The sequence below is a fragment of the Telmatherina bonti genome (genome assembly GCF_933228915.1).
Source record: "Telmatherina bonti genome assembly, chromosome: 10".
In the NCBI taxonomy this organism is placed as follows: Eukaryota; Metazoa; Chordata; class Actinopteri; order Atheriniformes; family Telmatherinidae; genus Telmatherina; species Telmatherina bonti.
The window spans coordinates 14,010,271-14,082,359 of NC_136628.1; the positions used below are offsets into that span (position 1 = coordinate 14,010,271).

Genomic DNA, 72,089 nt, shown 5'->3' on the forward strand with positions numbered 1-72,089 from the left:
CCCCCACAACTTTACATCCTGATAAACCATGGAAAACAAAGTTGAGTTCATTCTTCCATTTTGAGCGACGTGCGACGCATCTTTCAGCATGGAGAGGAGGAAGAAAAGCGTCACACAAACACCATTGTTTGGCTAAACACATTCCTATTGTTCATGTGTCTAGACATGACATCAGCGGGTTTGTCCCATTACAAGTTGTGGTTGGATGTTTATACTATACACAAAAATGGACAAACACATTATCTTCGTCATACTGACTGACTTTCCAGTTAATACATCTTAAAGTTTATGGTAGGATATCAAATAAATGTGCACTAGTTCCTCACACAGAACCCTCTCAGTTATTTAAAGTTAAATAGATAATATGTCATCCATTCAGCTTAAAAAAAAAACAAAACAGTAATGTCAAAGTACTTCCTTTATAATCCCTTCAAGAGGAAGGGATTTAGTCATGACCATTTTATTGCTTCTAGACCTACAAAACTCTCGTCTCCCCGTGAAAGCCTCCATTTCTTGCATCACTTGTTTTCATTTTGATACTTTTGGATCTTGTCCATTGACTACATGAGAGATTTTATCCACCCATTCGGACCTATCATCTCCTTCATCATCCCATCTGATGGCAGACATCCTTCCAGATTTGAAACAGTGGAAACTCTGAGCCATTAAATCGTTAACAAAAACCTTTTTACGCATGCTTGAAGGATGCATTTGATCCAGCAGAGATGAAGGTAAAAGGGTTACTGCGCTTGGATTGTTTGAACATGAGCAAAGTGATTTATGCCCTGTGTATTAACCGAACCCTGGGTTATGTACTTCCAGCCTGTGCTGGAAAAAGCAGCGGCATGCAGTGAAGTTACTGACTCATATAGAAATTGGGATGGAAGCGATGGAGGGAAGTGCAAGAGGTGGAGGCTTTTGGATGCTGTGTGAACCACTGAAATGAAAAAAAAAAAGGAAGGCAAAAGATGAGTGACTGCCTCATTTATCCATGTGCTACAAATCATGCCATCTGCTTCCAGTTTATTTAATATACTTTGGTGATGCTTGGCCCGGGTTGATTAACATTTTCTTCAGTGTTTGTTGTCTTCTGGAGCGAGCTTTGACTGGCACTTGGTGACGGCTGTTTGAAGTGAGCACAGCGTCGGCTTTGAAGCTTGGGGGATGAAAGCAGAACATCCTGATACGACTCGAGGATAAAATGAATTTTTGGCCGCCTCTGATGGCGACCGACAGGCGACAAACATGTTACTAGTTGTTGATTAAAAGTCAGTGATGCAAGCACGTGGAACAGAACAGGGAACTCCTAAACACACACCAGGAAATGGGTTAAATATGTTTATTTAATGACAACAAGATGTGGATGTTGGTGAATGAGTAAAGAGCAGACTATCTCTTCTCATCCATCCTCAGACAACTCTCTTTATTTACGAGCCATGCTGTTTGTGACTGTAATTAATGCAATTAATCAACAGTTTCCCATCTCATATCTTGAAAACATTAAATGCATCAAAATGTTTTATAATGATGTTGCGTTAAACTGTGTCGACACCCACAGTTCTGATAGAAAACATGGAGGTGTTTGTGCAGAAGCCAGCTGGCATTATTCACGAAAAATATGAAAAGTCATATCAGCTTTTAAACACTGGATCACTCTGTGCTGCAGTTTTATCAGGTTGTTTCAGTCAATCATTCAGCGCAGGAAAAATACTTTAATCCATACTTCATATTCAGTGTACTTAAAAAAAAAAAAACCTACTTAATTATAATGTCTCCTTGGCAAGTGCTAAAATGTTTTCTGGCCATGAGTTTTCTTCCTAATTTAAATGCAGACTTTTCATGTGAGCAGAATAATTTTCCTTTTAGTAGTTTCTAACTGATTAAATTCCCAAACTGAAAAAATAGAAGTAATTAAAAAAAAAATAAAAATAAATAAAACAAGGTAATTAAGTTACACAAATTAAACCTATTTAGGATTTTCACTTTGTGGCTGTTTAAAAAAAAAACAAAAACCCAAACATATTAGAAAGAAATTAAGGTGTTAAAAAACCCTAAATATTTTAATAAAAAAAAAATTGTGATCAGATATCTTGAATAAAATCATGAAGAAATAAATAGTTTTTATTTTTTCAGTTTTCCCAAAAACTCATTTTATGTTTACTTAAATCAACTATAATCTTTATATTCATTTAGGATAGTTTATCTAAAGATGAACAATTAAATTAAGGATCTCAATGTTAAAAAGTTGCCACATCACTTCACAATTATTTCTTTGGGAAACAAACAAAAAGTGACTTTTCATGCAGCTGGCATTTATCTGAAATCCTCCGAATTAAATGACAGCAAGTTGAGGTTTTACACATTGTTACCAACAGTGACATCCACTGGCTAAATCTTTAAAAACAAGCAGCAGCTGTGAGAATCAGGTTGCTCCTTTCTGCACTTCAGAGGGAAAAAGAAGATGATGTGACCTTTAACTTTAGATAAAGGGGGAAAAAAAGGCACATGCTGACTCATACAGTATGTAACTATTTGTGTAAGGTCTTTTGTTTTTCCTCATATTAGTGATATTTATTGTATGAGACAAGAAGCTGTTTTATCTGGCAGTGGTTTCAGTTTTCACTCTTGCGGATAATTAGAATAAGAATAAAAGAAGAAGAAATATATTGTAATTTAATATCATTAACATTCAAATTGCCTGTTGTAGCAGAAGGTGTCTCGCTGTGAGGTTGTTGCTGCCAGCTGTACCTGCTACAAAGGAAGCACTCTTGGGTTTTGGCAATGTTCCATTAAGTCAACCACACGGCTGTGCTTCTGTGAAATCTTGCACACAAAATTAAAAGTGCAAAACTTTTTCTGCTTTGCACAATCAAGAGGATGAAGCAACTTAAATTTCCTTTGTGATGCATCTTAATTGTGTTCCTACCTGCTTATGTGCAGGTTTCTACTGCAACACCAAGATAAAAAAACAAAAACAAAGATCACTGCTTAAAATGGTCAGCTAGTTGTGCTCAGAGTTTAAACCAAACACGTACAACAAGGCATTTAGCCATAAAGCTTTTCACCACTGGAACCATCTTTCCAGGATTTCTCAGTCTGTTACTGTTTTTAAAAATACATTTAAGACTTTCCTTCATTTTTTATTTAATTTTTTCTTAAACATGTAAACTTGGTTTTATTATTATTACCTGTGTTTGTAATTTTTTTCACTGTAATAATTTTAAATACCATCCTTCCAAAGGACAAAACTGATATTTATTGTTATTATTTGAGTACAGTATGTATAAAAACCTAAATTTACCTGAGCCATTAAATGGGCTAATTAAAAACAAAAAATAAACTAAGCTCTGCCGTGTAAAACACAGACAGTAGTAGTAGTAGTAGTAGTAGTAGTAATAGTAGTAATAATAATAATAATAATAATGATAATAATAATAATAATAATAATAATAATAATAATAATAATAATAATAATAATAATAATAATAATAATAATAATAATAATCATCATCATCATCATCAACATGATAAAGGTGAGCAGTTTTGCCATAACTATATTGATATGTAGAATAAACATACAGATCTTATACTTGAAAAAAGTAGAAAAATTACTCTGGTAAAATATTGTTTCTCAAGTTGGAGTCTGTGTTCTTATTTTCTTTTTTAGTATTACATTTTTTGTTGCTTCTTTTCCATTTTACTAAAGTATAAAGAAACAAGATATAACTAGGTCTATAAATTGAGAATAATATTATTTCTTAGATTAAAATGAGTCAGAATATATTATCCAAGTTGTATTGTACACATGGTTTACAGTGTTATATATAAATTAAAAATTGAAAAACTGAATTAAACATGGAAGCTTAAGATCTGCAAATATCATAAGTCCACATGCAACAAAACAGAGAAAACATGTCCATTTATTTTTTTTTTTGATCTAGTTACATATTTGTGTTTTATTTTTTAAATAAAAGCTCAAATTTGATGGCAACATCTCTGAAAATAAGTTGGACATGACACCAAAAATCTGAAAAAGTAGTGTTTCTTATATAAAACAACTGCCTAGAAGGGGGGGGGGGGGGGGGGACGACGACGACGACGACGACGACGACGATATGGTAGCTTTTTTTTTCAACTGATAACAAGTCAGTATCATGAATAAATATCAAAAGGGCACTTTAGAGAGGCAGAGTCTCTCAGAGGAAATGACAGAAATTCAGCAACTACAAATCATTGTGTTCAGAAATTGTGAAACAACTTGAAGAGAATACTACAGTCTTCTGCAATGAAAATGACAAAGATTTGCATAGTTTACCGTCTACAGTGCGTGATATATTTAAGATTCCCAAAATGTGGAAACACTTATGCTGTCAATAAAGATTAAAGCTCTATAATGCAAAGAAGATGTCATGTGCATGCATTAGTCAATAAGTGCAGAAATGCAAAGTGAAAAGATTAATTGTGGTCAAACAAATCAAAACGGGAAATTCATTTTAGAAAGCCAGAAAGAAGGACAATCCCTCTGGTTCTCTGCAGACAGTTTAAATACCTACATTTCTGATTAGGTTGCATTAGTGTCCATGGAACTGGTTACCAGTGGTAACTTACCACACTTTGATTAATGCTGCAGGAGTTGCGCCTGCTCGGAGGTAAATAACATATCTTTGGTATCAGAGCAAGATGTTTACTCTCTCCCATTTCCGTTTTAGGTGTTTCTGGGGTTTAAACTGTAGTCAGTAGAGATTAAGTGTCTACCTCTTCTCGTCATTCTTCTAATTATTTTTTCTGAATATAAATATGATTTTCAGTGTCACAAAGTATGGCCAGCAAAGTGTAAAACATTGTCCCTTTCAATAAACCACAACTACATTGAGCTTGACAAAATTTACTCAACTTGCTCATGCCGCTAAATTCAAGCAGGGCTTTGCAAGATCTCTGCATCTGCATCTTTTCTCAGTACAGATGTTTCTCGGACTGCACAGCTGCACCCATAGAGCTGCACCAAGTAGGCAAGGCAAGTTTATTTCTATAGCACCTTTCATGTACAAGACAATTCAAAGTGCTTTACATGAAACATTAAAAGCATTACAGAAAAAAAAACATAAAAGAAAATACAAATGACAAAATAACAATAAAATCATAAATTATATATATATATAAAAAAAAAAAGCAGAATCTATTAAAATTCACTGTGTAGATGTCATGCATAGGCGCATAAGAAAAGAAATGTTTTTAACCTGGATTTAAAAGTTTCTACATTTGGTGAGAGTTTAATCTCCACTGGCAGATTTATCCACTTGTTTGCATAACTGCTAAATTTAGCTTCTCCATGTTAGCCTGGACCTCTGGTCTGGACCTCTGGTCTGGACCTCTGGTCTGGACCTCTGGTCTGGACCTCTGGTCTGGACCTCTGGTCTGGACCTCTGGTCTGGACCTCTGGTCTGGACTAGTTGACCCGAGTCTTTGGATCAAAGAGCTCTGCTTGGTTTATATTCTTTGAACATATCACTGATGTATTCTGGCCCTAAACCATTCTGGGATTTGCAAACAATCAGCAGGGTTTTGAAATATATCCTGTGATTGACTGGAAGCCAGTGTAAAGATTTTAAAAGCAGTGAACCATCTCGCTTTTTAACTGAATTTAACATCTTTGATGATGACAAACTGCTGCTGCGGCTCGCTGACGCATGGCGTACGTGACGCCGCTCCACCTCTCTCTTTTCTCCTCCCTTTGTGCAGTTGACAGGCTCGTTCTCCGGCAGGACTGGGACACACAGAGGTATGTTTTCTATCTAAAACTGCTATACTTTGCAACTACTGTAGTGTTTACTTCACAGCTCTTTCTAGGTCGCCAGTTGGTGGATGTTTATCCCAGAACCGGAGCGAGTTAGAAATCGACGTGCAGCAGAGATGCTCGGCCTGCAGCTTTCATAAGCCATCTGCTGCTAGCTTCATGGCTAAAGTCTTGCGGTGCGGTCATTTCAATGGAAAAGTGCTCTGTAGTTGGACAAGTTGCTTTCTGTTAAGAAGTCAGGGTTCTTAATGTATCGATATTTTTCCTGTTGACACATTATGGACAACTGTTTGGCAACTGCTTGGCAGGACTCTTGTCCGCTGACCACCTTGAAGGGGAGCTAATGCTAGTTTGTTAGCAGGCGAGCGCAGGAAGATGCTGCTTCTGTAACCTTTCTGTCCCAGTTCATTGACCAGTGCTGTCGTCTCCCCAGGGCCATTACACATCTCAGAATAACTTTGTTTTCCTCTCAGCTGATTGTTTGTTTTCTTTCTTACAGAAGAGTATAAGTTAAATGTCATTGAAGTGTTGTCATGAGGTAGATGCTAAGTGACGGTCTCTTCGTGCTCATGTGCGATAAATGGTGCCTTTTAAAGTTATTAGATTGATGAAAATATTTAACTTTCTTAAACGAAATATCATTTTAGTTAACCATCGGAAACATTAGTTCTCTGAGGTAGTAATGAATGCAGACCCCACCTAGTCCCACGTCCTCTACGTCCTCTGGCTTTCCTGTATGGAGCCATGTGTGGAAGCCATAAAACCAGCCACACACACTGGGTCTAACAGTGTTTCAGCATTGCAGGGGGTTAAGAGTGGACTATGGTTTATTTTGATTTAATGACTAAAATAAAAGAGGAATATACTCGGGAAATCATTGTATGAAAGTAGAGCACATGAGTCCTTGAACTGGTTTTGAGTTTACCCAAGTTCAGGCAAGGTGACTGGTTTTACAGACCTGTATGAAGGCAGCAAGATCTGGACTTGTTTTGGTGGAGAACTTGGTTTGAAGCTGTTTAAATTCTTACTGTCTAAAATGTCCCTAAATATAAGGATCTAAAAAATGTTGCAATGCACCTGATGTAACAAGTCGCATCCACTCCTTCAAGAGTTTGAAACTACAAAACCATGTTAGTCTGTCTGTATATTTGTTAGTGTTATGTTATTTATACCTTAATTTCACATTTATAATTAATGACACCTTACTTCTTAAGGTGCTCAAAGACAATGAGATTGATGAGCACTGGTTTAATCACTAAAAAATGTAACTTTTAAAGTCAGTTCAACCTTAACAAGTAATAACTTGTACTTAAACCTGAAGTTTCTATCTCACAGCTGTGTTTATTGGTTTAATTTTAATTTGTTTCCTCTGTTAATGCATGTTAAACTGCTGTAATGTTTAGCTGAAGGTATTTCTTGATGACAAATTTAACTTTTTTTTATGATGATAGATTTATTCTCCCAAGTTTTAAAGTGAAATGTCATTTTAATACCATTTTACACCATAGAATGAGTTGATATTATAGAATCCAGATGTGGTATTTGCATACCAATATAATGTGTTGGAGTGCCAGAGAGTACAGTTTTGGGAATTAAGTAAAACAAACAGAGATTGTGTGCCCAAGATTCATATCCATCCATGAAATTCATGTCTTATCTTCTATCAATATTAACATGTATGTTATCAACACTCGTGTGCAACTGCTGCCCCTTGTTAACTGTTGTTCTGTTTAAAATGGCTCCTACATCTGCTCTAATGATGAAATATCTTGCACAACTGAGTATTCATGAAACAGAAGGACAAAGAGTCACTCAGATACACGAGAGCAGGCAGGGTGAGCGTTGGCAAACAGTCTGCTTTGTGCTTCAGTCTGTGGTCATTGTTGTCCAGTCTAAACTTGGCCACCTCCGCTTGGAAACAAGCGACTTTGTCACTGCTTTCTCTGATCTATGAAGTCATTAGAAGTTGAAGGCTTCATCTGAAGCGTTTATAATGTGCTGGAAGAAAATTTTATGGTATCAATTTAAAACTTAAATGCTGGTAATGAGCTGCAAATGTGATGATTTTATGTCAGGTTGAGAGTCATTATGTTCTTTAGTGGAGCTTATAACTTCATGACGTTTATTCCTTTTCTGTCAGTGACCTCCAGCTGGCGCCTCCTCCTCCTGTACTGCTGCTCCACCTCTGTTCAGTTTGGTCAAACTGTAGCTTCCTTAAACCTTTAAGGCATTAAACCCTTTTTTTTCTTTTCAGATAATGGCTGTACCCCCCACTTATGTTGACCTTGGAAAGTCCGCCAGGGATGTTTTTACAAAGGGATATGGTAAGCACCGAATAGCCACTTCATCAGCTTTGATTCTCAATGAATCTACCATGACACATAGCCGACAGCCATGACAGTGATGCTTAAAGTGGAACTATTATGTGCATTTCAGGCTAAATTATTTTTAATTCTGAGACCAGAAGGGCTTGGATTGATTGAGTTATTGTCACAAATTGCTTTATTTACTTCAGACCGACCCTCTCCGTAGGCTGTCAGATCAGCCTGCGGGCAAAACAAGTAGATTGAGACTCTTCCGCATTAAGCCCCGCCTCCCGCCACCGCGCTACATCGGGAGCGCGCACCGCAACTGCTTTCGCCGTCATTATAACGTCTCATAAACAGAAGGATTGGGCTAATATGAACTCAATAAAAAAACAAAATACAATGTCAACACATAGCATACAGCCCTACATGTTGGAACCTGAATCAGACCCTGAAAACGAAGTGGAAAACAACAACCCACAGCAACGAATGCAGCAGGATGTCTCTCTTTGGTAAACTCACCAGCCATCGTTGGAAATAACTTTATCTGACGTTTTCCACCCGCCTGATGCCCTAGTTAACCAGTAGAAGGTAACCAATCACCGAACCTTATCCCCCGGGACGCCACAAGGATTTCCAAGTAGAAAAAACTCTCTGAAACGACGCGTTTTTCATTACCATGGAAACCGAACGGAGAGCGTGCTGGAACTCAAACTCAAAGATGTGTTTAGGTGATAAAAAACAGTGCCGTTCACATGTCTGATGAGGATTCAACACTGTAACACTGTAGAAAGCTCAGAAAACTCCAAATACCACAATAGGAGCCCTTTAAGTAACAAATATGTTAAAATCTTTGGTCATTGTGAAGCTGCAACTCAAACTGTGGTTTATTACTTCAGTATTAGGGAGATAGCGTACTTGTAGTATGCTTCTAGTGTGGGTGCTAATCTATATGAAGACAATTCATGGTTTTTTTTTTTTTGTTTTTGTTTTTTTTTGTATGTCAAATTGCCTGAAGAAGCATCAGTTTCTCTACTTTTACTCAACCAACAAACTTGATTCTTTTCTTAAGCTTTCTGTCATTTAAAGAAAGAAAACACCAGATTCACCATCCACTAGCTGAACATATGCTGAGGTGTGTCACAACTACTTCACTAAGCATGTTTTTGGGCCGTGTTTGCGTATACACACAGCTGCTCCTTGGTGGTTTGAGACTGAGGCCCTGTTAACATGCGGGGAAGTCACAGGTCCTTCAGCAGATTTATAGGCATTGTCACAAAAATCAATGCTTTCTGACACAAACAGCCATGCTGAAGTCCCCAAATACCTGCAGTCCGCAGGTAGCGGCGATGTCTGGTCATTTAAAGGTGCTTTTGTTTAGATCCTCTAAAACCTCCTGGAATGAAAGGTCAATACAAGTGATGTCACAGCATTTGTCAGTAACCCTCATGGCCATTTGTAAGCAGAACCAAATAAATCCAGTGATTTTAAAGCCCAGGACCTTGGTTTTCAAGGCAGCGGTGATTCAGAGTTCATCGTTACTTTTCCAAGTGGAAACAGTCCCACCACATCCCTTTAAATGTGGATGTTGTGATGAGACTGCAGGAGTCAAACCTCAGAGGAGGGTGGAGGAGAGAGGTGCTGCTGTGTCCATGTCTTCATCAGGGAGTGATCATTGAGTCCAGGTCGTCTAAAAGAAACTGAAAAGTACTTTGTATCTGACGAGGGTTTGGGGGGACTGTCGTGAGTTATTGGACTCAAACAAGCTGTTGCTGGTTTTCTCTATGACGTTGTGTGTGTATGTGTGTGTTTGTGCAACGGCTCATAAGATTTCAGGTTTCCTAGAGCGAGACTTGAACAGAGAACCTTTTCATGGTTTTGTCAGATAACAGTCTGGATTTTGAGCTTTCACAAGTAGCTGGATGACCATTACCAGACTGAAGCATAAGCTGGAAAACTTTGTTTAAAAAAAAAAAAAAAATTTCTGCTTTGAAACAAATTCAGCCGTGAAATAAGAAGTGTTTGAGATCAAATGATTAAACCTGTTGGTAAAGTGCTGCTGGTAGTGTTGGTAAATGACCAACTATGCCCTGATTGTTATCACAGTTTATTTAAATATGTGTATCTAAGAAATGTTGATGTGCTGTTTGGATTGCTGTGACTTGTGAGGTAAAACACACATGTTGCATCAGGTTGCGATGGGTTGATGGATGGTTGGAACGTAGAGCAAAGCCACAAATGGAATCAGAGTTCGTAAACCAGCCTTGCTATTATTCCTGACAGCACCAGTGTTGTTTCACAGGCTCCACCAGATCAATACACAGATAAATGGGTCTTTCACTCATATGAATTAATGATTTGACTCAACAAGTTTTGACACTTTAAAGGCACTCTTTAAATACCTATTTATAGCAGCGACTGTTAGCTTAGTGGCTACGTTTGTTGTCTGTATCACTTCAGTAATAAGTGTTTCCATAGTTATGGTTGCTTTGCCATTTATATGTTATTTTGACGCGGTCTGTTTCAGGCTTTGGGCTCATCAAGCTGGACATGAAAACAAAGTCTGAGAGTGGACTGGTAAGTCGTCACAGGTCATTATCAGATTATCAGAGTTGCCACTTCACATTTGAGTCCTATCGTTGCTTAAGAAGCTCCTGGCTGAAAGTAAAGTTCTTATCTGATCTCCCAAAGGTTATCAGGATTGATTAGCTTCTGATTAAATACATGAGAATTCTGGGATGTAGACAGTTCCATGTATGATATGTTTCAAAACCGGAGAGGTTTATGTGATTTTTGCGAATCATGAGGAATTTGCATTAAGTGTGTTTATGTATAAGAAAGATTAAATCACCCAAATGCTTCCAAATCCTCCTTTTAGTGATTATACATCTAACAGTCAATATTAAACATGTTTTTGTGAGAAGGTAAAATTTTAGTTAAGTTCCTGGCTAGTTGATGTGTCTGCATAACCTTGATTTACTTCATGTGCAGGAGTTCACCAGCACTGGTTCTGCCAACACCGAGACCAACAAGGTCGCTGGGTCGTTGGAAACTAAATACAAGTGGGCGGAGCAGGGACTGACCTTCACAGAGAAGTGGAACACAGACAACACCCTGGGGACTGAGATTACTCTGGAAGACCAGGTGAAGTGGTGTGAAGAATAAAACTCAAAATGTGCTTTAAAATAATCATTCTTTTAAAGTGAGATGTTTCATGAAGAATTTTAGAAAGATAATTGAAAAATATGTTTGAAGGGGTTTTAAGTTTTTTTTTTGATAAAAATTAGTGGTGGGAAAATCGAATCGAAAAAATTAGGATTTTTTTGCTTCACAACTTTAAAATCGATTTTATTTCCTGTTAAAAAAAATTATTCATTTTTTTCAAATAAAAATAATTCATGATCAATTTTTTGTTATTTTTGCTGTTTTTATTGATCTTTTTACTTGTTTTCTTGGGCATTATAGCAGCAGAATGATGGTCTGGCTGCTGTGTTGTTTTTTCCTAATTGAAATCAAGAAAAATTACGAGCAAAAAAAAATAAATAAAATTTGGACTTTTTTTTTTTTTGTTTGTATTCTACAAAAATCAGCAATATTGAAGAATTGTGAGAATCACCATTTCAATCGAATCGGCACCCAAAAATATCGAATCGAATCGGGACAAAAGCATATCGTCACAGCCCTAATAAAAATATTCTCAAACAATGAATGTATTTCTTTTTCACTTTATCATTCCTTATTGTCTCCACAGTTGGCTAAAGGCCTGAAGCTTACATTTGATTCCTCCTTCTCTCCAAATACCGGGTAAGGACAGCTGGATGGGCTCTTGAAAAGTCAGAGACTTTGCCCAAACCATAAAGTCTGTTTCAGAGCATGTCTGTCTGCAGCTCTGGTTATTAATAAACCACACACCAGCTTGCTTTAGAGCCACAGGAACGTGACATTTCTTGCTGTGGCATGACATTAACGGCCTGCTTTTTCTCCCCGGCATCCTGCCAGCAAGAAAGGTGGAAAGATCAAGACAGGCTACAAGTGTGAACATATCAACCTTGGCTGTGACGTCCACTACGACATCAACGGTACAACCATCCATGGGGCGGCCGTGGTGGGCTACGAGGGCTGGCTCGCTGGCTACCAGACGACCTTCGAAGCCGGCAGGAACAAGATCACTCAGAGCAACTTCGCCGTCGGATTCAAGACTGACGAGTTCCAGCTCCACACAAATGTGTAAGTAAACTTAAACCTGCTTGCTTTAGTTAATGTTACTGGCTCCTGCTCTGTGTTCAGAGGCTGTTCAGGGTGTTTTTGGTTTGGAAATGATCACGATGACAGTGAAAAATCTTGAACCTCTTCAATGTTCACAAAATTTCCTGATATTTTGTTGTTCTTTCCTTTTTGTTCTTCAGTTGGCAATTTGTGCTTCTATATTAACCCTTGATGCAACCCAAAGTTGTTTTTCTCATGTCTGACTAACTTTTTTGTTGTATATTTGAATTTCTTTTATTCACCCAAGTGCAACTTGGTTATTTTTCTATCCACGTGATGGGATTTACTGAGTGAGTGAGATGCTGGCAAGCCGAGGTAGTGTCAGACAGCGAGCGTGAGGGACAGACAGGTCACAGTGTTAGCCTTGTTTCCACTGTTTCCCCCTGGCAAAGCCTGTCTGTTTCGCTCTGCAGCCAGAGTGCTTATGTGAGGTCAGACAAAGGTTAATGTTGGCTTTACACCAGTGACAGTGCTCCCTCGGTCGGGTGTCCAGTCACTGGTGTGAGATTATCTGACATGCAAGATTCCAGCAGATTCCAAGTATTCCTTATTTTCTCAGAAATGATGGCACTGAGTTTGGAGGTTCGATCTACCAGAAGGTAAATGACCAGTTGGAGACAGCAGTGAACCTGGCCTGGACTGCTGGGAACAGCAACACCCGCTTCGGCATTGCTGCAAAGTATCAGATTGACCCTGATGCATCTTTCTCAGTAAGTGCCGTATATTTTGACTTAGTAGTGTTAGAATAGTCCAAGTGGCAAAAAACCAAATGTGTCAGACCAAAGCCAGACTTTTAAGAGGCATGTCAACATGCCAGCTTGTCTGAATTTGTATGAAATATTTCAAAGTTAGAATAACAGCCAGGTTATGTTGTTGAGGGGGAAAATCCATGGACGCACTCTACTAATCGCAAACGGACTTGGTTGTTTTGATTAGGGCTGGGCGATTAATCGGATTTTAATCTCAATTACGATCTGGGTTTTTCAATGATCATAAAATTAAAAGGATGCGATTATTTTTCTCTTTGCAGTTTCCTCTCCTGCTGTCTTCAGTTGCTAATCGAGCGTCTCTGGCATTGCAGCGCTGTGCTGTAAACTCCTCCCACAGCCGCTTTGCTTTCATTCAGACGCTGTTCTCGCTAAATCTGGTGACTTTTATTGTTAAAAGCGACTAGCGACAAATCTAGCAACTTTTACTGGAGTTATTCGAGACTTTTCTGGTGTTTTGGCGACTGACTTGAAGGCACATATTGTTCTGCAGTTACTATAAGGAAGGAGCAGCGGGAGTCTCTCACCGTCCTAAAGCACTCCCAGGCAGCCAGTCAGTCGGCTCCGGCTGCAGGTCGATGTAGAATAACTGCAGTAGGTTGTGGAAGTTCACCTAAACATACTTTATACCATTGTCAGTGACAACTGGCTGCATTATTTTTGTATAAACGCACACGTAGTTCTGCGAGTTAAATCACTGTAATGTCCCTCCGTACGGGGTGTTACCATAGCAACGTGTTAATCAGCTGGTTCAGATCAGCTGTCTTTTAACAGGTGAATGAGAGAAACACGCTGTAGCCTGACAGCGGTTGTTTGGCATAAAACTTACATCGAGGCCAACAGAAAATAGTTCCTATATAAGCAGTAAAAGCGGATAAACAACTCAGAACCGTGCATTAGGTGGTCATAATGCGCGACACGGAGTTGAGAACACCACGACGCACAGCGTTGTTTAAAAATACTGCATAATCGTGTTAAATAACCGAGATCTCAATTTCAGTCAAAATAATCGTGATTATAATTTTTGTCATAATCGAGCAGCCCTAGCTTTGACTAACATCTCCATGGTGACCTTTAACCCAGAAATAATAGAAACTTGAGCGCATCTATTAGTAAAACAAACAAACAAGCAAAAAAAAAAGTCTGTCAGTTTTAGCCTGACAGACTTCAGGCTAAAACAAGTCCAGCTGAATCAGTGCTTTCACAGAAAACATCACAGGGCACACCACAAACTGAAAGTGTTCCAAAATGAAACTCTTTATCCTGTATTAACAATATGAAGTTGTTCTTGACTAAATGTCTTGAAAATAATCAAATAAACAGAAAACAAAAAGCTTTTTTATGATTGATCATATTTCTACTCATTCAGTGTGAAACCTTCGTCTCTTTGGATGAACACAGAGCAGTTTTTTTTAGACCAATTAGGTGACATTGAATTATTTCTCATGGCACACCTGATGATCTCTCAAGACACACTAGTGTGCCATGGCGGAGTGGTTAAAAAACACTCAGGTAAATAACCAGGTTAAACTTTTAACAGTATCTCTGCTCAACTTTGCATCTAAACGCACTGATTTTAACTTCCTTCAGCCTGACAGGTTGTGTCCACTGCTGATTCATCACAGTTTCAATGTAATTTGTAGATTACAAAGCTCTGCTCCGTCTACTCAGTCAGCATTTAGTAGGTGCTTTATCACAACATCTAACGATACAGATGTCAGGGTTTCAGTTTTTACTGTATGCTCTGACCAGCATGGCAAGGTGGCTGTATGCATGTCCATATACATGACTTTGTGTGTGTGTGTGTGTGTGTGTGTGTGTGTGTGTGTGTGTGTGTGTATGCTAATTGGATAAGGAGAAACTAATTAAACCCACAAAGGCTTAATGGGAGTCTGTCTGTTACAGAAAGACTTCGGCTAATTTAGTCTTGTCTTATCACTTTGCTTCTCAAATCCCACTTAAGGCAGAGCCAATTACAGCGACTGGTTCTTAGTATAGCTAGTTGGAGGTGTGTGTGTGTGTGTGTGTGGGTGTGTTTATATATATATATATATATATATATATATATATATATATATATATATTTGAACTTTGACATAGTTTTTTTTCCAAATGATTCTTAGCAATCCAGTTAAAGGTAAGAATTTGGATTTTGGGAACTACAGGTGTAACTTTGTGAGACGGACTTTTTCCTGTTTCACATTTGATATAAAAGCTGTTTCATGATCAAACGTAGGTTATTTCCTACAGATATTAAGGACAAGAGAGATCCGAAGTTGACTCTGCTGCAGTCATCAGCTTCAGAAGGGAAAAGAAAAACAAGAAAAGAATCTGAAACAAATATTTGAGCCTCAAAAAGACTTGTGGTCTGACTCTTCAAACGCTGTTCAGTGGTTCTGATGCACCAATGTGTTTCAGAGATCCATCATTTGCTCAGGCAGATGTACAAGATGTTGCTTTAAGGTACAAAAACACAGTTTATTCACCCCAATGCACCATGAAAGCATCCAGAAAGCACTGACAGACAGGAAGTGACACGTTTGCTGGTTCATGTCCTGATATAAACCTGACTGAGTTTAATATGACTTGAAGACAAAACTGGGGGCAAAAATGCAAACACTGACATAAAGAATGAATTTTACTATCTGGTGAAGTCTGAGATCCACATTTCAGGCAGACTTCAGCAGCAAGGAATTCTTAAGTATTAAAAGTGTAAATTATCTATATAATTACTTTTATTAGTACAATTATATTTTAGCTCTTGGAAATGGGGGATTGAATATTAAGGATGTCGCGGTTTTTAATTTGATAGTGAAACCATTTAAAGTTTGTTTCACTGTGGTTTCCTCCCAGGCTAAGGTGAACAACTCCAGCCTCGTGGGTCTGGGCTACACTCAGACACTGAAACCAGGTGAGTGCTTGTGAGGCTTGTGTGTCTAAAAGAATTGAAATGCTGAGAAAGTTTACACAAACCATCCTAAATGGGGAAATTTCTCTGTAATTTTCTGTTTTTACAGGCATCAAGCTGACACTTTCTGCTCTCCTTGATGGCAAAAATATCAATGCTGGCGGCCACAAGCTTGGTCTCGGTCTCGAGTTCCAGGCATAGAAGGAAGAGAAGGCAGAAACTCTTCCAGTCCTCCCAGCACACGCATTCCCTCACCAATTAAAAAAAAAAAAAAAAAAAAAAAAATCCTGTTTATTACCCCCCCCCTCTCCTTTGACTTGTTACAAGTGGAAGCAAGGCAGCATAAGGTCAAATTGTTCTTGCAGCAACGCCTCATTTTTAAAGGACCACTTGAGGGATCGTAATGTCAAGATCAGGAGCCCAGTTTAGAACAAAACTGCAACTGTTTTTAACAGGAAGTTTTATGCTAAATTGCGTAGTTTACAAGGGAAAAGTAGCCTTGAGTACATTCATGTCGGCCTCATACTTTCTTTTCAGTACACAATGCTTTAATTTGTGTCTCCACCTACCAATGCAGCGAAAAGGGAAAACTGAAACCAGAAAAAGCCCCAAATACATAAAGGGCTCGACACCGTTAGCAAAACAGTTGTGTGGTAACGCCACAAGGTGATGCTGTTGCCTAGCTCTAGTAAGCACTCCTCACGCCGAAGGTGTTGTGAAACATGTTTTATTCGAGCACCTCTGCACTGAGAGCTCTTGTTTGTCTTGATATACTCTACAGTGGGAAGGGTTAGTTGTCCCTGTTGTAAGCAGCTGTCAGTAGCTCTGAGACACTACACCCCCGACGTGTGCATTCTGTGTTTTTGTCTCACTTGTCTTTTGTGTCTGTGCATTTGGTGTGAATCTTTTTTTTGTTACATATAGCAAAAAGAAAGTATATTATTTTATTGAGGGTTTTGCATAGTTTATTTCACTTGAGAAGTCTTACAAGGACAAAGACAGGTCACTCCTCCCTGGTTGAGAAAGCAGCAGGAAAACTTGATGCACACAACTGAACTTCTGTTGATGGAAGTTTGTGCTTTTTGGATGGAGAATGAAAGGAATAAGTACACTCCAGGAAAGGTTGTCTTCCACAACTGGTTATGGGAATCATGCTTATTGTACTTGACAGTATTGTCATTCCTTGAATTAAATAAAGACCATCTTGAACCAGTGGCTTGATTTTGTGAATTCTTTACAGCTGGTAATTTTAGCATTTTCCTGATGACTTATTTCTAATAGTTTCAGCGAGAAGTCAACTTTTTTTACAGGAACCCTTCAGTCACATTTTGGTTGTTTCACCTCGCTGAATCAGCTGACTTAACAGCATCACATCACTGGTGACATTTGGTCCTCATGCCAAAATGTCAGGATTTAACAGTTGGATGTGTCTGGTAGACACAACTCATAATGTTGTCTGTTCAGTATATATAATCCAACTGGCTTGTTGACTAATAACCTATTTCACTTGTGACTAAACTTGGCTCTTCAAGTGAGAAAGACCTGCACAGATCTTCAAATATGCAGGTTTATCAGGGTCTGTTAAAGTGTAACAGACATGACTTTAGTTTTTCATCCCTTCCCTTCACATTCAGAGAGGCAAGTCTGTCAGAGCTGAACTGTTTATTCAAACCTAATATTTCTGAGACTGAGTAAACAAACCACTAAAATGAGAACCAGTGAGAGATTAAACCAATTTTAATATTAAATTATGGACTGCAGATTTTTCAATATTAAGGAAAAAATTGTTCAAACTTTTTTTTTTTCTTTTTTAATTCAAACACATTCACAGCACATTTAAGTTTCACCTTATTTGTCCATGTAGAAGAAATGTCATTGAACTAGATCTTTGGGAGGAATTATTTTAAATTTTATTTAAAAGTACACAAAACTACAAGACAGAGATGGACAAAAACACGACTGACCAAGTGACTGAAGGTAAAATAACCATAATTACATGGATAATAATTAAGAAAAAAAAACCCATAATAAAATGCAGAAGTGATGACAAAAATAGACAGATTGACTTCCAGTTAGAGAAAAAAACATTTGAGTTATCAATTGATGTAAAAATAAATGACACCACATACACTAAAAATACAGTTGTCCTCTAATTTATTCATACCCTTCCATCGAAGGGGAAAAAAAAAACAGCTGCAGTAAAATAAGCCAGAATTGACTAAAGTAATAATAAAAGAAAAAACTATGAAAATCATGACATAATTTTGTAATTCTGGTTTTATATAATTTTTTTTTAAAAGAGCAAACAAATATGATAGAATAATGTGTGTTACATCACACACAAACTAATATTTTGTTGAACAATCCTTTGATGTTTCCACTCCAGTCAGGTGTTTTCTGTAAAGTGCTTTTTCAGAAAAGTGCTCTAATTTGTCCAGGATGATTAGTTGTTTTCTTTCCCCCTCAACTCAGTTAAATAAATAAAAAAACAAAACAAAAAACAACAACAAAACAAAACAGTGTCTTATATCACTAAATGATTTTAGCAAATTTTTTTGTTATTCTCTTTTCAGTCTCCAGTTATAAGAGACTGTTGTAAATCCAGCCTTTTCTCTTATGGAAGGCTGTGAATCATAGACTGTATATAAAAAGATAATCTCTGGTCTATGGTATGAATAGATTTGAGGAGGACTGAAGGTACAATGTAAAAGATGAATAAAACAAAACAAAGCCACGAACAGCCAAAAAGAGACACCATGCAAAATGATAAAACTATTTCACTTTTTATTGTTGGTCAGATTGTATATTAAAGTTAAATGTTTTGATGTAGGCTCATCTCACTGCCTTCATAATTCATTGTGAAGGAGGGAAAACAAAGATGAAAAAAAAAAAAAAAGGATCGTTTGTAAACGGTGTATTTTACAGGTAAGTTAATGTGTGTAATTAATATGTAACTGAGATATATCTGGACTATAACTCAACATCGGACTCAAGCTAACCTCTTAGATCAGTCTAGGATAAAACCACCATCTTTTCCCAGCTTGTGCACGCCGATCAACCACATAAGCCACGCCCCCTTCGTATTTTTGGCCACTCCAAACCACGCCTCTTCAGTCACGCGTCAACATGGCGACGTGCGGGAAAACAGGGCGAAGCGGATGCAATACTTCTACATTTTGCCTGGCTATTTTCCTCCAGCTGTTTGTCAGCGGCTGTCTTTCTGCTCCCACTAATACCAACTCAAGCGGTATGACACTTTTGGTGAAATATCTCAGATGGAGACAGTTTGTTTTCAACTTACCATCAGGAAGCTAACGAGTTAGCTCTGTGACGTTAGCCTGGCGGTAGCTTGTTGGTTAGCACGACGTTAGCAGCCGCTAATGTTTAGTCAGAGACAAAAACAGGCTCTCATTATTGTGCAGTAGTCAAACACTATTCTATTTTATTAAAATAAACTCATATCAGTGCAGGAAAGTTTGGTTAAAGAAAGCATTTTGTTAAAGTATGCTTTAGGAGGAATACAAAAAAAGTCTCAATTATAGTTTACATAGTGTGGAAATAGGAGAAAAATTCCCATCATAACCAGCATTTTAAAACCGTCAAACAGGTTGTTCCAGTTTAACAGACACAACAGGTCACACCAGCCTACATTAAACCTAATACATGACATATAACTTGACTTGTTGATTGAAAATGTCTTATTTATAATACTTAAACTAAAGATTGACATTGGCTTTGAAAGGTCGAGATGCCCTTCAGGGACCGTGCTCAGCAAATATTTATAGTGGCCTACTAAAGTTACTTTGTTTATGTGACTGTGCCATATATCTGCGCTTTTTATTAACCCCGTCAGTGAATCATTAAAGAAAAGCCTTTTGAAGTCAACCTCCAGTAAGCTGGGACAACAATAAGGCTGTTCAGTCACTTTCATCATCTAGCTGCAATACCAACTCACCAAACTCTTATTTCAAACCATTTATTCTCTTTAAATAAACTTCAAATTGGTGAATCACTCTATTGAATCATTTTACAAAATGTTTCATTATTTTCTGTTATTTTTTCAATAACAGTTTAATTTAGTTGAATAATATTTTTTATGTTTACTTTCTGAGTTTCTGTTTCTGCAGGGAACCTATCTACCATCAGTATCTTTAGTTACTTGTGAAATGTAATTTGGCATCAGAGCCATAAATTCTACTTTTAAAAAGTTTTTTTTTTTTTTAAATGAGGGAAAAACATTTATTTAAGATCAGCCTTGTAATGGTATGTAGGACACTCCCCGGGATGATATATAAGATTTTCCATGGCCTGGTAAATGAGTGAAAATATGTGGAAATAAACAGGTTTGGTCAGTTGGGATCAAGCAGGCAAGTAATGGAGTTTATTTGGTGTTGAGTAAAATCAGCAGTGTTTATTGCCTTTGGGCCTGTTTTATATAATATATTCTCCGCAGTGTATTTGAAAAGAGAAAATAAAGACCTGCTTGTTTCTTTTTCTATTATTACCTTACTCACACACCAATACCTTATCTTTTTTTTATATTGTGGGCAAATTTGGTTGTTCATGCAGTAAAGCCCATAACTGATGCTATTTCAAAGGTCTCATTTTTCAGGGATTATTTATACAGGTTAAGGCCTTTGCCCATGAATAGACCTTTTCTTCCTTGGGAATGTTTTCCTCCATGCTTCAAGTCCTGAGTATTTTCCTGTCCCGTCCTGACCTTGCAGCAAACGTCCCTATGGCATGAAGGCTGGCCACATGTTTCAGTGTGCCTTAATTCAGTGACTGATATCAATGCAGTTTTTCCTTTCTAATGAAATACAAAAGTTTATGTCTCTCATACTCTTGATTATTATGGTTCAGGCACAGATCCTGCATAATGCTGTTATTGTAGGTTAGCAGTGTTGTTTAAAAATGGTTGTTTGAGTAAACAGTCACACTAAATCATTTGCATGTTTCTACACCGCATGAATATGTCATGTGAGATGAAGTCGGTCTTTTACTTTTACTTATGGGACAATTTGGACTGTAATTTCTCAGAAGGGTCTAAATAGTATTTTCTTTGATTAATTATTAGTTTAAATATTCAAGCAAAGTGAGAGAAATAGATAGCTTGTTACTCACTAGATGTTGAAGGATGACAGTATAATTTAGTCAGATGTATGATTACTAGTTAAAGCATGTTGTTGAATCTTTGGGGTAAAAAAGGTTGAATAAATCTGGGTTTATTGCATCATGGAGAAAGTGTTTACGTATGTACCTAGTTTTTGCTGAAATGACACATTTTAGATTTTAGTTTCTATATGTAATATATTGGTGATGTGCTTTTCTCAGGGATATTTTGCCAATCATTTTTTTTTTTGTCTCTTCCTCCTAGATACAGTAAAAAACCTCAATGCATCTCAAAGTTTGACCCAAGGAGCAGATGATTTTGCTCATGCTCCAGTTAACCAGAGTCTCACAACTAAAATGCCCCTGATTGACGTGGTGATCCCTGCTAACAATGAAACCACAAAAGCAAAAGCTTCTAAAGACATCACAACAGCTGATAAACCAGAATCCTCTTCAGCAACTGGTAGAGATTTCTCTGTCACTGTAATTGGTTCCTCTGCGGGCGAACCCTCACAGGATTTTGTAACCAATAAAACCATGAAGCCATCAGATAAACCTGTCCCTTCACAAATAGCTCCTTCACAAACCAGATCACCCCCCGTTCCTGAAGCCTCCACCTTATCTGTCAAAGAGTTTGAAACTGTACCACCTGAAACAGAGAAGCCTGAAGTACCTGGACCTGACTTGAATTCCCAAATCAAACCAAACCCATTCACAGTGCACAGCACTGACCCAGACCAGCAGCAGAATATTGAGGATACTACCACAAATCTGGGTGAAGCTCTGAATCGGGTTTATGAGGATAACTATGATTATGGCAATCCTGCAGATGAAAAAGACCAAATTGATACAAAGCTGACCCATTTTAAAGGAGACAATAAGTATAACACAGAAGATGAGGACTCCCATTTCTTCTTTCATCTCGTTGTCCTGGCTTTCCTGGTGGCCATTGTCTACATCACCTATCACAACAAGAGGAAGGTGAGTGTTGGTATGACAACAGCTAAAAAAGCTGCGCAGGATGAAGACACCAGGTGTTGCATTACATTTTAGGTTGTGTGTGTCGAGATCCTCATTTTCACAAGAAATTGTGCTTGAATGATTACAGTTTCAAATACTTAGTACAGATAAATTAATTAAAAATGAGCATCTTCAATCTAAGGTTTTTACAGTTTTTTGTTGTACATTGGTTTTTAGGTGTTTTCTGTTTTTCTTTTTGTCGCAAAAATTTTATTTCGTCTTTTTGCTGTAAAGCAAGAACAGCACAGGGCAAGAAAAAAGTGTGACAGCCAGCACTTGCCATAAAAACTATAGTAGGTATTCTTGTTCAGAGACATTGTGTTTTTTACTCTGGGTGAAGCGGTTCCTCTTCCTAATAGTAGTCTGTACATTTTGTAATCATGAACAATAAGAAATATAGTTAGACCCCCTCAGTTTACTGTAAATCTGTAAAAACTCTGACCAATCTAAATGTTCGGACCGAATTGAAGTGTATTTCTTATATTCTGTAAGCTTCTTCTCCTGGCTCCCCTCCCACAGCGTATACCTGATAGCCACACCCTGCATATAAATAGCATGTTAGGGTGAAAATACAAAGTAGTGAAGAAGAAACTCGGAAAGCAAACATGGCTGAGAAAAGGCAGGAAGGATTTCCTGACCTGGCTCGGTTTATTTGCCTCCTCCCGCTGAATATACGAAAAAGAGAAAATCATTGGTGGAAAAAGCTGCGAATAAAAAAGTCTTAGATCACGCAAGGAGCAAAACCAGAAGGGGAGGAGCCAAGACAGGGCGCCATTTTCAAATCTTGCTAGCTCCCTGACATTACCTACCCCAGCTTTAAGTACGTCTAAATAAGCATACAATCTACCAAGTGGTAGATTCATGGTGAGAGGGTTCTATATAGTACGGCTTTGTATGTATGAACATAACAAGGAAGTGAAAAATAACAGTCAACAACCAACCAACAAGGAGAGCAAAAAAACTCAATGAAACTCACAGCAACCAGTTTCTATTCCTCATTTCATTGTTATTCATTGTCATCCATATCCCCATCTTACGTCATGCAAGTATTTTCTCAGTCTGAGCAAAAAGGTCAGTCTTTTTCATTATGCATCTCTTTTACCTTTTTTTTTCTGTGGGCGGATCACTTTGTGACCATTTAAAGGTTAACAGGTTGCTTTTTTTTTTTTTTGCTGCCAATGTTTTTAATTTCAAGAGCTTTAATCCAGTAAATCAATAAAATGGTGTCTTGCATCTCTGTGGGATGCTGCCCAAGAATAAGTGGCATAATTCTCCTGATGTTTTCCCCAAAATGAGTATAATTTTGGGCATTTCCAGAAGATGTGGAGATGTTTTGCCTTGTCATCCCTACCATTTCTCCAGCATGTGCAAGTGGTGGAAATGCAGCCCTCCTTGTTGGCTGATGTGGGCCACTGCTGTGTCATCGGTTGTCAGTCAGCTGCTGAGAAATGGAAAAAGCACCTGAAAGACAGAAATACCACTGACAGCTCCAGTTGTTTTACGATGGCTGGCTGAAGAAACAGGGTCCACAGACTCCAGGAAGGCGGGCGTCATGCATCCAACAGCTATTTTCAGCCTCTGTGCGCCATGACACACAGGGTCTAGCACAGGGGTTCTCAGTCCGAGTCCTCGAGGGCCGGGGTCCTGCAAGTTTTCCAGGTGTCCCAGCTGGAACACACCTGACTCAGACTTAGACAAGCTCTGCACGTTTGCTAAATACACACTGATTAGAATCAGGTGTGTTTCAGCAGGGAGACTTGGAAAACTGCTTGGACCACTTGGACACCAGCCCTCAGGGACCAGTATTGAGGATCCTGGTCTAGAGGGTCGAGACGTCACCAAACCCTGAAAATGTCACATGCAAGTGGTTGTGTCAGATTGCTTGGACAGCTAATGCCATCGATCCCAGTAATCAAGGCCCAGACACACAGGGTCTCTTCAGGTTGAAGAGACACCCTGATCAACTCTGTATTGATCTCATAGTCTTAGGAAAGTCAAGATTTAGCAGGTGAAACAATTTATTTGAGCCATTTCCACTTTTTTCTCTCTTTTGTTAGTGTGGTAAAAAGAAACTTGTGGCCTCAAAATATAAAATGGAAGATGCTCATATGTTGCGTAGACATGTTCCTTCTCTGACAGGTCTGCAGAGGGACGTTTGATGTAGAATATTCTTCTCTTGATATAAGTGTGGATTTTACTGCTGGAGTAAACATTCTGATCCTGAAATGCTTTTCATTTTTCTGTTTAGCTTAATCAGCAAATGTTCATCAAACCGATCTATGCGATTGCTGTCTGTGTTTCAGATCTTCCTCCTGGTACAGAGCCGGCGGTGGAAAGATGGTTTATGTTCCCGCAACACAGTGGAGTATCACCGCCTGGACCAGAACGTCAACGAGGCCATGCCGTCCCTTAAGATGACCCGAGACTACATTTTTTGATCAACGCTCAGAGGGACAGTGTATCATAGAGCCTGATGATCCTTTTACTGGGTCTTGATAATTATTTACATGCTGCGCTTCACTGCGAATGCTTTCTCTTACTTTAAAGGCCAATTAAAAGCAGGGGCTGTCGTGTCTGTGAAGTAGAATTGTTGTTTTTTTTGTTGTAGAATTGTTTGTTTATCTGGTATTTTATTTGTTTTTTTTCATGTTAATTACTATTTTTCTAACTTAATAACTGACTGGAATTTGTGGATCATCAGAGGTCTTATTTGTCTTTGATTAGGAACTTTTTTGCCTTATGGTCCTACTAGACCTTCTTGTTTTCTGTCTTTTAATGTCTTAATTTTATTGTCGAGGAGCTACATGTTCGAATTACTATTAAGTTACGTTGTCATTCCTGGTTATTGATATTTGATTACTGATCAGAAATTATAAACAGATTTATCTCCTAGCAGCTATCCAATATATTAATTCATCTCTTGAAAGCATATGTATACAAAGCAAGTCGGCATGTAAGAGAAGTTAAAATGTACTCACACCTGGATTGAAATGAACACAAAAGGAAAACTTCACTTATTTATGTTCAAATTTATATTTAATATGATAGGCAAGTCAGGTACTGTAAACTTTGAAACACTGGCAAAATGACATAAATATATAAAAGTATAGACATTTTCATTTAGAATATATTTTTTTCTATTTTTACAGAATATTCCATTTTTTCCACTATTTCCCACATTTCTGCAGAAAATCCTTGGTTACCTCTAATGATTTTATATGACTGATCAATAAGTTTACAAATTCTCCTACACATAAAACATTGATTTGGGAATGGTGACAAATCTTCAGGTGATGGGTCATCTCTTAGTGAAGCCATTTAAATATAGGATGTTTATTCAGGTCAGAATGTACTAACATAATGTATCATAGGAACTTGCAATGGAAGTTTTTTTTTGTCATCGCTTAAACTAAAAAAAAAAAAAAGCACCTCCTCTTCTGCATCTACTGCCCAGATTTTGCTATGCAGAAATCCTGTGGCTGGCTTTTCTTTTATGACTTCGATGAAGTCTCCTGTCAACACAAGTTCATTTAAACAAAAGTGTAATTACTGCATTCCTTTCCGCTCACACAGAACTTTTAAACATACTCGCCTCCTGTCTGCCAGTTTGTGGACTTTTGTCCCTGATAGAAAAAGTTTTACCCTCTGTATGACCTCTCATACACACGGCCATTTAAAAAGATGCTATTATCCATTTTTTTCCCCTCCTACTCCCTCCTGTTTATCATTGTGACACATCTATTGCCATTTCATGCCTCCAGTTGCCATATCCTAACAGCCACGAGTCTAGATATGTTATCAGTTTCCTGCTGCCCTCTGTCAGGTGTCTGTAGGTGTCTTGTCAGTAAAAGTTCGGCAGTGGGAAGATGGATTTGCACTTTGCTGCTCAGTTCTGCTAGCTAGAATATGGGATGGGCATGATTAACATTGCTCTTGCAATCAACAGTAGAAACTGTACAATCTTTTGTCAATAAAGCACAAATTGTTTACATCACTAAGTTGCTCCTTTATTGAAACACCAGTGATAATGTGTAAAGACTGCTTGCAAGATGTTCATTTTGATCTTAGCTTCCACACACTGAGCTGAGTAAAGAACATGGTTTTAGTTTAGTTTTTAATTACAAATATCCAGTTAGTGAAGGAAGTGTCCACAAACACGCTAAAAGTAGTTCTGTAGGTTGACAGTGAGTTTTCCTCTTTGTATGACCTGCATGTTGAAGCAGAATTCAGTATCAGCTGTTAAAGAGAAGGAACACCACAAGGAGGCAGAATGCCCCCATAAATAGATTTATTAAACCGTGACAGGATGTTTTTAATTCCCAGATTTTCTGCTGTCTTTTTTTGCAAACTGAATGATGGCATTGCATCAAAGTGGAGGGCAGGAAAATGTGTGTGTGAAACATGTCAGGTGCAAATAAAATGATAGTTTTATAGTTTTCCACGGCTCTCCTCTCAGTGTGGTTCAAGTACCAGAACAAGGAGCATGTGAACTGACACTATTGTGGAAAAATTGAACAGTTTTCCAAGTGATGAATGGTGCAAACCATTCATGTCATGATCATTCAGAAGCTCACAGAAACACCAAAAACGAGATAAATATCTAGCATTTGTGTTGATTAATGCTTTAGGACTTGAAAGACAAGACAAATGTGATGTATTTTCAATGCAACAATAAACAGGCTTTCCGGTGGCATGCTTGTACTTTTCATCAACAGCAGGTCATGATACAACTGATGGACGCAGTACAAATGCACAAATATACACCCAATAAAACTCATGACCTCATATAATTTCTGCAAACTATAAAAAAAACATTAAACTATTCTGTCTCCCTTTTGCAGACGTTTTTTAAAGGTAAAAGCTAATAGAAAATTTTAAATAGCAATAAAAAATACTAATATTTTCTTTTTAGAAATAGAACCAAGAATCATTCGACTCCATGGATCATTATTCAAATAGAATAATACAAAGCCTTTAAAAAGAAGAGAACTAGAAATAATAATGTATCCATTATTTCACGTCTGTGAGGGACAAAGTGTGTCAACTCCTTGCTTTCAGTATTTGATGTGATCTTCTTCTACCAAGTAGGTTATGTTTTTACCGGCATTTATCTGTTTTTGTCTGTTTGTATTCAAGATGACACAAAAAGTTATAAACGTGCACAATCAAGAGAAGATGACCAGTCACTGAGTCCCTCCCCATGGACATCACTAAAATGATAGATGATGAGTATTCAATACTATAATACTGTAGAAAGCTAATAAAATTAGAAATAGCATCATAGAGCCCCTTTAAGCTGGAACTAGATTTATTCATGTCAGTTCACACGCATCACACGGCCCCTTTTTCAAAGTGGCATCGCTGTTTCTGCAGGTTAGTGTAAAAAGTCACATTTCAAGCCACTAAAATCACACCCCATCCAACACAAGCTTCACTGCATGAAAGCATCCATCTATCACATGCCTGAAATGTAAAACCTGCAGATAAAAAAAAAAAAGCAGGAAGTGATGGCTTCTGGATGCATGTCATCACCAGCAGATAAGATATCCTGGTTGGATCTCTGAAAGACGGCAGCAAATTAAAACTAACAGCTGCAAAAATCTCATGACTACTTTTAATCCAGACATGTTTGAAAAGGCGTTTGAAGTCATTTCTTGAATGTCCTTGAAATGATTTTTTTTTTTAGCAATCCTACTCAAATCTAGCTGTACATGGAGGATATTTTCTTCTATGTTGGTTTTGAAATCTGTGCATGCTTTAAATTAAGATCAAACTTGTTGTATGCACATTAAAAGCTAAAACTGATCTATAATAATCCAGATTCCTGCTGTATACCAGTCACTGATGGTAAATTCCCATTTTCACATAGTCAAGACAGAACTACACAGAAACAAGTCCACTTACTGACACTGTCTATCTGTAATATGCCATAAATCAAAGAAAAGAATCAGCTAAAACTGGCTAATTATCCATATTATCATTAGGATTTATTTAATTATTTTTTGTCTTATACAAACAAGATAATTAAGTATCTAACACCTTTCTGTGCTGCAGATAATCCCACACTAGCAGGTGTGATAAAAACCCAGCCTTTGTTTTAATTAATTACAACAAAACTATCTTGAGAGCATGCTTTCTAATGATAGCAGTGCAGGTAGGCGTGAATGCTGGCAGATATGGTCGTATTAATCAAGCCATAACTTCTGCGGCTATCTGTTACAGCAGGCAGCAGATTTACAGTCTCAAAGTGCTCTCTACCTGCAAAAGCAATCAAAGAACCCAAAGTACCCCCAGCTTTTCTGGGAATAATTCACACAACTCCCAAACAGTTCATTTTTTTTTTTTTTTTTAATCCCTGATCAGATGCTTTCTTTAAATCTATAAATCAAGGACAGTTCTGTGATACTGACCAATTTGCTCTCTGGAATGGTGTTCAGCACGGGATTAGGTTGGTCGACATTGCATAACCCCATTCCAGCAGTTACTCCCCTCTTTTTTTTTTTATTTTAAACATGTTTTTTTCCACTAAAACATCAATATATTGAGCAGGAGGAGACATGAAGGTGGAGCAAATGAAACATAGACCGGAGCTTATTAATTAAATCTTACTATTGTGATCAGATCACGTGGTTTGGCCCATTAGCTAGCTCCTCAGTAGGAGAGGTCAAGGGAAACTACAAACACTGAGGAGCCTTACATAAGCTTTATATCTCAGGAAAACAATCCCTGCACTTTACATCCTGTGAGATATAGTTTTATATACAGCTATCTGGAAACTGGAAAGGTGTCAGTCAGAACAAAGAATCGAAAGAAGCTGTTGAGTCAGTTTGGCAGATGGACATCCATGAAAAGCTCGACAGTGTGTGGTGTTCCTCAAGATATTTTTCAAAAGCCTGTTTGCTATGACAGGAAGATTTTTTTCAAAGAAAAAAGTTTTGCTATCCTTAGTAGCTCACATGAAGATGGCTTTGACTCCATTTTAAACTTGCAGCTTCAAGTGTGTTTGTTTTTCATGTGGATTTTGAAAATCCAGTAAATTTAAGGAAATAGGGCAATCTTCACTGAAGGAACATGTGATGCATTCAGCTGGATAATTCTCATATTATTACTGTCTTTACTGTTTCTGATTATGATAAATGCGGTATTTTTGACAGTTTTTCCGCAAAAAATATACTTTAAAATTCAACAACATAAAACAAATACAGTGAAATCTAATGTGACATAAAAGCTGTGAGGCTGTCTGTAAACAGGGAAAGTAAACTGCACAAAGAAAACAGCAAAGGAATATAAATATAACAAATCAATCTAAGATAAAAAAAAAGTCTCAACTTTCACAGTGCAGCGCATAACAAAAGCAAAGGTCAATGATGGATAAATTTGATATATCATTAAAAAATGTGTTTCTAGTAGTATCCAACTACTTAATTAAATAAAAACTATTCTCCTCTGATGGTTGTAAGAACCACAAATTCAGTTTGAAAGAATGGAGGAATAACGTTTTAATGAAGGACTTACTAGAATACTAGATTTATTAGAATAAAAACACTGCTTTAGTTTGATTGAGTGATGATGTGCAGGAACATGAGTGAGTCCCATCACCACATTATGGAATAAACCAACACCACAGAGGAAGCAATCAAGAGTCAGGTTGTTATGTTATAATCTGAGGGTTTTGGACTGAAGTTCTGCTTTATTCTGGTGAAGGTCTTAGTTTTGGTAAACTTTTTTATTTTTTACACATGTTTATTAATTTGCTTTAATAGTTAAATTTTGTGTTTGTTGTGTCATGTTCTGTTTTCTGCGCAGTTGTTTTTTCTTCAGTTGTCTTCTTGTCACACCTGCCTTCATGTCCTCAGCTGTCCTGCCCTGTGGTTGAGTAAAGTGTTTCCACCTGTTTCTTGTCAGCCTGTTTGTTTGTGTGTGTGTGTGTGTCTGTGTGTTCCACGACTGGCGACCTGTCCAGGGTGTACCATGCCTGCTAATCGTTGGGGTGGGCTCTAGTTTCCCTGCAACCCTGAATTGGACTAATTATCCATCCATTTAAAAAATGGATGGATAATCATTTAAAAAGTGGATCCATTTAAAAATGGATGGATGAATGGATGGATAGCTTGGTCTACTTTTTCTCTTTTGTGTGTCCAACCCATCATATCACTATTCAGTCCATGTTTATAGGCCTTCATTGCTCCTGGATTTATGCTTGGGTTTACAGCCCTTGATCTTTCTGTGAACCTGCCTGGGATTTGCAGCAAGTGTAGTCATTCAGTAAGTTCATCTTTAAGTATTTGGCTTTGACCTGTGATGGACTGGCGACCTGTCCACGGTGTACCCTGCCTCTTGCCTGCTAATTGCTGGGATAGGCTCCAGCTTCCAACTTGTTATAAGAGGTATAGAAAATGAAAATGAATATGATGGGCCTTCTTTAACTTTAACTTCCTGACAACCCGATCGTGCATTGGCATTCTCAACCTGTCTTCTCCCACAACACATTCTTTGGCTGCAAACAAAACAAATCTATGAGCAATTGTGGGAACATCAGGAGCACCCAAATCAGTCTTGTGCATTGTGAGAGTAGAAGAGAGTAAAAAGAAACCTTCAATGTGGAGCTGAGAAGCATAAAAAGAAGCCTTTGATGTGCATCAGATTTAGATGTCAGCCTGTTATTGCCTTAAACAGACTATTCAGAGAGTATAAATATATCCATCTACCTATTTTTTCAACCACTTTTTGTAGCAGTAGCTTGCTGCACTAACAGTCCAAGCTGTTCCCCAGACCTCCCTCTCCACTCACTTCCTCCTCCTCTTCTATTAGGATATAGAGACTTTCCCAAGCCAGCCAATAGATGCCAAAAACAGTCAAAATATCACAAAAGGAAAGAGCTTCTACGGTCTTTTCTGAGACTCTTTTTCTTGACCTTGTTGAAAAAAATGCCCTGGGGTTAAGCAAAAGTGGTAAGAGGAATTATTAAGGATTTAGGAAAAGATAACCGTACTGCAAGAAGGATCGACCACACTCACACCAAACTGTGATGTAGGTCTGCAGCACTGAAACTATAGATATTTAATACATGTTCTATAAAAATTGCTTAGGATGCATCATCATTATCTTACACAAAGGCTTTTTCATATGTGTTATATTAGAATAATAGGCTGCAACTAAAATATTGCTTTTATTCAAAGGCTGATAGTTCAAGAAAGGAAATGAAAAGGTATAAACGTGAGAGATGCTGCTGTTTGAGATAGTCAAACTCGTTTCTTGTCATATTTATCCACACATATCTCTGCTTGTATGACTAGATAAATATAGTCAAATGTTGGTTTAAAGGTTTAAGCCATACGGAAATTTTAGGAGGGAGTTATTTTCTTACTTTCATAAAAGATGGTCTGATGTTTCCTGAGCTGAATGAGACAATGACGGAAAAAAATCAAAGAATTTGAATAGCTTTGATTATGACTGCTGGGTAAGCAGCATAAATAACAAACATATCAGTTTTTAAACACTGCAAGCTATACAATCACTATGCAAAAATATGTGCAAAGAAGACGCCGGTTTCAGCCACTTGAAATGAGTGTGAAGAGAAACAGTCCTTACACATCACAACTCCAGCAATGTGATAATGAGACACTGATTTCTGCCCAACTGCTCTGAAGTTTGCTTCATAGAGAAAGTTACTCAGTTGCTCTAAAACAGCTGTAGTTTTGATGCTTCCGTCTCCTGTGTTAACACCCAGGGCAAAGTGTTACCTGAGTCAAGGACTTACAGGTGTTTGTGTAGTGGTGAGTGTGACTTCTCCAAAGAAGACAAAAGGATATCAACGCCTCCATCTTAACGCACACTTATTAGTTTTTGCGAGAGTTTATCAAACTGCCAGAACTCACATCTGAGAGTGCATCTCCCTCTGAATCAAAGAACTGTCCAGACCCTATATGGCACACAATTTGGGCAGCAACATAGAAACAACAGCTTGTGCTTATTGCATCGTATGAGTGATGGTTCGGGTCATCTGATCCAGCTCTAACTGTCAATGTTATCAGAAAAGAAAGTTTTAATCTGAGCTAAAATTCTGAGTTGGTTTGTTCCCCAATTTATATTGGGCTGCAGCTAGTTTCCAAGGGGATGGGCCTGGTAACTGTAACTGAAGTCTCCCATTTTACTTTTGGAAACTTCAGGAAGCACAAGTCAGCCTGCACTGCGAGAGCAAAGTGCTCCGTTGGGAAGATAACGCCTTTTGCTGTCTTTAAGATATAATGGAGTTTGACTTTCACAAGCTTTACTAGAAGGATTTTAAATTCTACTCTATATTTCACAGGGAAGTTAATTAAAAAGCTTGAAAGCCTTGATGTATTTTTGATCTTTTGGAGGTTTGTCAAGGAAACATCAATGTTGTGATTGAGGATTTCTGTTTGCTGTCTTTAGAGTACCACCTATAATCTCAGAAGACTGGAGTCAACCTCCATGCTTGTTCCACTTAACCAGTGGAACCAGTTTTTATTACTTGAGGTGCAGAGCAGCTCATTTACACTTAATAAATGAAATGCTAGAGTAGGGGTGTCAAACTCAAATTCACAGAGGGCCAGAATTAAAAAGAGGAACAAAGTAGAGGGCCAAACAAATTTTTTATTCAGAAAGTAACAGCTATTATTCATGTTTTTATTATCTTTGAGATACAGTACTGTGTTAAACATTTACATATAACAAATAATATTTAGGCCCGTTTTTGCTTAAACACTGAACCCAGAACAATTAAAAAAAAAAAAAAAAAAATCAAGCCTCTATATCTGGAACTTTATATTCTTTTTAATTGTAACCTGAATCTTTTCATCACAGACATCAAGGCCAACACCTAAAAAAATATATCTCCTTCAACTTTGAACAGACCATGCCTTCAGTAAATAAAATCACATTTATCCAGTTTAGTTTGCTTCCATTTACTCTGATGATGCGCATGGGTCCAATCCAGATACTTGGCATCGCTTTTCACATGCAAGTGCATCAATTTGTGAAGTCAGGCTCTAAGCTGAGGAAATCCTCAGGACTGAATGAAGGTGTTCATCAGTGAGACGACTCCTGTGTGGTGCAAGCGGCAATCTCTGGCGGCTGAAAGTGAAGCCTATGCGGAAGTGCATACTGCAGTTCCCCCCTCATCCACTAGGGGCTGCAACGCAGAGCAAATCCCCATAGACTCCCATGTTAAAAAGACCAACTTCTTTTTTTTTTTTTGTCTTGTCCAGCATTTAAGCAAGCAGACTGATGTTCTGGATGCTGTGTTCTGCTGAGCAAATTTATTTTGCCAAGGGGAACTTTTGTAGATGTAATGATCCCCTTGTATTTCTTGATTCTTATTTTACTTTTCAATTTGTTTTGGATAATAGCTTGTATTACAGAGTTTATGCTGCTGGACCCGACCGGAAAGGACAGTAAAGGGGCAGAAAGAGAACAGAAAAGAGAACATAAAAAAACAAAAAAAAAACAAAAGAAAGAGATCAATGCATACATGTATATGCACATACATACCCACCTACATATATATGTATATACACTCGCACATACATTATATATATACATATATACATACATACATACATATACACATACATACACATGCATACACACACATGTACACATACATGCATACATAAAGATAGATATACATACATACATATACACATACATACACACACATATATATATATATATATATATATATATATATATATATATATATACATATATACACATATACATACTCACATACATACACATACATATACACATACACATACACACACATACACATACATACACATACACTCACACATATGCATACATATATACATATCCATACACATACATACATACACATACACATAAGTACACACACATACCCACCCACACACATAAATATATACACCCACACAAGCCAACTCTAGATTCGTGGAGAACAAAACCGTTGACAATCATGAGGACCAGAAACTAGCAAGTTAAGTCAATAAGACAGAAAGAGAGGTACCTGCTGTTAGTGAATAAACTTGCTGGATGACTCAGTGACTGTGACACATGCAGAACATTCATGCAGAACATTCAGAGTGGAACGTGTTTAGAGAAGAGTGATCATGCCAATGTGACCCCGCCCGCCTACAGCTAGAGGAAGGCCAGGAGAACCCAGACACCCGGGTAACCGACAGTCACCCCCAGGTACAGATCCCAACCCCCCCACTCCAGAGCCAGCCATGCATCTGCCCAGGAGGTGGCGAAGGAGGTGCCCAACCAGAGTCCCCCGCAGTCAGGGGGAACAGGCCCCAGCAGGCCCAGGCCGGCAAGGGCCGATCCCGCCGGGCACCGGCCACCTAGGGCAGACAGAGCGCAGGCCCCAGGGCCCCAAGAGCCCGTGAGCAGCCCCCCGCCCCCGCAGGCAGAGGGCACAGCCCACACCGACGGAGGACCAGGATCCCCAGACCGCCACCCAGCGGCAGCCAGGTCGCACCCCAGCGCACCAGCTGCGCCCCCGGGTACAGGACACCACCCCCCCACCACCAAACCACACACACATATACATGCATACCCCCCCCCCCCCCAACACGCACTCCCCTCACACATATACATGCATACCCCCCCCCCCAAACACGCACTCCCCTCTCAACCCCCATCCACACAACCCTCTGCAATCCATGCACATCATCCATCACATATACAACCCCACCCCACCTCTACTCACTCACCCATACCAAGTCACACGAACCCCAATCGCCCCCGCCCCCACACACGCTCACCCCCCCCCACACACACGCTCACACCCCGCCACCCCATCCCTCTACTTCTACCCAACCACACATGCCCCACCAAACACCCCTCCACCACCCATAGCCCCCCTCCAAACTTCACCCTCACTCACACATCCCATTCCGCATATACACCCCCCCCTACACACACACACACACACACACACACACACATACCCTCACTCCTCCAACACAGGCACACCCCAATACAACCCACGCGCCAACATACCCCTCCACACACACATCTACTCATCCTCACACATCCCTATCCCCTACCCACCTATATCCCCAACCCTAATCCCCCCCCAGCCATCCCACCATCCATCTGTAACCCCATACACCCACTCCCACACATCCTCACCTCACCCCTCCATCATGTCCCATGTGAGATACCTCAGAGGGGGCAGAGGACAGGATGGCCCCGATCAGGGCCCCCATAATTACCGCCCACCACTCCCAGCGTCCCCCCCACCACCCCACAGATGCAGCCGACCCAGCACCCCCCCAGGGCCGGCGACAACCCTCCTACAGCCAGGCCAGCCCAGACTTAGGCCTAATGGACGGCACTCTTCCCCCACCCGTACCCCCCCCCCCAGTAAAGCCCCGAGAGCAGGGGCATGAGAAGACCCTATCGTCCCTGCCTCCCCCCCGCTTATGACTGATTGTGAAGTATGTATTAGTTGCAATTAAAACTGAGGGAAGTGCCACACGGTGTTGGGAGAGGGACCACCTAAGCAGCCCCGCCCACCATACACCGCATGCTCTTCCCCCTAATCATGTGAGTCGTCAGTGTTTTGGTGTTTGGTGTCTAAGTGTAATTAAAACTGGGAGGTGAGCCGAGGCTGGGTGCAGCGATCAAGACCACCTTGATGGCCTTTCTCACCACCCAGCGCCACGTGCACACCTCCCAATACCCTGCCTGTGTGTGATGGGGAGCGGGGAGGAAGAGGGGTTGAGGGATTTAAGTCTGGAGGAAAGTGAGCTTTCCTCCAGAAGGTGAGCCGCCCGCAGCACTGGGCATGCCCCCTACTCCCAGGGCCCCCCAAGGACCAGGACAAGCCGGGGACAGCCATCCCCGTAACCAGAGCCTTCGGCGACTCTAACCAGAGAGTCATCACCGACCCAAGAGGGGACCAACTCACCACATGCAGAAGGGGGGCACGAGGACAAAGAGGAGGCGGGGCGGCAGAAGGGGAATCCCAGACCGATTGTCCACCGCCCCCTCACTCACAGAGGACACCCCCACCTGGGGACATGAAGTCCCCCCTTGTCCACACATCGGCACTTCACACTGTCTCAGCACACACCTACAGCCACACACACACACACTTCCGGACACATTCAGGTCCACCCAGCCACGCGTTCAGCCCACCCTTAAAACCATCCTCCTGACCCCCACGTCACATCCAAATCTCCCCCACTCCCATCCATCATATCTACACTTATCCACCAACCTACCACACACATGCACCACCCACTCCCCCATACATACACCCCTGCCCCCCCCCCCCACACACACACAGACAGCACGCCCCCCCTCCCCCCTCCCCCCCCCCCCCCACACACACCCGTATACATGCACCACCGCCACTCCCCACATACACGCATCACCCCACTCCCCTACACACACGGCACTACCCCCCCCACAGACACCACGACACCCCCCCCACACACGCATCATCACACTTCCCCACCCACACACATCCACATACCTATGTACCGCCACCAGTCCTCAACGCACACCCCCTACACACATCCCTCCATACACACTCACATCCCATCCACACTATCAAACACCCCCCACTCAACAAGTCCCAGGGTCGCAACCAGGCACCAGAGCACGTACCTGCCCGCCGCCGCAGCGGCAGGTCCAGGTCAGCCCAGCCCCCCCCCCGGCACAAGCCGACCCCCCACCCCCAAGAGACAGGGGACAACCCCGGGCACCGGAGCCCGGGACCCCGCCCAGCCCACCCCACGGCGGCACAGGCGCCCGTTACGGAGTCACGCCCGCCAACCCATCCCCCGCCAGCGACCTCGCCCCGCCGCTGCGCGGCAACTCCAGCCGCTGGCCCATCCAGGTCCACAGTAGGGCTAGAAACCTAGCCACTCCAGCAATGGAGCAGTCAAAATCCCCCCCCCAGGAGCCCACCACAGACCCACAGCCCCCAGAGAACCCCAACCAGCCACCAACCCCGAGCGCAATAAGGTCACATTCTCCCCCCCATACTAAGTGATGGAGCTGATCACAGGGGACCAGAGGGAATAAAGTTCAGCTGACTGATCTCTTGAGGAGGCAGACATCATCTCGACACTGATGTGATCTAATAAGAGATTTCTGAACTGCTGGATACACAGACTTTGTTTGCTTTTCCAGTTTAGAAGGATAGTTTTCTTTGCGATACATAAACTGGTGAGGATTAAGTTTGCAGAATTAAATTCTATGTTAATTTCACCCAAGTAACCCAGTAGGCCCAGTTTGGGGTTTGTAGGGATGTTACATTTGAAGCAATTTGACAGATCTTTACATACCTGAAACCAGAATTCCTGGACAGGTGGGCAAGACCACAAAGCATGGTAGTAGCTGTCAATTGTGTTGCCAGTGCAGTGTGGACAGATGTTTGATTGTGACAGACCCATCCTGAACATCCTGTGTCCTGTATAATGAGTTCTATGCAGAATTTTAAATTGTATTAGTTGCATGTTTGAATTCTTAGTCATTGTAAATGTATTTGAACAGATTTGTGACCATTCATTTTGGTCAAAGTTACTGGATAAGTCTGCTTCCCATTTAGAAGTTGGGAGACATATGGAATCGTCTAGCTTTGATAGTAATCTATATATTTTGGATAACAGTTTCGGGGCATTGAGATTTAAGAATTCTGCAGCCCTGATAGGTAGCTGCAAGTTTAATTGATCAGGGGTGTATTTCTTACCTATAATAGATTTAAGTTGGTGGTATTCTAAGAATTTTGTGCTGCTGATTTCATATTGTGAAGTAATTGTATCAAAAGGGAGAAAGTTCCCATTTTCTATTAAATGTTCTAACTGTTTTATTCCTTTATTCTTCCACTGAGGGAAGTTTATCATTTTCCGGTTTTGCTGGATGTCGGGATTGTTCCAAATAGGTGTAAGTTTGCATGGAATAAGCAAGGATTTGGTTAGTTTAAGAAATTCCCACCAGGCCATTAGTGAGGAGCTGATATTAATGCTTTTAAAGCATTTTTGGCGTTTGACAGCTGTGCTGATAAATGGCAGGTCTGAAATTGCCATATCCTCACACATAGCTTCTTCTATATTAAGCCATGGTTCATCTAGATAGCTAGGTTTAAGCCATTTAGAGATGTATTGTAGTCTGTTGCTTATAAAGTAATTTTGGAAATTAGGCAAGTCTAAGCCACCGCTATCTTTAGTCTTCTGGAGTGTTTTTAGACTAATCCGTGGTGGTTTGTCTTTCCAGAGAAATCTAGTAACATTAGAGTCCAGCGATTTAAACCAGGTGGAGGGAGGTTTAATGGGGATCATTGAAAACAGATAATTGATTTTAGGTAGAATCATCATTTTTATAGTTGCAACTCTTCCCATTAGTGATATGGGTAAAGATTTCCACCGTGTGAGATCGTCCTCAATTGTTTTTAGTAGAGGGACATAATTTAGCTTTATAAGGTCTGACAGTCTGGGTGAGATGTTTATTCCCAAGTATCTAATATCTCCTGACTGTAAAGCAGTGTCAGGAGTATTATGGAAGGAACAGTTGATGGGTAGAACGGTGGTTTTAGACCAATTAATGGAATATTCAGAAATTGATGAGAATTTATTGATGAGTGCGATTGTCTGACAGATGGATGATTGTGAATTTTGAAGGAAAAGTAATACATCATCAGCATAAAGACTGGTCTTATGCTCCATATTTCTACAGTTAATGCCTTTAATGTCTTTGTTTTGTCTAATGCTAGCTGCTAAGGGTTCAATAAAGATTGCAAAAAGTGAGGGGGAGAGTGGACAGCCTTGTCTGGTGCCTCTCTGCAACCTGAAGCTGTGAGAAGTTTGATCATTTGTCCTGACGCATGCATTTGGATTGCTATACAGTATCTTTATCCAGTCGATAAACGATGAGCCAAACCCGAATTTTCTTAATGTTGCAAATAAGAATTTCCAGTTCACCCTGTCAAATGCTTTTTCAGCACCTAGAGAGATTATTGTAGTTTCCAGGTTATGTATGGTGGCATAATCAATTAGATTTATTAGTCTGCGCGTATTAGTGGTGGAATGTCGTCCCTTGATAAATCCTGTTTGATCAGGATGTATGATAAGTGGAGTTATTTTTTCTAGTCTTGTAGCAAGCACTTTACTGATTATTTTAAGATCTACGTTCATTAGTGATATTGGACGATAACTAGATGGGAGTTTGGGGTCTTTTCCTGGTTTTAGTATTACTGTAATACTAGCCAAATTCATGTTTTGAGATATTCGACCTTTTTCCTTAATTTCTGAAGCCATTTTATAAAAAGTGGGTGCTAGTATAGACCAAAATTCTTTATAATATTCAACTGGAAAACCGTCTGGTCCTGGAGCTTTATTGCTGGGCATGTGTTTTAAAGCTTCATGTAGTTCCCCTACTGAAATGGGTGCGTCCAAAACCATTTCCTGATCCTGTTGAGAAATTCCTCAATGCTGTTGTCTGATGGATCTGTTTCTGAGGAATATAATGTTTTATAGAAATCCCTAAATGTGTCATTTATTCCATCAAGATCATGGAGGATATTTCCTCTTGAATCTTTAACAGAGGAGATGGTTGTTTTCTCCTTGTTTGCTTTTAATTGATTTGCGAGAAATCTTCCAGATTTGTTGCTATGTTCAAAATTCTCTAAGCGAAGTCTTTGTAGCAAAAACTGGGTTTTTTGGTTAATTATTTCATTCAGCTCTAGTTTAGCCTTTCTTATGTGATTCAGCACTTGCTCTTCTGGAGAAGCCTTGTAGGCATCTTCTAGTGATTTTATTTTAAGCTCTAGTTCAGATATTTTTGAACTCTCCTTCTTTTTCTTATGTGATGAAAATGAAATTATTTTCCCTCTCATTACTGCTTTTCCTGCCTCCCAAAGAACACAAGCTGATGTTCCTGGTATGTCATTGTTTTCTATATACAAAGGAAAAAAAAAAAAGGCCAAAAAACAAAAACAGAACAAAACGAAAGCAACAACAACAGCAAATTTACAAAGACTGGCAGTAAATGTACAGTTCTGAATTACCATAATTAATGTGCTTATAGCAGATTAACATGTAAATTTAACAATAATTAGCTGTATGAGTGATATTACCTGAGGTTAGTAGAGCCAGGGGGTGGTATTTTTGTCACGGTAAAGCTGTCCATTGACGAACAATTTGTCCACCGCGATGACTGCACGGGATCCTTCGTCTCTGAGCTTCTTCCGGATGGGAAACAGGACCCTGCGTCTCTCCAGAATCTCTTTGGGAAACTGATTATTTACACTAAAATCGGTCCCGCGGAGTTCCGGACCTCGATCCCTCACCTGCTCTTTCTGCTTGTAGCTCACGAACTTGGCTACAATCGGTCTGGGTCTGCGGCTGTCCGGTCTTTTCCCACCTAAGCGATGAACTCGGTGAAATGAGATGTTCCTCACCGCGTCTTCGGGTAGCTTCAGCTTGGTTTGGATAAAGGATCTGATTGTTTGCTCTGGATCCTCTTCTTGTTGCTCCGGGATTCCTGCGAAGACCAGGTTGTCCCTCATGCTGCGCGCCTGGAGATCGATCACAGTTTCCTTTATTTTTTTATTTTCCTCTGTGAGTCGAGTCATTCCCTCGTTGAGAGAAGTCACCGTCTCCCTGAGGCTGGCGTTCTCTGCGGCCAGAGACTCCACCTGCTTTTGGCTGAATTCCAGCGACTCCCGCAGCGACTGAAACTCCCGGTGGAGAACTTCCAACAGGCCCAGACGAGCGTCGAAGCTGGCGAGATTTTTGTCAATGGACATCAGGATGTCCGAGGTGTCGTCCCCGTTAGAGGACGTCGCTCCGGGTGAGTCTTCTTTCCGGCTTCTCTTGGAGGTTGAAGCGGATCTGGGCGCAGACGGAGTCGGTGTTTGGCTTGTCTTGCCCATGACGATGCGGTTGAAACACTCGTCAATAAACTCCGACAAGCTGGTGAGATCCTCCTCGCTTTGCTCCAGAGTTTACCTTGAATAAGACTTTTTAATTATTTGCTTCCAGAAACAGTTTTAAGATTATATTGGCAAGAATATGATGTAGAATGAATATTTGTTTTCACGCGCCTTGACTAAATCTGCCGTCTCGCAAAATTTACGTCACTGCCACATCACTTACCTGCGCCTCTCTCACTTACCTGCGCCTCCTCTCACCAAAAAGACCAACTTCACAGCAGAAATAAACATGTTTACAGCCTGGTTCAAAAATCAATTTTCGGTTTAATAGGTCAGGTTTACCTTCATGACAACTGTGGGGGGAGTGAATTGTTTTTCTAACGCGCCCGTTTAAACGTAATGTAAATTGCACAGCACCAACAGAGTCATACTTTGACTTGAGTGTGTTATTACATTGTAGCTCAATAAGCTCCATTTGGAGGTTGGTTGGTGCGCTTTTCACGTCAACTGCAAACGGGTTGCTAAAAAGTTCAAATCTACATTTTTTGGCTTCAAAGTCGGCAAATCGTCGGGTAAATTCAGCGCTATGTAGAGTTTTTCAGCAAACTGTGCAAAAGGCAACACGGTGGTAGAGATATGCCTAGAGTGTTTAGCGCCAAGTGTCTAGCACCAAGACAGCACTGTGGGATTTGTAGTATTAGTGGTACGTGTGCTGTATGATGGATCAGCGGGCCAGATGTAATACATGTTTGAAATCATCTCATGGGCCAAATATAATTGTAGTGCGGGCCTGAGTTTGACATGTATGTGCTAGAGAATTAGTAAGTAAGATGGAGAGCTACACAGTGTGTTTTGTTATCTAAAGAGGACATTTCTAAGAAGTTAGAAGACAAAAGGGCCCTTGTAATTTGGAAATAACTATAGAGGACAATGAAACTTTTGTTTCCAATAGTAGATATTATAACGTATATTATGTGTTAGGGACTTTATGGTGGTTAGCAAAGTGGCCTCACAGCAAGAAGATAGCTGGTTCAATCCTTGTCTGGGGCAAAGTTTGGTCAGTGGCCTTTCTGTGTGGCATTTGCACGTTTTCCTTGTGCATGTGTGGGTTCTCTCTGGGTACTCCAGCTTCCTCCCACCATCCAAAGACATGCTTGTTAGGTTAACTGGTTACTCTAAATTGCCCCTAGCAGTGAGTGATTGCGATGGGCTGGCGAGCTGTCCCCACCTTTTGCCCAAAGACTGCTGGGATAGGCTCCAGCTTACCCGCGACCCTGAATTGGATTAAGCAGTTAGGAAAATGAATGAATATTATGTGGTATTTTGTGAAACTATGAAGAGTTGTGCAAGTGTGAAATAGTCAACATGATTTGTGCACAAATTTATAATAAATGAATGTCAAGTTACGTGAGGATAAAAATCTGAATGCAAAATATGCATCTATCTGTCAATCAAACGAACGCACCCTGAATTATGCCAAATTTTGAGATGAAATTATTTGTAATTGGAGTTAGAAAAATGAATAACTCCCACCATAGCTGTCATGACGGTAAATCTGACCTATTTCACCTAAAAGGGTATTTTGTACCAGGCTGTAAACATGTTAATTTCTGCTGTGAAGTTACTCTGTTTTTCAGCTCCTAGTTGATGAGTGGTGAACTGCAAATCTTGGCACTTCGGCACAGGCTTCACTACTAACTGCCGAAGGTTGCCGCTTGACCAACCCAAGTCATCGGAAGTCGTTCTACCAGATGGTTTACCAGGTGTGTTTCCGAAGCATCCCCGAAGTGCCGTTGCTCTCCGCTTTTCAGAAATGTATGAGAATATTCATGGAAGATATTCTTGAGAAACAAAGCAGTGGAGCATAAAGAAGAACTCTACCTTAATGAAAACTTAAAAACATGACAAAGTTGGTTAAAAATTTACTTGCCTTGTGGTGGATAGCCCTCTGACATTTACTAGCCAAAAAGAATATTTACATTTGGTGACTGGCGAGTGTTCATTTCGGACCATGACAGTGTAAAATTTAATATGAACCCCTTTCCAAAAGTTGTTTGATCGATGTTAGCTTGAAACATATACTGCAGTCGACTCATTGAGCTGTTTAGGTAGTATATTACATTACATTATTTGGATTTGCCTCTGGGATCTGTGAAGTCTAGTCTTCTTGTACTGGTTTGTCCCCATAGGACCAGTAATGCCCAAGTTTGGTCCTTCAGATCTGCCATCTGGCCATTCTTGTCCAACACGCCTAAATCATATCGCTGAATTCCCTCTTCTGCATGTCATCCAGCTCTGCTGATGCCTGGTAACGATCAATTAATTTGATTTAGGTGTATTGGAGAAGGATTGCATCTAAAAGTTGCAGGATAGTAGAGCTTGAGGACCGAACTTTTGCACCCCTGCCAAGGTGGACGGAGCCTCTGTGATGTCACTGAAAGGTTTCTGAGGAGCTGAATTGAGCGAAATCACACTGGTTACCACCTAAAAACTGCAGTTGTGCTACATTCATTCATGCATCGGAATATCTAGTACCAGTCAATCAAAAGGACACGCCTCTAACTATGCCAAATTTCAAGATGAAATTACTTCTAAACGGAGGAGTTACAAAGAAATTCACTCCCCTCAGAGTTGTCATGAAGGTAAACCTGACTTGTTAAAATAAAATAGTTTTTTGTACCAGGTTGTAAACATGTTTTTTTTTTTTTTTTTTGCTGTGAAGGTGGCCTTTTTAACATGAAAGTCTATATTTTGGAGCCCCTAGCAGATGAAGGGTAAACTACAACTACAATTTTTGTCACTTCCGCTAGGCTTCACTTTTCACTGCGGGAGGTTGCCGCTTGCTTTTCCCTTTATTTCAGTCCCACTGGCCTGCTCACTTCAATGTTGGATATCATTATCAGATTCATACCTACATGCTTCACCTCCTCCTTAATATGATAGAGTCCAGTGATCACATTGTAGACATTTTTCTCCCAGATATTAAGCAGTGCTCCAGATTCCCCAGGTGACCAGAACATCAAGTCTTTAGCTGCAATGTTGTTTACTGAGTTGACACACAATGAGGTGGAGAGCTGCTGAACTTTATTGTTTATAATCAGTGGATTCCTTGGTTTCAACTCATGGATAAACATCTCCACATATCAAACTAGCTATGTTTGACTTAATAGTATTTGCTGGGTCAAAAGCCCCGATAGAGCCCAGATTAAGACCCAATTAAGCTGCTTAAACTGTAGAAGTGATTTAGATGCTTGTATCCTTTTCGACCCAATCCCCATACAGCAAAAGAAAGTGTAAAACAGAGGTGGGAAACTCTGGTCCTTGAGGGCCGCAGTCCGACAAGTGTTGGGAGTTTCCCTGCTGCAACTCAGCTGCAGTAAATCAGTGGGTAATTAGCAGACTAGTGCAGTTGGATGTCAAGCCCTGCAGCAGTCTGCTAATTAAGTCTGATGTGAGTCAGCTGTGTTGCAGCAGGGAAACTCCCAACACTTGTAGGACTGCGGCCCTCGAGACCAGAGTCGCCCACCCCTGGTGTAAAATGACCATTGACCATGCAATAATAACACCATGCTTGTTTGTCTTATTCATTTTCTCAATAAATTCTAACATTATAACATTTTTGGAGAGAAAAAACATTTTAGAAGATTCCTAACTAGTATAGTGGTATATATGATATAGGAGTGGGACACCATCAAAAACTGAAATAGAGCAACAGCACCAGTGCAACTCTTGAACTTAGATGAAGGCTTTAGATGAAGACCAGTTCAGTTTTCAGCTTGTTCTTGTTCAGCTGGGGGTAAACGTCCGTGGTGGTGTTCAGTGATGCTTTAAGGAACTGGCTGTTGTACTCCTGTAATTTATCTGCTTGTAGAAGTGATGCTTTGTAAAAAAGATCTTAAAACATGAACGCGGCAATTTAAATCAACATGCAGTTAGATTCCAGTTAGCTTAACAATATATATTTACAATTTAAAATTAATAACAATATATGAAAGCTCATTATTTTATAAATTATGTGTTCATTTATTTAAAGGACAATGCAAATTAAGACAGCATTTCTATAGAAGTACATTATGTTATACATGGCCTATTTTAAGGTGTGTTGCTCACTTTTCTGAATAATACACCATTAAGATTAAAAACATTAGAAAAGACCAACACACATTTAGCTTCTATCTCACCTCTGTAGCTGCCCTCCGGAGATCACCTAGGTCCAGTATGTGGTGTTTCTTGGCCAGATGAGAGGCACTGCCACTGTGTTCTCCACAGACAGAGGGAAGGGAATCTCTGAACACAACCAGAAGTGAAAAGTTAAGCTTTAGCTTCTAAGTAAAATACAAAATGTTGAGTTCAAACACCACTGAGATTAATACATATCAGAAATATTAACCTAATTATTAATTTACCTGATATTGTGCATGTTGTCTGTGAACTACATGAGTCAATGGTCCTCTTCTGGAGCTGGCTGTAGAGAATGTCTATATTAGGCACCATGCAATGTAAAAGTTTTACGAAGAAGATGAAAGTTTCATCTGCCAGTGGCTAAGGTATTTAAATTTAGTGGCATTCAGCTTTGGGCACTAGAGAGCAGCACTCTGACTAACTCCTATCTCTTATATTGTAGCGAAGGAACTGCGCATGTACAATTTATTGTGAGAATCTATGGACAAAGATGAAACATGAACAATTTGTAACATTAGACAATAGATTAATATAAGAACTTTACTCACTAACTACAAATGATTTATTTTGCTAATCTATAAACATAAAAAAGATTTCTGTGGGGAGTGGTGGGGCGGTGTCCTAGCGCACTCTGTTGGCCAACTGCCACTGCTTTGGGATATATTCATTCATTCATTCATTCATTCATTCATTATCCTAACAACTTAAGCCGATGAAGGGTCATGGGGGAGCTGGAGCCAATCCCAGCAGTCTTCGGGGGATAGGTGGGGTGACAGGGGTTTTATTAGAAACGACACATTGTGCAGCACATATGTAGTGCCCTTCCACTGTGCTGTAGACTGTTCTGGCCAACTTCAGTGGTTAATTGGCCGACTCAGGAGGACCGTCAGCTGATGTGGCTCACCTGGGCCTTCAGGCTATAAAAGCTGGTCAGCGTACTCTGTCTTTTGTTGCGACCATACTGTCTTCGTTTGCATTTCCACTCCATTGCTGACTTTCACTTGCTGACTTTCATGGTGTTTTGTTTGCTTTAGTAAATAGCATTTACTTTATATTGGACTCTCAGGAGTGTTTAGAAATTTTTTCCAGCCAGTTTCTGACAACATACAAAATGTTGGTACAAAACCTTTGGCTGAATATGAGATTATTTCACTTTATTTTATCAAAGAAGTCTATTTACTTTATATGTATATTGGTTATAGTTTGCAAAGGCTGCACGTTGATGACAATAAAGAGTTAAGTATGAAAAGTATAGCATTTTCCTCTTTTTTTCTTATTTCTTTCAAATGAGCTGTTTATCTCAAACCTTGGTCTTATAAGACCACTTACAGTAATAATGTTTTCCTTCTGCAACACACCTTATTCAAATTAAATAAGTCTGGATGAAGCTCTTCACAAATCTGGTATTGAGCAAATAATTAGGTGTGTTGCAGCAGGGAAACAGAAAAACTGCAAGACAGTGGACCTTGATTACCAGAGTTGGGAATCCCTGGTGTGAGGGGGATATTTTCTTTCAACAACTTGGGCTAAATATTACCAACAAAGCATAGTTTAACCACTGTAGCCTTCCCGGGTATTGTTGTTGACCATGTCCATCCCTTTATGATCACAGTGTAGGATACTTCCTACTTACTGATGGATACTTCCAGCAGGACAATGTACCATGTTGCAAAACTCCCATCATCTCAAACTATTCTTGACAAAAGACAAAAAACAACATTTAAAGAAACTTTAGGCTTCATGTTTGAAGTGATTACATGTTAAAAAATTTTAGGTTTGAAAAATTATGAAGCACCATTTTTAAAGATGTGTGAATACATTATGTTCCTGGGACTGGGAAAGCCAACACAATAACATCAGTTCCATCAGAAATAGGTTTAAATATGAATTTCCAAAGCAGACAGCTGTCCCCTTGAGCATTAAATACAAACTTCCCAACATGATCCTTCTTTATGCACTGATTTAGGTCTTTGTCACAATGTACCCATTACCTTTTCCCCTCACATTTTATTCCCCCTGCACTATGAACATTTGGCAGTCAGCTTTTTTAAAATTGATCTTTACTTTAATTTTTTTTTCTCTTGATCAAACCAACATTGAAAACACTTCTACTTTTAAATATTTGCGTACATCTGCCTCTCAGATAGCATGGATCTGATTTCAGTCTTATTTTTACTTTTCTTCCTCATCTATCTTATGCCTCTTTTTTGCACTTTCTCCTCCTTTGTCTCTTGTCCATGCATCAGGCATCTTTGCTCAGCTCTGTCTCTCTTTCTCTCTCCCTTTCCATGCCTTTCTGTAGCATCTTTGATCTTCTTTACTAAGCTTATGATAAGCAGCCTGTGTGGTATGAGCAAGTCTGTGTATTTTAGGTATGCCTCCTTTGCATTAATTAGCCTTCCTTAATTTGGCTTTTGCTTTTCCTTGACGTTTGAAAGAAATATTCTTTCCCTCCCCGTTATCCTTTTAACTGTTCTGCCTGCAGGCTTCTTTAACAGTGATCCCATTGTTTTGTATCAGAGTTCTAGGCTGAGTAAAGAGAGTGAATACTCGTTTTCCTTGTGTTTTGGTTTTTAAACAGTCCTTCTGTTCAACAAGGCTCTAAATAATAAAGTTTTGTTTCAAAACCTGATTAGTTTTCAACATTTTGAAATGCTTATTTTTGATAGCTTTGGCAGTAAAGATTTAGGTGACACAATAATTAGTACAGTTGCTAAACTGCACAGTGTGCCTTGAAGTGAAGTCAGTCTGCTGAGGTTTTAGATACGATATACCAGGGACATAAATATCCTTCTGACAACAATCCTTCTTTTATCTATACAAATCCTCTTATTGTGAATACAGAGTGTATCATCAAAGCCTCCATTGTGGTGAAAACCTTCATCATTTGTCAGGTATTTTTTGAAAGAACTGTTTGATCATTTATGGGAGGTTTTGAGGATGATCTGATTTGCATTAAATAATACAATGTAAAGGGAATGTATATCTATATATATGTATATATATATGTGTGTGTGTGTGTGTGTGTGTGTGTGTGTGTGTGTGTGTATTTTTTTTGTCTGAAGTAAATGTTGTATGAGGTTGATGAACAATGTGTGACAAGTTAAATTTTAAAGGTGTGAGGCTGGCGGAGTGTGATTCTAGTTTAACACAAAATGCAAATGTTCTTAACATATTGCACCAAACTAGATTTAAGGCCGAAAAAACAACTTTTTTTAATTTTTTTTTTATTATTATAGGTGAGAGTTTTCACTTCCTGGAAAACTGTCTTGCACATGATAATTATTATGACTATGATGATGGTTTGTGTTTAATTTTGTCCTCTAAAAAATGTAAAGCCAATGGATGGCCTATTTGCCTGCATCTTGCTTATTTCTGTGATGGTAGAAAAAAGATGAATGAGAAATACTGCCAATGAAGAATACTAACTCGATGTCGTGCATCCATTTGTTTAGATGTCAAACTGTTCATGCTGAATGTATTTGAAATCAACATTCTGAAATTTTTAAACGGAAATTGCCCAAAGATGTCAGATTTCAACAAAATAGTGGCCTGTTAATGAGGAGTTCTTGAATTCAGCATTTCAATGAAATTCTTTCTGGCAAGGTCCATCTTCTTTCTCCTATTTTCTTTTCTTCTTTTGTCAAACAAAACAAATGAGTGACAAAACTCTTGAAAGATGAAATGAATAACATTGAGTCAGTCTGAGAGAGAGAAAAAAAACATAGATATATGTGAACTCTAATTGGCTTTAAAGTAGACTAGCATGTAAGAATTTACTTGTTGCTTTCCTCTGTAAAAATCAGGGAGCAACTTGAAACACAAAAATGAGTTTATTTGATTGTACTCATTACTGTTTTTTTTTTTTTTCTGAGATGGAGTTTGAAGTCATTCTTAGCTGTCTTGAAGAAAACATATTTTTAAATTGGTCCTTACATAATAGCACTGTACATTGTATTTCCATTTCCACATTGTTCACCAATAGTCTCATTTGGGGAAACTAAGCCTTCTGACGTAGATTGGTTTAGATGCTCAGGAGTCCAACTCCGTCCACAAATATCCCCTCATTTGCTTTGCTTAGGGAACAATCCCCTTAGATGGGGTCACGGGGCCTACCGCCATGGGGGTTGGAGAAACCTTGAGCCTAGCTAAGTACTTTGGCAGGCACCTTGAGCACTTTGGTGGGGGCTTGGGGTATGAAAGACAGGTCAGAGCCCAAGGGGTGATTTATATTCCTGTTGCCAATGTAGGGCATTCAACAGAAGGTTAAAGTGTTTGGTGAGGGTGTGGAAACCAGGTGGATTGGGGAAGGGGGCCATATCGTGACAAGGGCCTGATTTATGAAGTTAAAGTTCAGCTAGAGTGCTTACTTGCTACCATTCTAATGGTACTGTATCACTGAAAGCAATAGGCTCTGTGCTGTAAAGATTAGCAGTTTGGACTTTGAATCCAATGATACGAGTTCTACACAAATCTACACAGAGCATGTTTCGGGAAGAGACGCATTGATCTGACAAGACAGGGTCTTTTATATTTTCATACTGTTGAGGATGTTCCCTTGTGGGAATATCAAGAAAGATCCAGCTTCTGTCTTGACGGTCCACTCTCCTCCTTGATTTACATCTGTACAAAATTAACAGCCACTTCTCCACAAAATGGCATTCTTAACATTTGTGCTAACATTCTTCTAATTTCATCATTCGTTAGGTATAATTTTACCAGTTACAAGTGTATACACATGTTCAAATTGATAAACACACAATCACAATCCTTACTGACATCTTCTAAGCTCTGTGTGGTTTTGTGCCATCCACTGTGCATGCATGTTACTTTAGGGCCACATACCATTAACACTTCAATACCATGAGGTCACACTGAAATGATAGTATTAATGATCACACACACACACACACACACACACACACACACACACACACACACACACACACACACACACACACACACACACACACACACACACACACACACACACACACACAAAATTAGGATAATGGGAAGAAGTTAAATAAATTGTTTGTTTGGTTTTTTGTGTGGTGCATCAGTAAAAACTCAGTATATATTTAATTTAACTTTATGTCCTAATATATCCAGTTAAACTGTAGAGGCACTTCTTTATTGCTCCCCTGAATCCCTGGAATTTGACAACCCTGTTACTTACACTTTTTTGAAATAAAGGATGGAGACAAAAACATTAAGCCAAATATTAATTCAAGAGCAGAAATTTGGGAGTAGGCTTTAACTGCAGAAATATAGTAATAGTTGGCATACGTGGGGAAATGTTTTGTGACAGAGCATCACGGTGTGACCAAAAGATTGACATCTGCAACGAGTTCTGAATGAGGAGAAAACCTGTTTCTTAAAAGCTGTCAGCAAATTATGACATTTGTTTCTTCTGTAACTGGTGTGGAGTCCTCTTTTATCCGTATCATCTCATCATTTGAGGTTTTTAAAGAATTTCGGTAGGCTGCCTTCATTATGATGTTAATAGCAGCCTTAAAATTTCCGTAAACATTAAATTATTAAGTTAAACATCATCTGCCTGTACCTTTTGCAGATTTACCTCTGTATATTCGGTGCATTTGCAATTATTGTATGCATTTATTATCACTTTGTGTTTTTAGAAAATTGTATTCCAGTCTTTCCATTCTATGTTAGGATTTTATTGACTTTTTTTTAGAATAACTGTTTGCACGGAGCCTATTGTAATTATAAATGTCACTAGCAGTATGACAAAAAACAATGAGCATCTCATAAAGCCAGTCGCTGGTGCCAGAAAAAAAACAACACACACACATACAAATACTGTGTTCTGTTCTCTCCTGTGCATACCGAACCCTCTCTTCACCTTTTTCCTTCACTTTGATGAGGGCACCGTTGCCACGAAATAGAACAGAAGGTACAAAGGACATTGCTTTTTCAGAGGATGAGAAGACAGACAAAGAAGCTGAAGTGAAGCAAAGAAAAAAGGTGAGGGAGGAAAAAAGAGCAAGAGCTACCGATGCACAAAGAAATTTCTGTGTTTAAAACTGGAAACAAATTTCCCATTGTAGTATAAAACTTGCTTTCTTTAGATGAGTTTAAAAACATGGGGGTAGTAAGAGTATAAGATGTTTTTTAAGTTGTGAAGATTGGAAAAAAAATATTTAACCTGTATCATGTTTAATGCAAACTGCAATACACACTGATTTTATGACATTATAGTTCAGTCATGAGCAGTGGCAGTTTCATATATGTATATATATATATATATATATATATATATATATATATATATATATATATATATATATATATATATATATATATATATGTATGTATATATATATATATATATATATATATATATATATATATATATATATATATATATATATATATATGTATATATATATATATCTTCCCAATATATATATATATATATATATATATATATATATATATATATATATATATATATATATATATATATATATGTATATGTATATATATATATATATCTATCTTCCCGATATACATATATATATATATACATATACATATATATATATATATATATATATGTATATCGGGAAGATATATATATATATATATATATATATATATATATATATATATATATATATATATATATATATATATATATATATATATATATATATACACATATATTGATAGGACTTGTTTATGTCAGCCACTTCGAAGATCTGCCGTTGGTACATCCCATGCAGGGCTTTTCCTCCCATGCTGGTTCTTCCATCTCGTGTTCCTCCTGATTCCATTGTCTGAGACATTCACTAAGGGCTTCATCCCCTGGTGCCCTCTTCCTGTTGTATTCGATGAGCTTGGATGTTTCATCTTGGATAGTGACCTTTATGCTTACCACTACCTGCACCCCTTCTTTGTGCTTAGTGTATAGTCACTGGACACTGGACTTGGGGTGGAACCCTCCATGCATGGTGAGCAGCTTCCGTGTTTTGACATCCGTTGTCTAAGCTTCCTCTTTTGGGCAATCCTCCAGTCCATTTCCAGCTCCAGTTTCTGTACATGTTAGCAAGATTCCAAGATACTTGAACTCCTTCTCTCAAGACAGAAATTCCTTTCTGACCAGACGGGAGTACTCTACCTTCTCTCAACTGAGAACCATCGTCTCAGATTTAATACAGCTGCACCATCAATTTTAAATCAGTCCAATGTGAGTTGAAGGCGATGACTTGAAATGCCAACTTCATCATCTGCATTTAGGTGATGTAGACTGTGTTGACAGTTCATGGTCAATGTCTCAGGAAGACCTTTCATGATCCTCCTCATGAAGACAACAAACAGGATTGTTTGTTGGGACTGCCAGGACTGCTACTCCTCACTTAACTCTTTTCCACTGGGCTAGTTCCAGTGTTGCTTCAGTGCCATCTTTAAACAAGAGAAGTCATTGACTGTAAAAACAAAGTTGGTCTGAAGAGGAGACTCTTTAGTGTTTCCTGCTATTGTGGTTGTCCTCTTAATTTCAGTATATACTTGAGGAGGCCAGTAGACAGCAGTGTCCGTTTCCCTAAATGGCACATGTGTTGTATCCATTTTCTTACTTTATCAACTATCTTAACCAGCTTTCAATTGAAGCGATCTGTTAAACCTCACGTCAGTAGAAATGCAGGAGCATTACCATTGGGTTTCATGCTTTTCACATTAACCATGCCCACCTCAAATATCTGACCAATCACACAATACTTTTTGGAGCCCCACGAATACCAAGTTCTGCTCGGCTGCTGTGTCAAGAACAAACAGCAAGACATCTCTAACTAGTTTTCTGACTATTTTTTCATTGATTATTGTTGTTTTGATGTGATTATTATAAATTCCATAATTATGATCTTATGGATTTGAAAACAAGAAAAAAGTTTAGCTTCTCATGGAGTATATCAAGGTTTCATAACAGTACCATCACAGACTTGGACAGTGGCACAAAGCATGATGGCAGCATCACTTCATCTGCCTCTTTTCTTAATATAATACACCCATCACTCTGGAACAGGGTAAATCTGGATTCAATAGACCAAATCCCTCTGTTCCATTGCTTTAAAATTGAATCTTTATGTTTCTCAGAATTTTCTTTTTTTCCTTTTTTTTTTTTTTTTTTTAACAGATAACCCTCTCTGATGAGTGATTCACTTAAGGCTACACAGCTATTTATCACCAGTCCCCCTAGTATTGTGTGTGTGGAAATGCTTTTGTTTTCACTATCAGTTGGGGTTAAATAACTTGTAGGCAGCTAAAACATTATCATCCATGCAGGAATGATCCATTTGGAGGCTATTACCTACATGCTAAATTTAATCCAGGAGGTGGGTTTTTTATTTGGTTGGGTCATGAATGTAATGATGATATTTGAAATTTATGAAAACATAAAAGTGAGGACCAAATAAGCACAAAAGTTTTCATCTCACTACATCTGAAGTACAAATGAGGGTGAATCATTTGAACTTAAAGTTTGGAAGAAGAAGAAAAGAGGCTGGATAACTTTGTAGAGGGATGAAACTTTACCCTGCAAAATTGAGTAGCTCAGTGAAAGACTTGTTTTCAGATATTGGTGGATATTGGGGTTGATAGCATATTAGATATTGAAGGGATTGTATGCAATCTTATTGCTGCAGCCCTTCGAGGTGGTTAAATTCCAACAATCTTTTACCTACAGAACTACATAAACACATATAGAATTTATATCATAAAATGGAAACAAAACCTGAAGAGATGGTAACACTGTGTATATATGTGTGTGTGCATCTGTGCAAAAAATGTAATGCTTACATTTTAAACTGTTTTGCATTGTTTTATTATCTTTCCTCTTAAAATTATCACTGTTGTTCGAATGCCTGAACACATAATGCTAAAACACATTCACAGCACATTAATATTTTCTTTTTCCCTCCTGAAGAGGCCTTAATTGAAATGCAGTAAGTGATTTGGCACCAGTGTGACAGGCCTATTAGATATGGCTCTCAGTCAGTTGGGGTTAGCCAGCAATGCTTTATTGCTTTGCTAAAACCCAAACACTAAAACAACAGCAAGACACTGCTCTGGTCAAGGAGGCCATTTCATCACTTGACAGCAACCATATAGTATATGGAATTATGATAGAAGCCAGTAGTTAAGGGGGAATAGTGGGGGAAACTGTTGGGTGGTGATGTAATTTTCATAATGGAAGGGATGCATGAAAGGAGAAGGTGGAGGGTCAATTCTTTCTGATGCTGTGAAAATGCAACAAGGGAAAGAAAAGATGCTGCTAATACTAAATGTTACATTTAGAACTTAAACTGATAGTTTTACTGCCCTTAAATTTTCATTCAAACAGCAAGTCATTAGAAATTACATAAAATAATCATTGTACACAGATGAAACTGTGTTTTCATTTCAATTTTAATTCTTTGCAAAATATTTTATAAGTTATCAGTTCTAAGATCACATTGCCTTTAACATAGCTTTTACAATATCTAAAAACTCAGAAAAAACTTGACGAGATTCATGATTAAATGGGTCATTATCCAACACAATACAGATTCAGATCTTTTATGTCATCCATTAATGAAACACCAAAATTCATTTGGAAATGAGAAAGGGCAGACTGGGACCAAAAATTTCAGACTTGGCCTTTTGCCCCACACTGACCCATATAACATCCTGCACACCACTAATCTTTGTGTTCACTTAAATGCAAACATCAACCATGCAAGTAAACAGACCAATAGATTGTACATTAATGTACATCCTGGGCTGATAGTCAGGAAAGAAAGTTCTGTGATGACTATTTGAATTAATTAATTAGGAAGAAAAACCAGACTGAAAGGGGAAGGTGCTTAAAAAATTACAGACAGGTGCAGTGTTTGTTGGGCTGCTGATCTACTGAGTTTTATGACCAGTAACACCAATAAATAAACTGTGTTGGCCCAAAAAAACATTTTGGCTCATCGGGAAAATGTCTGATGTGCCAGACGACCACTCTGTTCCTTTGAAAAAGTAAAAGTCCTCAAACTTCAGCAGTGTGACAAAGTAAATGCTCTAAAATCTAATGATACTTGGCAATTCACTTACCAAAAGCCAAAAGCCTGTGGCGAATTGGGTATTAAGCACCTTACCGTCACTTGATAGATTACTGATTATTTTTCCTAAGCTATAGTTTATTTTTGTTATATCTGTTCACATACTGCACATGTTTTCTTGTTTTCAATAGACAATACCAGGCGTTCACTAGGTTCAGCGGCAACATCCTGGTTTGTGGCTGGTACAGAAAAAAATTTAGTTACGATAACATCCAAGAAACATGTAATCTTTAATTGTAGTAAGAGCAATTGCAAGTAAGATATTTTAGGATATGAACATTCAATTTAGTGCAATTCAATTCATTCATTATCCTAACCGCCTAATCCAATGAAGGGTTGTGGGTTAGCTAGAGCCTAGTTGGTTCCAGCATAGAGTGCATCTTCTCCATGTCAGGTTCTGATTCTGGAGACTGATAAAAGGCCAAATCCCAATGACCTGTGGGTTCTGGTAGGTTTGTATTGAGTAAAGAGACCACAGATGTGTTTTGGTCCTCTACCATTCAAATCGTGATAGACCAGCAACAGAACCTTAAAGTTTTTGTCTGACAAACAGGCTATCAGTGTAAATACATCAGAGATGGACTGATATGGTCTTCTTTCTTGGTCTTTGTAAGGGCTCAAGCAACAGAGTTTTGAAAAAGCTGCAGTTGTCTAATTGATCTTTAAGGAAGATCTGTAAAGACACTGTTAAAATAATCAAGCCGAATAAAGAAAAGAGCATGGACTAGTTTTTATAGGTCCTGCTGAGACACCCGTTTTTTATTCTCAAGGTGACTTTGCGATCCTCTTGATGTCTTTTTCAAAATGTATATCTGAATCCATCACTACACCCAGATTACTGGCGTAGTTTGAGGTTTTTAAGCTCATAGAATGAAACTCTGTAGTGTCCTTTTCTAATTTCTTTTTTGATCCTCTCTCTCTCTCTCTCTCTCTCTCAGAGAGGGAGATGCAAGGCTTAAGCAGAACGACCAGCTGACCTGTAGCGAACATGAACAAATAAAGAAATCTGTTTAAACGTAAGCAAGTCGTGGGCCTTGACTTGTGCGTTTATGATGTGGAGAGCGCAGGAACGGGTATTGGGCAGAATGTGCTGCATTCAAGTGATGCCATTTAAACTGCGTAAACATGAATGAAAAATGTCGCTTTAACTGGAAAGTAAAAGATAAAGCCCGAGTCTGGCCTGAGCCCAACAGAGTGATATGATAATGAGCCCTAAACCCGTCCCTCAAGCCATTGTGTTGTCGGGCCCCTCGGGCTCAATTACAGTGATCTAGTTCTTTCAACACATCCAGTAAACACTATTTACAGTAGAATCACCAATAATCAAAGTTTCAGGCCCAGCCTCTAGCTTTCACTGTGGTCTTTTCCTCTTTGACCTGTTATTGGATCGAAGTCATGATTCGATGCAATCAGTTGGTTTCTATTATAGGCGATGTATGAATTGGCTTGAAATGATGTGTGTGTTGATTCGTGTATGTAAAGTGCCCTGTGACAACATTATTGTGAAGTGTCGCTGTACAAATAAAGCTGAATTGAATTGAATTATCAGTCCCCATGATCGCTGCCCCAGGATGCATGGTAGTACAATCAAGATCACGGGTCCTCCAACAGTACATACCCACCTACATATACATGTATATACACTCGCACATACATTATATATATACATATATACATACACACACATACATACATACATACATATATATAGATAGATATACATACATACATATACACACACACACACACATATATATATATATATATCTATATATATATCTATATATATATCTATATATATATATATATATATATATATATATATATATATATATATATATATATATATATATATATATATATCCATACACATACATACATACATATACATACATATACAGACATACGTACACACACATACCCACCAACACACATAAATATATACACCCACACAAGCCAACTCTAGATTCATGGTCCCTGTGGAGAACAAAACCATTGACAACCAGGAGGACCAGAAACTAGCAAGTTAAGTCAAAAAGACAGAAAGAGAGGTACCTGCTGTTAATGAATAAACTTGCTGGATGACTCAGTGACTGTGACACATGCAGAACATTCATGCAGAACATTTAGAGTGGAACGTGTTCAGAGAAGAGTGATTATGCCAATGTGACCCTGCCCGCCTAGGGCCAGAGGCAGGCCAGGAGAACCCAGAGACCCGGGTAACCGACAGTCACCCCCAGGCACAGACCCCAACCACCCCACTCCGGAGCCAGCCATGCATCCGCCCAGGAGGTGGCGAAGGAGGTCCCCAACCAGAGTCCCCCGCAGTCAGGGGGAACAGGCCCCAGCAGGCCCAGGCCAGCAAGGGCCGATCCCGCCGGGCACCGGCCACCCAGGGCAGACAGAGCGTGGGCCCCAGGGCCCCAAGAGCCTGAGAGCAGTCCCCCGCCCCCGCAGGGAGAGGACACAGCCCACACCGACGGAGGACCAGGATCCCCAGACCGCTACCTAGCGGCAGTCAGGTCGCACCCCAGTGCACCAGCTGCGCTCCCCGGGTACAGGACACCACCCCCCCACCACCAAACCACACACACATATACATGCATACCCTCCCTCCCCCAACACGCACTCCCCTCTCAGCCCCCATCCACACACCCCTCCACAATCTACACACATCTCCCATCACATACACAACCCCACCCCACCTCTACTCACTCACCCATACCAAGTCACACAAACCCCAACCGACCCCGCCCCCACACAAGCTCACACCCCGCCACCCCATCCCTCTACTTCTACCCAACCACACATGCCCCCCCCCCCCCCCCCCCCCCCCACACACACACACACACACACACCCTCACTCCTCCAACACAGGCACACCCCATTACATACAACCCACCCACCAACATACCCCTCCACACACACACACACACATCTACTTATCCGCACACATCCCTATCCCCTCACCCCCCTACCCACCTATAACCCTAATCCCCCCCCCCCCCCAACCATCCCACCATCCATCTGTAACCCCATACACCCGCTCCCACACATCCTCACCTCACCCCTCCATCATGTCCCATGTGAGATGCCCCAGAGGGGGCAGAGGACAGGATGGCCCCGATCAGGGCCCCCATAATTACCGCCCACCACTCCCAGCGTCCCCCCCCTCTTCCCCCACCTGTACCCTCCCCCAGTAAAGTCCCGAGAATAGGGGCATGAGAGGACCCTATCGCCCCTGCCTCCCCCCCGCTTATGACTGATTGTGAAGTATGTATTAGTTGCAATTAAAACTGAGGGAAGTGCCACACGGTGTTGGGAGAGGGACAACCTAAGCAGCCCCGCCCACCATACACTGCACGCCCTTCCCCCTAATCATGTGAGTTGTCAGTGTTTTGGTGTTTTGATGTCTAAGTGTAATTAAAACTGGGAGGTGAGCCGAGGCTGGGTGCAGCGATCAAGACCACCTTGATGGCCTTTCTCACCACCCAGCGCCAGGATAAAGTTATTTCCAACGATGTCTGGTGAGTTTACCAAAGAGAGACATCCTGCTGCATTCGTTGCTGTGGGTTGCTGTTTTCCACTTGGTTTTCAGGGTCTGATTCAGGTTCCAACATGTAGGGCTGTATGCTATGTGTTGACATGGTATTTTGTTTTTTTAATGAGTTCATATTAGCCTAATCATTCTGTTTATGAGATGTTACAATGACGGCGAAAGCAGGTGCAGTGCGTGCTCCCAATGTAGTGCAGTGGCGGGAGGCGGGGCTTAATGCGGAAGAGTCTCAATCCACTCATTTTGCCCGAAGGCTGATCTGACAGCCTATGGAGAGGGTTGGTCTGAAGTAAATAAAGCAATTTGTGACAATAACTCGATCAATCCCAGCCCTTCTGGTCTCAGAAATAAAAATAAATTAGCCTGAAATGCACATAATAGTTCCACTTGAAATTTTCAAGAGGGGCTTTATATCAGAAAGCTCCTATTTACAAGGCAAATTTGTTGCACAACACAGGAGCCACATTCATTGAAGCTCTTCTTTATCAAACTCTGCTTTGTTTGCTTGGAAAATTATAATTATAATTATATATAGCCCCCACCCCCACCCCAACACACACATTATCTGTTTGTCACATATCAGCTTAGCCAGATCTATTAAACACCCATTAAAGTATCTATTCTGAAGAACTAAAATAAAAAAAAAAAAATTAACTTTATAAATAATGCTATTATTGACATAAACATAACAGTGGTAAATCATTGGACAAGACTCAGTGATTCCCAGTGGTTTATGTTAGCAGGAATCATTAAAATGCTCCTGTACATGAGCACAATTTATCAACCTCCCTCAATTCATTCCCAGAGGGAAACATTTAGTAAGACTCTGTGATGTCTGAAGAGGTGAAAGGAAGCAGAAATAAATAAATCTATAAATACACAAAGCAGTTGTTGGCCATCTTTATTGGAAAAACAGTAGTGTAGCCAGCTAGATCTCAGCGCTTTATTGAAGCTCTGTCTCCTGTTTTCTTGGGCTTTGCTCTCTATTGAGCTGTAGAGATACTGTATATTTCATCAAATGACGTAAAAACTAATAGAGCATGTTTTAAAGACAAAAAATCTGTTTCAAGGAAACTCATTTAGACATAATCAGCTATTCTGGATGGTCAGGGTCAGGCTTTGAGTCATTTACAGCATGTACATGTTGAATAATATCATCCCAGCTGTGTTGACTGCTTTGATGTTACTTACACAAATTTGACTGCAGTAGACTGTCAGGCACTGAGATCTGCCAAACACTTTCTGCAAGAGTTTATATAGTCACTATTAATTGAGCTTTTCTGGGGTTTGGTCAAGGTAAGTTTAGCTTCAGGGCTTTTATTTCTAAGGTTTCAAATGAGCTCATATAGTCAAGACATTTATGTGGTTCAAGTCCAGGATTAAGTAAAGCAGGGGTGTCCAAAGTCGGTCCACGAGAGCCGCTGTCCTGCTGGTTTTCCATGTATTCCTATTCCAACACACCTTTATAATTATCCTTTTCTTCAAAAGATCCTCATGGAGCAGCATAAATGGAAAATCTCTAGTCACACTAGGAAGCAGCATTCTAACATGTTGCAAAGCAAGATCCCAGGGAGAACTCGGCTAGACGACTCTACCAAGCACTGGCATCCAATGCCCCCCCCCCCAAAACAAAAAACCCAAAACCAACAAAAAAAACACAAAACAAAACAAAACAAAAAAAAAACAAACAAAAAAAAAAAAAACAGACAAAAACAACTTAGTTCAAACATTATGCAATACGAGCAGATAACATAACCATAAAAATAGTACTGTCTATTTCAGAGCTTTCAGTGCTCATTTCCTCAAATCAAGCAAACCACACAAACAAGTTGACTGTAAAAAAAAATACATTCATATCACAAAGATGTCTGTCTTATCACTGAGTGACAAAACACTGTGAGTTTGCAGCTAAAGAGTAGCAAACTTAAGAATCACAAAATCATAAAGCTTGTCTTCCCTCAGCTGTTGTGTGGTCATAAATATCTTGTCAAGCTACTTTTTCACTGCCTGAATCTTACTTACCCTTAAATAACCACTGATGTCTGAGCAATGGAGTCACAGAGTAAAAATAAATTACATTGGCTAATAAAGATCAAACAAATGGACCAAATAGGTTTATTCTCTTGCAACAGAGTCTTGCATCTCTTATGTGGACTTGTTTTGCCAATATTTTCAGTAGTATTCAGCATCATTAAATAAGTTACATCAATCAATATTTTTCTTACTTAAAATATGTTTATAAAGCCATCGGAGCAAATGACAGTGTGCACTTTGTGTAAAAAAAATTCACAGAGGAAGAACATTGGGATACTTTTATTTAATGTTCAAAGATCATTTTACCTTTTAATATGGAAAGGAAAACTTTTTTTGGAACACATTTAACTGACAACCATGGCAGTAAATCACAGTGTTTTGTGTAATACTGCAATGATTGGTTTATTTGAACAAGAAATTTTGAAGAAAACACTCATCAGTCCTATTAAAAATGGGAGTTCATTCCTTTTCTTGATCATTCAAATGTTTCTATTTTTGTCTAAATGAAAACAAATGAAATAAAGTGAAGCTATCTGTGGCTTAGCCTGAGACAAGAACTCTGGCCTGACGACTATTAGATGACTGTGTCGTATAGGGAGACGAGATGCCCAGGACAAGCAGGGCATCTAATCTAAAGCACAACCAGCATGAGTGCATAGCAACCACATGAAAAACATGCCAGTCTTGTGTCAGTAACACAGTTTGCCATCTTTTTGTGGTGCCTTTAATTAACATTGTATGAAATTTCCACAGTTTTGTGTTCAGCGGTGGTGGATAGTAATGCAATACATTTTCTTGTCTACTGTACTTAAGTACATTTTTAGAGTGCATGCACCTTACTTGAGTATTTGTTTTGTTTATTTAGAAACTTTATGACTTTCACTCCATTACATTTCTAAGACAACTATTGTACTTTGTATTCCACTACATTTAAAAAAAAAGTTGTTGTTCAGCTTAGTCAACTGTTAGGGTTTGTCTTGTCTGAACTGCAACTGGCCACATGCTGTGGTCCTCACTGAAGAAAACCAATCACTGTCACACCTATGGATTTTGTAATGTGTCATTCTTGTTCTACATACATATATATATATACACAATTCACAAAAAGTTAGGGATATTCAGCTTTTGGGTGAAATTTCACAACAAGCCTAAAATGCATTCAAACCTGGACAGGTGAACTTAATGTGATCTTCTCTAAGCTTTTAAATGCACATGTCCAACTGTTAAATGTTTCAATAAATTTTGCACAAGTTGCTGTTCTCTAACAAGGAGCTTAACGGCAAAAATCACGGCGGGTGTGTGATCCTTGAATTGACCAATAAATGTCCTGGTTCAATTAGAGCTGGTGTTTAAACAGTTGTCCTCATCATGCTGTTCACATTTTGACATCATGAGACCAAGACGACACCTAACAATGGAACAACAGTCCCTTGCCATTGTGATGCTTCAAACAGGACGTTCTCAGACAGAAGTGGCCACTGAGCTTAGAGTGTCACAGAGTGTCATCAGCAGGTTGCAACAGAGATATCGAGAGACTGGAAGAGTCACAGAAAGGCCTAGAAGTAGACGTCCTTTGGCCACATCCCGTGCTGATGACCGCTACATTGTGAACACTGCCCTGAGAAACCGGATGATGAATGCCACTCAACTCCAGGCACGTTTAAGAGAGGTGAGAGGCACCCAAGTGTCACGTCAGACCATTCGAAACCGTTTCCATCAGCGTGGTCTGCATGCTAGACGACCTGCACGGGTACCTGACCACACCACCAGGCACAGGCATCATCGTCTTGCATGGGCCAGGGAGCATTTACGCTGGACGAGGAACCAGTGGGCCTCAGTGCTGTTCTCTGATGAAAGTCGATTCACACTGAGCAGAAATGATGGCCGGCAACGATGTTGGAGACGTCAGGGAGAGCGCTATGCATCAGCCACTGTTGTCACCAGGCCAGCTTTTGGTGGTGGCGGTGTTACAGTGTGGGCAGGGGTGTCCACTTGGTACAGAACTGCCCTACACTTTGTGAATGGTACAGTGACAAGCCCATACTACCTGAATAACATCATTAATCCAGTGATTGTGCCCCTACATGAACAGCACAGGCCTAATTTCATCTTCATGGACGACAATGCTCCTGCTCATCGAGGCCGCATCATCAGGGAACGGCTGTTGGAGACTGGTGTACCTCAAATGGAATGGCCTGCACTCTCTCCAGACCTGAATCCCATTGAAAACCTGTGGGATCAGCTGAGCCGTCGTGTAGAGGCTCGAAACCCTGCACCCCAGAACCTCAATGACCTGAGGGCTGCCCTTCAAGAAGAGTGGGATGCCATGCCTCAGCAGGCAATAAGTTGCCTTGTGAACAGCATGAGACGTCGTTGTCAAGCTGTAATTGATGCTCAAGGGCACATGACGAGATATTGAGACATTCAAATTTTTTGTTGTGGTGTAACTACCATTGTTGTTACCTTTTGTTTTGAATGAATTTTTTGAGATGAGGAAATCAGTAGTGCATCCTTCTACTTAAATGTCTTACTTTTATGATATTATATCACTGTAGCATGAACATATTGCATTTTCCATAAATTTCACCTGAAAGCCAAATATCCCTAACTTTTTGTGAGTAGTGTATATATATGTATATATACATATATATATATATATATATATATATATATATATATATATATATATATATATATATATATATATATATAAAAACTCAGCAATTGATGCTGTAGGAGAAACTAGCTGAGAAACTCAAGCTGAGGAACCAATGAGGAGAAACGAGCTCACCCATGACCAATATCTCAGCTTGATATGTGAGATTTATGAAATAAGAAACAATTCCTAAGTTTAAATGTCTTTAGTGTTCCCCACAAACATACTACATTTCTGATTTCAATAACTTAACGTCAAACCTGAGAAAGTGCATTGAGGTATGTAAGAAAACGTTTCTTTCCTTTTACTCCAAACGCTTTAGATAAAGTCTGAGATTTAAATGGTTGCAGTTTAATGCAATGATTGATGATTGATAGACAGCTAAGTGTGCTAAGCTTGGCGACAACTCAGTGGTGTAGTCCAGGGGATACGGAGTATACCCACTTCTTTTTCAGTCAGCATAGAGTATACCTACTTCTAAACTTCTAAGCTCCCTGTGATGCTGCTTTTACAATTACAAATGTCCCCACACATGTAGCTACATCGCCCAGGAGCTCAGCTAAGGTTACCGATGCTACACTGGTGCAGTTAACCATCAGCTGCATTAACGTTAGCTTGAAAATATACATAATGAACATATATGTACATGAGTCTTTGAGCCTGTCTCTCACCAGCTCAATGTGCCAGTATCGGTTTATTAATTTCATCACTCTTCTTTCCTGACACCGAAGAGCAGAAATTATGTGACAATGAGAAAATATACTGATGGATTTTTGGGGTGTAATCTTAAATGTCCCTTTTTATGAAACAATGTTTCATAAAAAGCTGGGCTATTTTCTTTAAGATAAGGGCAAAAAATTTAGAGTATGCCCACTTCTCAAGAGACCACTGCATCACTGTGACAACTTAATTGAAAATAGCCTTCGCAATCAGACTCTTTACATGCAGAGAATTTAGCATTTAGTTTTGACCAAACTAGACGTGATGATTGTTGGAAAAAGAAGCATATATACAATACATTTTGGGTGAGTTTTTTGTGTTATTCTGTTGATTTCAACGTGAGTTCTACAAAATTTAATTTCTTGAAGTTTTTGATTGTGTTTTTATGATAAAGTTTTTACAATTAACACAGACTTTTGGCTAGGACAGTGGTTCTACATGTCAGTACATTATTAGGTGATTTCAGAGTGTTACAAGGTTCTGTGAAAGCACTCAGAAAACAATATAGAAATGTACTTAAGAGGTCATATTTCACCAGTTTTAGCCTCTCTACAGGCTTCTTGTTAAATCCAGGATAGAGTTTAAAATTCTTGTCCTCACATATAAAGCTCTCCATGACCAAGCTCCTTTGTACATAAAAGATCTCATAGTTCCATATATTCCAAATAGAGCACTTCGCTCTCAGACTGCAGGTTTACTTGTGGTTCCCAGAGTCTTAAAGAGTACTATGGGAGGAAGAGCCTTTAGCTATCAGGCTCCTCACTTATGGAACCAGCTCCCACTGTGGGTTCGGGAGGCAGACTCCCTCCACACCTTTAAGATCGAGCTGAAAACCTTCCTTTTTCATGATTCTTATAGTTAGGATATGAGCATCTCCTGAGTTGTAGTCTGCATGTACGGGACCCAACTGTCCAGGTTATGCTCATTGCTCTTATAGTTATGGGTAGTTTACCCATCCATTACTTATGTAGCAATGGGGATGTTACACTGCAAAAACTGAAATTTAAGTAAGATTAAAATCTTAAATTGAGTACACATATGCTTATTTTTCTAAAGGTAAGATAATTCTCAGTTTTTATGCTCGAGAATCCCTCTTGTTTTAAGAGTATTTTTACTTGTTTTGGGAAGTCTTGACAAGCCAAATTTTCTTGTTCTGTTGGCAGATAATTTATCTTATATTAAGCAACATTTTTTCAACATCTCATTTTTGTATATTTTTTTCTTGTTTTTTAAGGCTGAGTTTTTGCAGTATACCTGATGCACTGAGAAGGACCTTGCTCCATTTCTCGAATGTATTAATGTATACATATATGCCAATATTGCCACATCTAACTTATTTCTCCTATTTTTCGCAGGGCTTCCTGAATAAGTGGAGCTGTAAATATTGTTCTGTCTTTCCTGTCTTCTCCACCCCTACCAGTCAAGGCAGATGGCTGCCCTCCCTGAGCCGGGTTCTGCCGGATTTTGTCTTCCTGTTAAAAGGGAGTTTTCCTTCCCACTGTCGCCTCGTGCATGCTCAGGATGGGGGATTGGATCGAAGTAATGATTCGGTGCTATCAGTTGGTTTCTATTATAGGCTATATATGAATTGGCTTTAAATGATGTGTATGTAAAGTGCCCTGTGACAACATTGTTGTGAAGTGGTGCTATACAAATAGAGCTGAATGAATATGTTTTGTGTTGTGTCTTTAGTTCTAGTTTAAGGTTATATTTAGTAGTTTTCCTTGTTTAGTTCCTTTTTTTGTCTTGTTTCCTGTTTTGCCAGCTATTAAGCTAACCTGGAATCAGTTAGTTAAGTCATTACACCTGTGTCTTGTTCTGTTTCTGTCTGCATTCATACTCCTTGGTTTCAGATCTCTTTGCTGGTTAATTTTGTTAGTTTAATTTGTTAGCTTCATGTGTTTGTCTGCTGTTCAACCTGTTTTTGGAATTGAAGTTTTTTTTTTTCTTTTTTTCTTTTCTATTAAAATGTCTTAAAGATCATGTAAAAGCCAGAAGTAATATCTTCACATATATTCACATATTTGTAGTATAGTACAAATATGAAATCACAAAGTGACCAGTGTTAAACTTACTTTGCCATGAAACAGCAGCCAGCTCCTGCTGTCCAGTCAGCTCCTGCTGTCCAGCCAGCTCCTGCTGTCCAGCCAGCTCCTGCTGTCCAGGGTGCCCTGATGTCACAGACTTCAGCTGCAGGTGCTGTCCAGTCTGCTGGGCTGAAGTGAAGGGAGCTGAAGGCCACAAAAAGTGACCACCAGTGAATTAGTCTATGGTATTTAGTTGTTAATGCGCATAAATGTACTATAAATAGATTCATCAAATGGTTTGTCTTCATACAGTCTTTTGCTTCTTAACTTTCAGTTGACCAAACCAAGATTTGGTGGTTCACATAGCGCAGCTGCAAAGCCGAATGTAGCCATGGCCAGGAAAATGACTCCGGTAAAGTGGGTTCAAAAGTCAACTGTGTAAATTAATAACTGTGTTATTAATACAAGTTGCTTAAACTCTGATTTATAGAAATAGGTCACAGAAAAACCTGAAGGTCAAGGACAACCTGAAGCTGTAGTACTACCGACCTCAGCTGAGTCACCTCTACCACCAGGCAACTTCCCCAGACCGCTTTTTTGCCCATCCACTACTTGTTTGGATGCCTTACAAGTTGTGGAAGGTTAAGGTGGTCTGCCCCAATCCTTCTTGTGCTGGGCATCAGCTGACAGGAGCAGGGCTGCACAAGAGGGCACGGCGGGTCCTGGACATAGACCGCATGTACACCATGGTCACTGAGACGCTGACTTGTGCCAGGTGTAAAGCCTCTCATGTGTCCTGGAGCCAGGCTGTCCTCCAACAGCTGGACTTGGCTCACAGGTCAGAATTTCGGGTCATCATGACTCAAAAGTGAGTAGTGTCTTTTTTCTCTTTTTCCATGTTCAAGTCAAAGCTGTACATTCTTACTGATATATTTATCTGTGACCAAGGTATGCCTGTGACGTGAGGGTGATTCGGCTTCTGCGGGAGAGGGGCCTTGGCAACAGCCCAACCCGGGTACTGAAACAGCTGAGGGAGAACCACACAGAGGAGTGGCTCCAACGTGTATCGCGGTACACCACGGAGTGCATGAGCTTCCTCCAGCGCCCTGGATTGCTGCCTGTAAAGTTCCCGGAACCTCCAAAGCCAGATGTTGTGCCCAGCTGCAGGTGGCTTCTGTCCGTCTACAGCCAGGACATCTTGACCAGGCTGGAGGACATCAAGGCGCACATTACATCAACCTTTGGCACCATTCTGAAGATGGACTCCACAAAAAAGGTTGAATCATCTTATTTTCTGCAAAATAGGCTTCAATAAACCACTAGCTGGATTTCTACATGTCTCCATCTTATTGTGTGTCTCTGTTCATGTTTTGTGCTTCAGATCACAAAGAAGCTGGCTGGGACAGCCAAAGGGACAGCTCTCTGGCTCACCTCTGTGGGTAATGAGTATGGCCAGATTTTAATCAGTGTCCTGACTGCTCAGGAGGGAGCTGGTTTAGACAGGATGGCTGGTGACCTGGTGAGGAGGTACCAGCAGGCCAGTGTGGATCCCCCTGTTGTCCTGTATGTGGACTGTGGATGCTGTGCTGAGGCTGCGGAGACAACAAAGCTGGAGGCTAGATTCAGCGGGTGGCCTCAGCTTCTGGTACGGCTGGACATCTGGCATTTTATGCGACGGCTTGCCCTGGGATGCACCACTGATGCCCATCAGCTGTACCCACTCTACATGGCACGCATCTCAGCGTGCATTTTTGAGTGGGATGCAGCTGACTTAGCGCTGTTGCATGAAGCCAAGGCCCAGCAGCTTCGGAACCAGGGACTGTCATCTGCAGATGTGAACAGACACCTGACCAGGGAGGAGTTGGCTCTCCACTGCAGACGGAGGACACGAGGAGTGGACACCACAGTTAAGCTGCTGGAGGAGTTGTTTGCTTTACTTATGGGGTCCAGTGGCAACGACTCCCTTGGTGTTCCTCTGTTTGATCAGGAGAGGATGGAGCACATCTGGCGGGTCCAGAAGAAGCATGTAAAGTGCATCCAAGATCCACCAGGTGTTGCGCTCTACATTAAAACTGGAGAGCTGACCAAGGGAGGTGTGCGGCTGCCGGTGTTTAGGTGTGCCAGAGGCTCTACTTCCTTGGAGTCATTTCATCTGCACCTAAACCGCTTCATACCAGGTGTGTGACACTAAAATGTGTATCTTATTATACGCGTGTTTGTTCATTTGATGTGATGTTTATGTCAAAAATGCTTTTGATATTTCATGTTGCATTTCATTGTACTTGTAGGGACCAGTGCCAGCAGCCTGAATTTCCAGGTTTACCTGCTGGAAGGTCTGCACAGGTGGAACCAGGACCGGCGCGTTGCTGCCATGGCGACTGAGAAGTCTCCTTTGTGCTGCTACTCTGGTGATCTGCTGCATTCTGTCAACCAGAACTACGAGAAGCTGTTTGGCAAAAAGGTGGCACCAGAGTTCTGTCCACCCTCACGTTACACAGGTAATGACAGAATGACCTGCTAAAGGAAAAGTACAAAGCTGCATCTCTCTGACAGCTCCTCACAGTAAAACTGTGTTGCTAAGGGGGGAAATTTATATTTATATTTAATGTATTTCATGATTCTGATGAGCTGATTGGTTTTTACTCATTCCAGTCTGCATTGTGCTTTATTTATGTTGTTGTGTCTCAGGTGAGCTCATAGGAGTGCAGTATCTGTTCCGGCAGACTGGTCAGGCTCTGCAGGACATGAACCCGGACTCAGAGGAGACTGCCCGCTTGGTGGAGGAGCATGATGTGGCGGCAGATGAGCACGATGAGGGTTTTTCTGACCTCACAGATGACCCCACAGTGCTGGATATAGAGGTTCAGCCTGCTCCCAGCATCTCCTCCACAGCAGCTCCCAGCGCCTCCTCCCCACTGGCTCCTGGCACCTCCTCCCCACTGGCTCCCAGCATCTCTGAGGCTGGGGACACCTCTGAAGAAACTGTGGTCAGTAACAGTTATTCGCTGCTGTTTTCTACATTCTGCATGTTGACGTAAGTTGAAACTAAAACTGTTAAAAGGTTTTAAACTATTTTCTGTTTTCTGCTTAATGATTTTAGCAGGCTGTTGATGACCAGAATGTGCCTGGATACCAGCATGTGGACAGACTTGCTGAGTACTTGGTTGGGCTTCGGGAGCAGACCTCTCTCTATCTCAGCAACCTGCAGGCGGACCAAATTATAGGACTCTGGCAGAACCTGAGCGAAGGGGACAAGCAGCGGGTTGTTTATTCAGCGCGGCACCAAGACAGACTTCTGAGTGGACGCTTCCGAACCCCAAAGAAGCCCTCAAAAACACCAGGTGTGGAGAGCACAATCCGCTGCGTGCTAGGTGCAAGTAGTGCACCTGCACAATGGCCTGACTGCTGCAGGTTGGTGGAGACCATTTTCATCAGACTGTGTGGTCTGCATCCAGCCCCCAAAAGAAAAGGCAAAGGAGCAGAGTCAAGGTGGTCCTTAATTATTAGGGACTACCGTAAAATCAGGGAGCTGGTTGTTGGGAATGCCCGGGTCATGCAGGGAACAGACATGCAGCTTGTGGAGGTCAACCAGAACACTCTGATTCAGTGGCACAATGGCAGACAGAAAAAGCAGGAGCTTTCTGTCCTGCTTCAGGGAACTGGTGTACCCTCAGAGATTGCAGTAGCTGAGGAACCACTGATGGACGCAAGACCGCTGCCTTCTTATCCTGTGCCAGCACAGGATGAACATCAGTACCGGCTGCCAGAGAATACGGCTGGCCAGGCTAAGCAAAGGCAGGCACCATGCACCATCCTTCCAAAAGGCGGTGTGAAGAGGCAGTTGTCAGTGGCACCAGGTGCTTTCCCAGGCCCAGCAGCCCCTGCAGCCCCAGCACCTGGGATTCCTCACCAGGGCCTCACACAGGCAGGACAACCTGTTTTCTTCTATCAGGTTGTCATGCCTTCAACCATGCAGGCCACAACCCAGCAACCAACAACAAAGAGGCCATACAAGAGGACTGTGCAGGCAAACACCTGCAAGAAGTGTGGCCTCTTTCGCACAGCAGAGACTGGACATAGCCACTACCGTGGGAGGGTCTACTGCCCCCAGTCTGAAAGCCTGACAAAGGAACAGTGGCTGGAGGAGATGAGGAAGGCGCAGAAATAAGCACTTTGTAAATAGATGTATATAGTTTGTAGTTAAGTGTTATAGTAACTTGTGTTGTTTGCTCCTTTTTAATTATATATCTGTTTTTTAAAAACATTTTAAAACCTTTTTATTGTGAACCTTCTGTACAGTTTCAAGTGGACACAACTAGGATGAAACCAGAGGAAGTATCCTCAATACAAGTTAAAGTACTTGCTGTACAGTAATTGTAAATAGTTGTGGTTGTTGTACATATTCTCATTTTTAAAATTGTTTTTTTATTATATTTTTGTAAAAGTTAAGAGTAAGATTAAACAGCACAGTATTAGTTGTAAATTGATTGTAAATAGTTTTAATTTTTTGTTTTGGTATTTATTCAAAAGCAATGTTATTGTTTTTAATGACTGAACATTAAACAGTGAGTTTGACATGTTTATTGTGGTGATTATGAGTAATTATGTAAATGAAATCAAGACTAGTAAGAAAAAAATGTTTTATTACAATTCAATTCACATATGAATATCTAATGTTATTATAAATATCTAAAATTATTATTATAATAATATAAATACAAAGTTGCTAGACTGACTTCAAAGTGGTGGTAAAGAAGAGAAACGAAGTGCCACTACACAAATATACACACATATCATACCGATATAAAGGCTCTTGTTATTTATATTTATATAGTGTGTGTGTGTGTGTGTGTATTCCATATACAGAACAGGTTCCTTACATTCTATTAACTACAATATTTTATAAACACACACAATGTTATTTTTTTCATGCCAATAAAAATGGACTTTAACAGGTTAATAAATTCTAAAATAGGTCAGCCACTGAAATCCTGCCATGACTCCCTGTTCTGCATCGCTTCTGGTTCCTCAGCTCCTTTTTGAGAAAGAGAAAAAAAAGAAATATTAACAGAAATTACCATTGAATTAGAGCTAAATGCAGAATTACATTAATAGATGAGTAAATGAGGTGTTGAAATATTTTCACTACTTCATATTTACAATTTCAGATGCGTGTGTCTGCAAAAAGATAACCCTCAATATAAAAACATATCAGGTTTACTTCATATTAATTGTATTCTCCGCGTCATCTGACGGAGGCCATGTCACGTGATCTTCAATGCAGGCCCAGCACCTAGTTGTGAGTTCAAATCCCGTTCACTGCATGACAGACCTGGGTCAACATGTAAAAACATCTCCAGGCCACTAGACATGTGTTTATGTCCCAGAAATTTCCACATTTTTTCTTCATTTTTCCTCCTTTCTCCCTTTTCTCCTCCTTTCCCCTCTTTTTCCTTCTTCCCCCCTCTCCCCCCTTCTTCCCCATCTTACCTGGCCGAATGTTCCCCAGCTTGAGCGCAGCGCCTTCGACCGCTCGGCCATCCTGACAAGTAAAAGGGTCTCTTAGTCAGGTCGGCTCAAGCACATGACTCTTCACCTAGCCTTTTGAGGTTTATAGCCTTTGCCGTTTCACAAAAACACGAACGAGGGGTAGATTCACTCAGAAGATGCTTCCCAATAGTAATAGGACCCTTTTCCATATCCTCAACAAGTCCTGAGGCCTCGCGCCCTTTCGGCAGCC

The 72,089-nt window shown here is 39.9% G+C and overlaps 2 protein-coding genes across 2 annotated transcripts; both read left to right on the forward strand.

The window, feature by feature from the left end:
• The first annotated feature begins 5,707 nt into the window (after window positions 1-5,707).
• On the forward strand, window positions 5,708-17,245 carry vdac1 (voltage-dependent anion channel 1). Its single transcript, XM_079247211.1, has 9 exons — window positions 5,708-5,779; window positions 8,049-8,118; window positions 10,628-10,677; window positions 11,092-11,244; window positions 11,852-11,904; window positions 12,100-12,327; window positions 12,926-13,076; window positions 15,987-16,044; window positions 16,151-17,245. The coding sequence occupies exons 2-9, from the start codon at window positions 8,052-8,054 to the stop codon at window positions 16,240-16,242; spliced, it is 852 nt and encodes a 283-aa protein (XP_079103337.1). The 5' UTR covers window positions 5,708-5,779; window positions 8,049-8,051; the 3' UTR covers window positions 16,243-17,245.
• A 1,927-nt stretch (window positions 17,246-19,172) lies between these two features.
• Window positions 19,173-26,146, forward strand: cUnh5orf15 (chromosome Un C5orf15 homolog). Its single transcript, XM_079248234.1, has 3 exons — window positions 19,173-19,288; window positions 21,419-22,134; window positions 24,477-26,146. Exons 2-3 carry the CDS (start codon window positions 21,511-21,513, stop codon window positions 24,609-24,611), a joined length of 759 nt encoding a protein of 252 aa, XP_079104360.1. The 5' UTR covers window positions 19,173-19,288; window positions 21,419-21,510; the 3' UTR covers window positions 24,612-26,146.
• Window positions 26,147-72,089: the final 45,943 nt, after the last annotated feature.

What these genes read in the sequence shown, in the direction of transcription:
- vdac1 (XM_079247211.1), top strand. Translation starts at nt 8,052, where the DNA reads ATGGCTGTACCCCCCACTTATGTTGACCTTGGAAAGTCCGCCAGGGAT. An exon ending in CAAAGTCTGAGAGTGGACTG is followed by an intron (nt 10,678 to 11,091) that starts GTAAGTCGTCAC and finishes CTTCATGTGCAG; the next exon opens with GAGTTCACCAGCACTGGTTC. An exon ending in ACCCTGATGCATCTTTCTCA is followed by an intron (nt 13,077 to 15,986) that starts GTAAGTGCCGTA and finishes GTTTCCTCCCAG; the next exon opens with GCTAAGGTGAACAACTCCAG.
- cUnh5orf15 (XM_079248234.1), top strand. Translation starts at nt 21,511, where the DNA reads ATGCCCCTGATTGACGTGGTGATCCCTGCTAACAATGAAACCACAAAA. An exon ending in CCTATCACAACAAGAGGAAG is followed by an intron (nt 22,135 to 24,476) that starts GTGAGTGTTGGT and finishes TCTGTGTTTCAG; the next exon opens with ATCTTCCTCCTGGTACAGAG.